General features: G+C 47.3%; 1 protein-coding gene across 3 annotated transcripts; it reads right to left on the bottom strand.

Moving 5' to 3' along the window:
• Positions 1 to 10,906: 10,906 nt before the first annotated feature.
• LOC142371445 (uncharacterized) lies at positions 10,907 to 50,710 on the bottom strand. Of its 3 annotated transcripts, none has more exons than XM_075454113.1 (7): positions 50,467 to 50,710; positions 45,925 to 46,199; positions 45,570 to 45,816; positions 23,984 to 24,073; positions 15,866 to 16,069; positions 15,575 to 15,754; positions 10,907 to 12,604 (listed from the first exon to the last, which is right to left on the bottom strand). In XM_075454113.1, the coding sequence occupies exons 1-7, from the start codon at positions 50,599 to 50,601 to the stop codon at positions 12,437 to 12,439; spliced, it is 1,299 nt and encodes a 432-aa protein (XP_075310228.1). In that variant the 5' UTR covers positions 50,602 to 50,710; the 3' UTR covers positions 10,907 to 12,436. The 3 variants fall into 3 exon arrangements, with proteins under 3 accessions (XP_075310228.1, XP_075310227.1, XP_075310229.1); XM_075454112.1 differs by having other exon boundaries at positions 15,575 to 15,757; XM_075454114.1 differs by lacking the exon at positions 23,984 to 24,073 and having other exon boundaries at positions 15,575 to 15,757.
• Positions 50,711 to 53,523: the final 2,813 nt, after the last annotated feature.

Raw genomic sequence — 53,523 nt, forward strand, 5'->3', positions numbered from 1 at the left:
TCAGTAAAAGTAGCATAGCAAAGTATAAGCAGCAGAATTTAGAAATGATCAAAGTGAAAGGACAGAAAGATCCATCTGAGAATTATTATTCTTAGAATGATCATTTCTGATGCGTCACTCTTTTAGCTTCCAGTAAAACTTTACTTCCTGCTTAGTCTATATCAATGCACTGCAGCGTGGAAGTAAATTAATCTAAACGGATTTGAGTTAAATGAACAATATTTAATTCAATATTAAAGGAAGGTATATGCTGGCTGAAAACGAAAAAGCACAAGTTCCTAAACATGAAACCGAACTGAAACGTAGATCTGGTGTAAAATGACTTTAAGCTTTAAATCTTCATTAGCACGTGGAGCTTATACTTGCAGTGGAAATACAAAACGGAAATTCAACTGATCTGGATGGCAGCTGGTCATCTGCTGATGGAGGGTTTCTTTGGTCTGACAGCAGGTGGACATCTCATCTCATCTCATGCTTATTTGATGCTTTTCCACAGATTTCAGCACCTCTGAGATGTTTTGTTTGTTATTTAGGAACCTTTGGCACTAGAAATTTACTGTGCTTTCTGTGTATAAGGAGCACAGATTAGAAAATGTAGTTTTTTATTGTTTAAGTTAAAAAGTTTTAGAAATACTTTTATCATCTTTTGCTCCTTATATTTGTTTTTATATTGATTTTTTTTTTTTTTAAAAGATTAAATATTCAAAACACTTGAACTGGAAGTTCTGTTCAAAGTGGGGACATGTTATAGTAACATGTATATAAGTCTCAGCATGTTCCATAATCTGATGTTTTCAACAAGGTGAAAATAGCCTGCAGGAACGTGCTTCCCTTCCCCAGAACAGCGGCTCCATGGTGCAGCCTCATTCTGTTAGAGCAGAAATAAACCTGGGAGTCATCCAAGGAGACTTGGTAAATGCTGGTGAATAAAAGTAGTTCCTGGATGATACAGAAGAAAAGCCTCCGCACTGATCACACAGGAACACCATCAGATGACATGGATTTGGTATGTTTACAGCATGCAGCCTTTCAGGGATAAATCTATCAAAGCAAATCAAATATTTAGACTATTTTTGAACAAAAAAAAAAACATTCTAAAAACTATTTTTGAGCTGAACGTAAGATAAAGGATGAAACATTTCCAATGAGTCCTTCTCAGTGTTGCAGTTGAAAGGTTAACTTTGAGGCTCTTAGTGCAGGTGGGCACCCAGAAACAGGATGGGACCTCTCAGCTTCAACGAACAGCCCTTCAGATGGAACATTTACACTTTTACTGCATTCATGCATTTATTGTGGAATACAGCGTGATGCGCTTCAATGATGGAGGAAAGGGTTAAGTGGGACACACACATATCTCTCTATGCATCTCCCATATGTGTGTGCACACATAATTTAATCGTATCTGAACGAACGAAATGTCTTATATCGCTCTAAAAAAAAGTGGAATAATAATTTAATAGCCACAAAGTCATAATAAAAAAAACATGTTTAATGGGGGACGAAGAAGACATGTGAATGATTTGTTCGATCCGGGACAGTGAAGGCAATATGTGCCAAAAGCGGACTGCTCGCAAAGCCCCCTGTATTTAAATCTAGTTGATTTAAGATGTAGACCCCTCTGTGCGGCGCGGGGTCCGCTCACGCGGCTCCTTTTCACAACCAACTGCAACCATTAGGATCAAATGCACTTATTCAACATTCAGAGGGAGTTGAACCGTTTGTGAATGAGACTCACCGAACACGAGCTCGGCCAAAATATTAGTCCCGTTCCTTCATGACGCGGACAGCACGAGGACGTGTGTTGCTTTGTGCAAACACACAAAATGGTGCGAGTCAGGGGGGAGGGAAGCGAGGAGAGGGGGAAGGCACTGCTTCCACATGAAACTCATCTGAGCAGAGGACCACCAGCCGCTTGTCCAGGGTTGGATCAGGAGCAGAAATCCGTTTTTATGGAGAAGCACCTTCTATCTGACATCAAATACACAAAGATTAAAAAGCCCACTAACACATGCTGTACATTTCACAGTCAATTTAAAAAAAAGCAAGAAAAGAAAGTGTAAAATGTTGTAAGGACGGATGGAGACGGAAATAACAAACCTCCAAAAGTGCCTTTCAAGACAGACAGAAACAATAGGCTTAATCCAGGGAAAAAACGCACTTTATCGGATTTATTTAGTCCGTTCAACTCTGTTCGGATGCTGCCTTAACCTCAGTCTCAGCACTGTATGCAGCTATCAACACAACAGACTAACAGTTGCACCCGGAGGCAGAAAGACCTGCAAACAGCAGCAGAAGTTCAGCTTCCAGCGAGCGCCTGCTGCCCGGCCTGCTGCCCGGCCCACTACCGCCACCGAGCGGCCGCCACGGGCCGCTGCAGCCGGGCCTGCAGCCTGCGCTGAGGCACCGAGGCCGGGGCCTGCAGCCGGGCCTGCAGCGGGGCCTGCCGGCTGGCTGCGGCGCGGAGGCCTCACTGAGACGGGTTTGACGCCCCGCGGAGACAGGGGAAAACAAATGGAACTTTTTCTTTCTTTTGACCTGATGAAGAAGGCTCCATGTGTGTTTTTAGTAGTGGTGTCAAAAGTACACACATTTGTTACTTAAGTAGAAGTATAGATACTGCAGTTTAAAAACACTCTGGTAAATGTTGAAGTATCAACTTGACCTCTTTACTCAAGTAAAAATGAAAAAGTATGTGCTCCAAAACCTACTTAAAGTATAAAAGTATAAAGTAACCTTAAAATAAAAATGTTTTTAAAATTAAAAAAAAAAAGGTAGATGCCACTATATGAATTGCAAGCTTAATTTGAAAACTGATAAGTTCTACATGAAGCCCTAGACAACAATCATAAAACCATTAGCCTACTGTCAAAGACAAAGTCACTCAAGGAGCATGTTCTTTCTCAAACTTTAAAGGAATTCAATTACACGTGAGGTGGTATTCAAGAGGTAGGTCATGAGGTATTCATGTTCGTCCCATCAAAAAAAACAAAAAAAAAATGTAAGGAATAGAAAGTACAGATACTTGTGTGAAAATGTAATGAGTAGAAGTCAGAAGTAGGCAGAAAAATAAGTAATGGAGTAAAGTACAGATACCTAAAATGTGTACTTAAGTACAGTAACAAAGTATTTGTACTTTGTTACTTGACACCTCTGGTTTTTAGTGACTCAGCCTCTGAGATGGATCCAACTCCGCTTTCACAACTTAACGCATTCAGAAACACATGACACACAAACGAAGACCCCCATCATCATCCAAAAAGCTTCTTTTTTTTTTACTTTCTACACGAACAGCGTCATCAGTCCGTTGATAACACGGTGTTTCCGTGCCTTTACACCCGGTGCCGCAGTGTCAGCTGATTAGGCCGCCAGCTCGTGATCATCAGAACCGGTTAATTGGTCGCGTGCTCGTGGCCGGTATGTTCACGGAAAAGCATCCGGATATGAGTCCATCTGCAGCCGGAGCGGGATCCACCGAGGCCCGCAGAATACCGGGGAAAGAGAAGAAGCCGCTCCGGCCGCGAAAATGCGGAACGATTTCTGATCGATACCCGGGGTCCGAGCGGGGCTGGAGCCCCGCCCACCCGCATCTGGAAATTAATTCCCGACGATCCGCACCGGAACCGCGCGCGGCAGAAGATTTAACAGCGAATTATCATCGTGACAAGGGCGCGCGGGCGGGCTGGCGCTCGTCTTTGGAGGTTCTTTGTGAAGCGCGTTCTCGGCACGTGCACACTGTTTGATGGAAGAAATGGATAAAGTGGGACTGAGTGGAACCTGTGGACCTGAAGGGTGAAAATAAAGGTTTTTATCATTCAAACTGTTTTAAAAAGAACTGAAACAGGTGTGGGGGTCATGTTCAAACATTCTGAGAGAGAGCCCCCCCACAGCCCCCAGCAAGCCATAAAGAACGGGGCATTTTAGAGTTTTTTTCATTCGCTAACAAATGTCTGTCCAAACAGTTGTCACATTTTCAAAACTCTTAACACAATTAGCACAGCATCGGTATTTTGTGGTCATACCATTCACACATTTCATGTCGTTTCCACACAATATGCAGTCAAACACATTTCCTTAACAGACAAGCTATACCCCCCAACAAAATAATGGATTGTTTTTGTATTATTTACGAATGTTATCACACAACATCCCACAATAGCAAAAACAATATTCCAAACCTTAGATACAGGATAAAAACCTGTGATATCAGTTCAAAAACAATATATCTCAGCTGATAATAAACAAACAATTGAATAATGGACACACAGCTGATTTATGTTGGGTAAATTCAAACTAGAATTGTGGAGGACCATGAGATATTTGACAATATCGACAGCATCAGCCTCACAACCATTACACGGACATTGTCCAAACACAGAGTGCGGATGAAGCAGCTCCACACTGTTCCCTTTGAGAGGAACAGTGACAGAGTCAAGGCGCTACGACCACAATATATCCAGGTATAGTACTGTATATTCAATTCAATGTCCAGTTAAACATTACCATGTGTGCAGCAATTGCAAATGTAGGATTACTCTTTCACAGATGTCAGGTTGGACCCTACAATACAGAGCGCCTCCCTGCCTTTCTCGATGATCTCCACCAGCGCCTGTGTAAGGTCCAATTTTTTCCAAAGTTCCAAGGAATGGAGAAACACTAGGCCTCGGCTGGGATCGAACGCGCACTCCTTTTGTTGTAGAAAATAATTTATTGCGTCCAGGATGATAACAAGTGATGAATGAAAGTGTAGTCAAAATAAGTTAACAGTCCAAACTAAACGAAAAGATGATGAAAATGTAACAACATAAAGTAAGTACGGTCGAAAATAGAATGACAGCCCGGTCTGCCTTTCCCATTCACCAAACCAACCCAAAAACCCGGATATAATGACTTTTGACCCAATGACGTCACCCCAATGGTGATCGTCATACTTAAAGCAACCAACCTAATAACAAAACTAAATCATAATTCAGGCATAAGCATTCCACATTTTCCATAACAACTAAATATTTCATACCTCATATGTCATACATAACCCAAATGTTACCTTAGTAGGCCAAAACATAAAAACCATCAAAATGGCTGTGACAGCCTGGTTCCAGAGCAGGATCAGCAGGGTGAAAACATGAGGACCTTTGTGATCACCTGGGACAATGTGGCTTTCCATCATTCGCAAGCAATAACAACATGGTTTGAAGTCCACCCAAGACTGGTACATCTCTTCCTTCCACCCTATTCACCTTTCCTCAACCCCATAGAGGAGTTCTTTTCTGCATGGAGGTGGAAGGTTTATGACCATCAGCCACATGACCAGATGTCCCTCCTTGACGCCTGGATGCTGGCTGCAGGGACATCACAGCTGATGATTGCCAAGGATGGATCCGACATACCAAGCGGTTTTATCCCAGGTGCATCGCCTTGGATAATATCAGATGCGATGTTGATAAAAACATGTGGTGTGATGAAGTGGTCCACACACTGGGTATAAGCTCCAGAAAATAAACTTTATTTCATTTATACATAAACAGCAACGTTTCGATCCACCAGTGGGATCTTCCTCAGGCTATGAGAGCAGTAGTCTGGGGTGACTTATATCACATGACCTACAGGTAGGCTACCTGGCAAAGCAGGTGAGCGCACCCTAAGGTGACAAGTGGCATGACAAGCGCCTAGACGCGCTGGCATACTATTTAAAAGAAGACCAGGGATCACAGTAAACAAAAAAACAAAAGGAACAATCAATCACAATAATCAGAACAATAATCGATAAAAGATATTTGGTATGGAAGACACATAAAATACAAAATATTCACAATAGGGGCCTCAAGTCAAATTCCATATTGAGACCTTTGGGGGACAAAGTGTTTAACATGTAAATATAGAATGCTTCCCTTCTAAGCAGAAGGTTATCAATGTCTCCTCCACGTCTGGGGGTGGAGACTTGCTCAATGCCAATGTATTTTAATGTTGACAGGTTATGTTTAAAAGTGTTAAAGTGCACAGCAACTGGATTTTTTTGGTCATTAGTGCGTATGCTACTTCTGTGCTCCGCAATGCGAGTTTTAATGCAGCGTGTAGTTTTGCCTATGTAGGCGAGGCCACTAGGGCACTTGATCATATAAATAACGTTCTTGGTGTTGCATGAAATAACCCCTTTTATTTTGAGCACCTTCCCGGTGTGTGGATGGGTGTAGGTATTACACTTGTAGGTAAAATTGCATTGTGCACACTGTGCGCACCTGTAATTTCCTTGAGGGAGAGGTGAGAAAAAAGGTGGTGTTTTTTGGGGGGGGTTGGTCAGCTCTTACGACCAAATTAGAGATGTTAGGTGAGCGCCTATAGGCGAAACGCGGAGGCTGTCTAAATGACACGTCTTGTAATGTAGGGTCGGAACACAGAATTGGCCAATGTTTACGCACATTGGGCCTCATGCAACAACCGTTCGTACGCACAGATTTGTTCTTAAATCGTGCGTACGAGTGATTTAAGAGAATTTGCGCATTCACCAATCTTTTCGTATTTTACGTTTTCTTTCAGGTACGAACAGAATTTACAGTGATCCAGACCTGTCGTAGCAGTTTCCTAAAATAGTCCGCTGTTATTCCAATCAAGTTTGCTTGACTAATGGATTTTATATTTAATTACATTGAAGAAAACATAAATAAATATATAAATTATACCCCATAATGATGCTGACATTATTCTGTTTGACTTAAATTGTGCACTAATTGAAGGTTCATTTGAATCTGTAACGGGAAGCGCAGCGGCTGTCTTGCTACTTTTGGATGCCTTTAGCGCGTCAGGCTCTTGGAAGAGACCGTGTGGGGACACGCTGACATCGCGATTAAGATTCCCAAAGACTGTGCTGCTGCAAATCTGCAGCTTGCTGGAGCCACAACTCCAGAGAGAAACACGCCGATCAAACCCAATTCCACCACACCTCCAGGTCCTCACCACCCTTGGATTTTTGGCCACTGGAACCTTTCAGAGGGAGATGGGAGACAGATCGGGGGTGTCCCAGTCCTCTGTTATACGCATCCAAACACCCGTGCTGTCGGGAGCGCGCTGAGCTGAAGGCCAGGTGGGTGTGTCTCGATACCTCGTTCATGGCGCAATATTGCCATAAACGAGGGTCTCCACCTGAACCAGCCCAGGCAGACCAGAAGGTGTGGTGCCAGAAGACCCCCCTCATGGACCACCCCATCAAAGTGCCATCATGATGAGGCAACAACTGATTGCACGGCTTTAGTTGCAGTCATCGAGCGCCTGCCCATGGTTTTCATATCAAACCATTTTTTATTTTTTATTTCGGTGACATGGTATTAACAGCACTCATAATAACTTCCCATTTCTTGGCTTTAGCAGGTCCCATAATTCCACTGCTGACACTGCTAAAAATGACAGATTTTCCTTTCTGGATCTCTGAAAGCAGAACTTCAGTCTCAGAGCCCCTAAAGTTGTTCTTTTTGCGCGTTGGTGCCATTCTCATGACTCAACACTTCCTGGCACAGCAGAGAGGAAGCACAGCCTTATATGGTATCATTTTGGGCGTGGAGTATGCAAATCTACTATCCTCGTGCACGTGAACTTAAATACGCACGGGTGTGAGTCATCATTTACGCAGATCGTAAATCTTTTTCTGAAGTTAAGAGCGTTTGTTGAATCTGATGTGGCGTGTTCGTACGAGACCTTCGTACGAAAAAAGTGAGAGAAATTTAGAATAAAAATACGAAAATGTTCTTGCATGAGGCCCATTATTCTCAAACTCTCAAACTTTATGAAATAAAGTTTATTTTCTGGAGCTTATACCCAGTGTGCGGGCCACTTCATCACACTGTCTGACACTTTTGTCCGGCACCTGGATAATTGCTTTGTGGATGTGCGCACCCCAACCTCCAAATGAAAACATGTGGCCTAACCCTGAAGATCGCAGAGATTAGATACAGTAATTTTGTGCTTTTTTTAGTCCCCCCCCCCCTTTTTTTATCTGGGCTTTTTGCTGTTGTTTTTTTGTTCAGAATGCTCTTGTGTGTTTCATGGATATTTTGTTCACTGTAAGTGAACTGTTTTCTGTTCTATCATATTGTAAACAGCATTTCTACTGTACCTCCTGTAGTAAACAGTAAAGGAAAAAAAACTTATTTGCTTTTTACTGGAAGGCCTTTGAATGTGAACATTACATGTGGACATACAGTTCCCAACCAAGAAATTTAGTGAAAAAATGGTGGATTTCATGTTTTGCATGCAAATACCTGTAAAACTGAAACATAAAAGTCTATGCAGTTTTTGTAATGTCAACAATAGCCAGTATTTTGAAACCTGGTGTACTTTGATTGACTGCATGTACCTTGTGAAGTGTAAACAAGTGTTATTCTTTGACAGAATAATTTCATTTTGAGTCAGATTTCCAGTGTTTTGGTAAAGTTAATGTCTGCAGAGAAAGATGTGTTCTATTTTGAAATGAAGAGTTATTATATATTTAACAAAATGTGTTTTTGAGAAGAAAATGATCCATTTGGCCAATTGTGTTTTGTAGGTGTGAGTCTGTGTTAAGAGTTTAGAAAAAGTATCTGAAGTATGGGTAAGCGCCTGTTAGCGATTGAAAAAAAAACTGTAAACTCATTTCTTTAGACTCAGATTAGATTCAGAACGGGGCATTTTAAAGTTATTTCTTTAGATTAGATGCCATCTGTGAAGCCATGGGTAGGTTCACCCAGCTGTCTGCTGGCAGCTCCCTCACATCTGGACTCGGCTCACTGCGTTGAGCATGAAGACAGAGCAGTGAGTCCAGGTTTGATGGCATCATTTCATCAGTTCTGTTTACACTAAGGTCCGACTAACCTGGCTGTGTTCTTCTGTTACAGACTTTAGTCATAACCTCAGGTTATCCAACGCAGTGTGTTCACATCAATGCATCGCGTGACTGCACATTTCTGAGTGTGGCCAGGTGCTTGGAACATATTGGGGCTCTTTCATGGCCCCTCAGTTTTCTTCTCCAGGTTCCCTTTAAAGGCGGCTCCACAGTGCACTGCAGCATCCCAATAAACCCATGAACCATGGGGGCCATCTAAAAGATTCTGTTAGAAGACTTTCTCCTGCAAAAGCAGCTTTCCACACACATCATTATCTGATAATCAGTCTAATATATATAATATATAACAGCATTTCCTTATTCAGACTGACGGACAGAAAGGAGGCAGTTGTTTGGTTTCTCTGACCCAGGACAGCATGCTGCTAATCCCGCCCTCCTGGACCAACCACAGGTTAATGTGTGGATTTATCATTACAGCTGGGCGCCATGGAAACCAGGAATTTCCCACCTGAGGTTTGATGCCATTTCCATAAAAGAGTTCCAGCTGCAGGACAGCTTTCCTTCCTCTCCAGTTTCCCACAAGGTGAGGAATGTTTTTGGTTTGATGAATTTTAGTCAAAATCACAATGGGAACATGATGGTGCAGGATGGGTTGGATGGTATGTGTTGGATGAATATTTTTTTGATTCATCCCAGAAAGCACTTCTTTGTGAATCCTTTCTTGTGGATTATTTGCAGCAGAAATCCAGGATCCTTTGTAACTGGATGATTGGCATAGGCCTATACATTCTGTACATCATCCATTACCAAGTTAACAGGCAGCATCCAGTTCCTCACACATTCCCTGTCAGCGACATTAATATCCTGGCAAAATTGGGCAAAACAGTTTGTTCTTTGATTCATTTATAGTAAAATTGACATTTTTATAAAGAAAAATAGTTACAAGGTACAAAAGCGTTTAATTATTGGGAGTTTACTGAGAGCGACGCAGGTTAAAAATCACACAAAAAAAGTGTATCCACCCATTTCAGATAAATCTATGAGGAAAGTTAAGATCCTGGCGAGTTGAAAAGTGCATGTACTTTGAAGGTGTGATCCCAACAAAATGTCATCACGGTTGATTCCACTTCAGTGAGCTTTCCACAAAGCATCAGCTGAAATGTGCAGGTGAGCACGTGGACAAAGAATGAACTAAGAGAGTTGTTAGAAGATGTTGGACAAAGATGATCATTGTTAAAGATGATCCAAAACACTTTACACCCTCATCGGGGTTTGTTGGCAGCCTCAGCTTTGGGGGCCATTTGCTGCCAGCAGAGCTGATAGAGGTAGATGAAATGATGGAATTCTTCCAGCTGGTGGATGGCTAAAATAAGACATCTTTAAAAGGATGAAATGGCATTCCACTTGTTGAGCTCAGCCCTATGGAAAACATGTGCTCTGTGCTATTAGCAGGCTCCAAGAGACTGGAACACCTACTGTCAACAGAACTGGTCCAACCTGGATTCTGTCAGAGGCTGGAGAACAGGTGCAAACACTCAGTTTTAAGATGCTTTACTCCAAAGAAAGTTGCTGCAGTGGCAACATGTGATGCAACATGTGATGCTGTGAAGGAGGGTCCATGGCTGCCCTGGTCAAGCTGTTATCCATTCAAAGACTGGAGACTCACCCTTCTGCTGCATTTACAAAGTGTCCCAATGACTGAACTCCCCACATGAGCAAATAAAAAACCTTTCACCAACACAATGATGTGAGTAACATCAAGCTATCTGAGTACCCCCCCCCCCATGGTGCAGCTTCACATGTGGAACAGCTGACCAACGAGGCGAGTGCAGATGTTTCTGTGTCAGTCCGCTTCTCCCCCAGCTGTAACCTGGGTCAGTCTTCCTCAGCAGAGAACGGCTGTGGTGGTCTCATGGAACCTTTTGGACCTCTGCATGGCAACAGGAGCGTGGTGGCTCAGAGCTGATCCTGGACACATCCAGGAAGCTTCCACTTCTCTTTCAGGATCTGAACGTGTCCCAACACAAAGCTCTGACATTGTTCTGCAGCACAGAGGCAGCAGAGGCCATCACATGTCCAGAAGAGAAGGAGCACTGGTGGTGATAATAAAACATTTTTATTTGTATAGGACTTTTCTAAATACTCAAAGACACTTTACAAGGAGAGTGAAAGCAACATTGAAAACGTCATGAAAAAAAATAGAAACACCTTTAAAAAGAGAAGAGACAATGCCAGAAAAGTTGTGGGTATTTCAATGAACACCATGTTTGAGATAATTAACTCCAGACTGGATCCATTTTTCATCAGATTGAGCATTTCACTAAACACTCTGGGATTTATTTATTTCCTGAAAGCTAGATGTCAATCTGTCTCGGGGTCAGTGGGTGAGCATGGAGGTTTTTCTTTATGTCATTCAAATACAGAAAAGCAACACTGAGGTGGGCCGAGGTGGGCCAGGGGGGGTCCAAAGCTGAAGACTTCCTCCGTTTGGCCCACTGGAGCTTCCAGGTGCAGCCGTTCAGCTGGCTGAGGCCAGGCCAAGCTGCAGAGCCGGTGTCCCTGTGAGTCATGATGCAAAGCAACGCTACAGCTCTACAGCAGACACAATGAACCAGGCAGCACTCGTCTTACAGTGCTGTAAAGTGGGGGGAACAAATAATGTAACAGTCAATTTGGAACATTAAGGGTTGGACACTTACTGTTATCTTCTAGATGGAACTCCCAGCCAGCATATCATTAAAACTACAGTAACCACAAACCACCAGGCAGATGGAAATTCAAGAAAAGGGAGCTTTGAGTTGTGTGTTAAGATACGGGAACTGTGCAAAACCATGGTTGGAGGGTGGCTGCATGTGAGGAAAGCATGAGGCTTCACACACAAGCCAAAGGTGGGGTGGACATGAGGAAGAGTAGTGGTCAGCCATGTTGTTTCTGTTGGGGGTGGGAGGTGCAGCCACTGACAGAATGCATTAGCTTCAATGACACCTCCAAACAAATATTATACACAATGCTCATGTTGAAAGGTCCAGAAGAAGAAAAGAAGTTTGCTTTCCTCATGAGGCATCAGGATGGGCCCTGAAACATTTAGGACCCGAGGAGGAACTCTGTCACGGTACTTTGACAACTTGGTTGCTGTTCTGGATTTGGAACACACTCTTGATAAAAATAGCCTTTTGTTTCATTTAATATAATGAAAAGGGTGAGGGGGAACTATTCATAACGGGAAGGATAGATATTTTCATAACTAGCGCAAGAGAGGAGGATTGGGGGGGGGGGGGGGCAGGAGAACAGTTTAGGGCACAGACACTTTAACTTATACCCAGTACATGGCATAGATCATACATGAGGGTCAAGGCAACACATTGTTTTAAACCTAACTACTTAGAAATCAATCTCAACTAGTTCTTAATGGTGACCTTCACCATTCTCACACACAATGTTCCAAAGGAATGGTGAGGGAATCCAGGGGCCTCCAGGAGTCCTCCGTCCTCCATGCTGGATCAGAAAAGTGGGGGAGGAGCGTGTGTGTGTGTGTGTGTGTGTGTGTGTGTGTGTGTGTGTGTGTGCGTGTGTATGTGTGGAAGGGGGGCTGATGTGATGAGAAGGGTTCCTTGGTTCCCAGGAGTCTTATTGGTTGTAGAGGGAGCGCTGCTCCCAGGGCATGGCCTGGATGGTTCGTGGCACAGGGGAAGGCTTGAGTGAGGGAGCTCCGTTCGGATGAAGGGAGTGGCCAATAGGGTTGATGGTGGTGAGGGGCCGCTGGGGGGCCAGAGAAAAAGTGTCCTGGTGCTTCGGCTAGAGGGGGAGGTAGGAAAGAGCCAAAAAGGAATAAGATCAGAGAAGAAGAGGACAGATTGGGGAAAAGATCAAAGGGGAGGAGAGAGAAAGAACAAGGGGGACAACATTAGTGTCAGTGGCTTGGCAAATCAAATCTCACTTTTAAATGCTTTGGTCATTTAGAAAACAGCTACTCTACTGACGGAGGACCCCACCAGCAGCTGTGAGGACATGTTGATAGTGTGAGGGAAGCAAAAAGCAGATCAGAAGACTCAGTCACACACATCATGGCAGAAGCAGCTTTTTCCTGTTTGATGCAACCCCAGGAACTCAGCTGTTGGTGGGTTACTTGGTAGACTCGTGTCATGTGCTCAGCTCCTGATGATGAAGTGTTCATTGCTGACACATGATGCATGTATAAACATGTTTAAGCATGTTTAAGCATGTTTATGCATGGTTAAGCATGTTTATGCATGTTTAAGCATGTTTATATATGGTTAAGCATGTTTATGCATATTTAAGCATGTTTATATATGGTTAAGCATGTTTATGCATATTTAAGCATGTTTATGCATGTTTAAGCATGTTTAAGCATGTTTAAGCATATTTAAGCATGTTTATATATGGTTAAGCATGTTTATGCATATTTAAGCATGTTTAAGCATGTTTATGCATGGTTAAGCATGTTTATGCATATTTAAGCATGTTTATGCATGTTTAAGCATGTTTAAGCATGTTTAAGCATGTTTATGCATGTTTATGCATATTTAAGCATGTTTAAGCATGTTTATGCATGGTTAAGCATGTTTATGCATATTTAAGCATGTTTAAGCATGTTTATGCATGGTTAAGCATGTTTATGCATATTTAAGCATGTTTATGCATGTTTAAGCATGTTTAAGCATGTTTAAGCATGTTTATGCATATTTAAGCATGTTTAAGCATGTTTAAGCATGTTTATGCATGTTTAAGCATGTTTATGCATGGTTAAGCATGTTTATGCATATTTAAGCATGTTTAAGCATGTTTATGCATGTTTATGCATATTTAAGCATGTTTATATATGGTTAAGCATGTTTATGCATATTTAAGCATGTTTAAGCATGTTTATGCATGTTTAAGCATGTTTAAGCATGTTTATGCATATTTAAGCATGTTTATATATGGTTAAGCATGTTTATGCATGGTTAAGCATGTTTATGCATATTTAAGCATGTTTATATATGGTTAAGCATGTTTATGCATATTTAAGCATGTTTAAGCATGTTTATGCATGTTTAAGCATGGTTAAGCATGTTTATGCATGTTTATGGCATGTTTATGCATGGTTAAGCATGTTTATGCATGGTTAAGCATGTTTAAGCATGTTTATGCATGTTTAAGCATGTTTATGGCATGTTTAGCATGTTTATGCATGTTTATGGCATGTTTATGCATGGTTAAGCATGTTTATGCATGGTTAAGCATGTTTATATATGGTTAAGCATGTTTAAGCATGTTTATGCATGTTTAAGCATGTTTATGGCATGTTTAAGCATGTTTATGGCATGTTTATGCATGGTTAAGCATGTTTATGCATGGTTAAGCATGTTTATGGCATGTTTAAGCATGGTTAAGCATGTTTATATATGGTTAAGCATGTTTAAGCATGTTTAAGCATGTTTATGGCATGTTAAGCATGTTTATGGCATGTTTATGGCATGTTTATGCATGGTTAAGCATGTTTATGCATGGTTAAGCATGTTTATGCATGTTTATATATGGTTAAGCATGTTTAAGCATGTTTATGCATGTTTATGCATATTTAAGCATGTTTAAGCATGTTTATGCATGTTTAAGCATGTTTATGCATGTTTATGCATATTTAAGCATGTTTAAGCATGGTTAAGCATGTTTATGCATGTTTAAACATGTAAAGAACGTTCATTACAGTCATTTGAGACTTGGACTTGGGTCAAAAAACCTGAGACTTGACTCGGACTTGGAAAAAAGACTTGTGAACATGTCTGGCATAGACTAACACATGCGGAATGAGTGATGGTGTGGTGTTAAAGCACTTTGAGTGGCCCATTTACCACTGAGCACCACTGTGTGGTGTGCAGGCAGCTCAGAGGCAGACAGAAAGCAAAGTTTCAGAAGAACTGGTTACTGTCTTCCTCCCCTGGAAGCCCTTTTCACATGTCGGTTGGAGCTTATTGACACAACGTGACAACAGTTGTTGGTTAGAGTGGCATGTTACACAATGCCAGATTTCCCTTTACACACATTCTTTTCCCCTTGTTACTACATCCCTTCCATGCTCAGAGGTGGAACCCCCCCATGCTGACTTTGTACTTTGACACATGACAGATGCGCAGTAAAGGGGCATCAGTCTCTACTTGTATGGCCTAAACGCCTGCTACTGTCCCAGAGTCAGAAAGTGACTGTACACACTCTGACACCATTTACATTTGTGAATATCGTACTTCATTTATACTTTTTTATCTAGTCCATATTTGTCTATGTCCATAGGACCCATATGGATTGACTGAAAGTAACAAGAGAACAAGAATCCCACTCACCCAGCACCTGATGTCAACAGTACCCAGTTAGGAGCATTTCACTGAAGCATGTATCCATGTTGGGCCCTGGCTAAAAGTTACTCTGTGCATCATTCATTGTGTTGAGATTTTTACAAATTGTGAAATTGGAAGAATTGTATTTATTTCATTTAAATGAAAAAGCAGTGTCATAATTCTATAAGAAAGCAGCAGACTAAAACATCCAAAGATTTAAAAAGAGAGCTAAGACAAAGCTGTTTGGTTTTACTATATTTATAAATATTTCAGACCAAAACTGAATCACTTCAGAAAGACTTGAGCTGCAGGAAGAGGACCCCGGTGGACAAAGAGCACAAAGTTCCTCTGTTATGATGTTAGTGGACAGATGGGGAGAAGACAGAAAGCCAGCACATAGCAAAAAGCCTGGTGTAGAGGCACTCTCTCCTACCATGGGGTTGGCGCTCAGTCTGGTGTATCCCGAGCTGATCTCCTTTACCTCTGGCACCAAGGGCTGAAGAAGGGAGTAGGAGGAGGATGGGGTGGCACTGGAGGAAGTGACGTGTTTGTTGGAGGTCGAGCTCCTCATGCTCTGCTGGCTGCTCTGAGAGGGCACCGAGCTGGGACGGCCCTGCTGGCACACACAAACCTCAACATAATACTCTGATAACACCAACACTGGGGGTCGCTGAGGACCCCCTGTGCTTGTTTTAGCTGTGGGACAGGACTTCTAGCCTCCTACCTGGTGGGGGTCTGGCACAGGTTGGCTGGCCACGCCGCCGCCCTGCCCTCCGTGGGACATCGGTGAGACGCAGTGCGAAGGCAGAGGTTCCTGCTGCGCGTGTCCTCCATGCTGTGGCTGCATCATGGAGTTAGCATTGTTCTGCTGCTGCTGACGGCGGGGAGCAGCTGAGAAATTGGAGCGACGACCACCACCACCAACAGTCTGGAAGAGGGTTGGGAGGTGGGGGAGAAAGGAGACGGGATCTTAAAATCAATTCTATCACAACACTGGTTGTCCATGTAAAATGTTCTCACTTTGAGACTCAGGAATTCAAAAATTTATTTGAGTGATGAACGTGATAATACTCTTATTTTTGCTTATCCACACTCAATCAACTTCCTCAAGCTTTTTGTGCTGCTCAGTTTAAAGTTTATGTATTTCACTTCTGTCTCAAAAACCTTTGGCCTTTCTGTTTTATTACAAAGCATACACATGTGATGGGATGGGGTGGTCAAGCTCTGCATATACACACAGACACACAAACATTAAATGACAGAAAAGACTATTTTGGTCCATCTTTAGTCTTCGTGGAAACTCCAGGATAAGTCATCATACATCTAACACTGAGCTGTCCTCAGGTCTGTGTCTTTGGAGTTTGGAGCACTTTCCTCATCAGCTCTGGATATACTTTCCAGTCTAGTAAACAGACAATGTTTACTACTACAATAACTACTACCATGAAATCAAAAATAAAGAAGAAGAAACCCAAATAAAAAGAGCATTGAATTGGAAGTGAAAACAAAATGTCATTAGTATGTTACCCACAGGACTTCAGGTGATTAGGGCACACTCAAGATAAAAGCAGCTGGACTCCGAACAAGTGCTACATTAAAGCTGCACTGTGAAGGCGGATCAGAAGAAAAAAGTCTTTTTGAAATGTCACAGCAGTCATAACAAATATGTAATTAATCAAAATTACCAAAAAAAAGTATTTAGATTGGCTGGCTCCAAAAGCTCCAACTGTTAATGGAATCCCTGTTCTATGAGAAGTGTCTCCCTGAGGCTGACGGGTTTGGTTGGTGGCGTACTTCTGGCAATCAGCTCCTTCCCTGCCGTCAACGGCTGCCACCGTCACCAGAGTGAGATTTTCACCTGACTTTCTGTCCAACCGGAACTTCCCAACTGCACATCCAGTAATATAAGGTGCTTTAAATGGCACAAACTTTTTGTTTTTCTGTCTGCATTGTGGGAAAGTTGTTTCCTTTTCCATTTCTACCTTCATCTAGCAGCCGTCGGCTGGCTGTTGGAGCCCTTAAGGTTTCTGCTGTGCAAATGCAACCACAAAATAAGACCTTGAAGGTAAGTTTGGTTCAAAAGAGGTTTCATTGACGCCAGTAATATAATTTTTACTTACCCATGTCCAGCCTGCTGTGTTCCACTCACAATCATATCCATTAATGCCAACAAAGCAGAGAAGGAGCTCTGACACTGAGCTGCAACAAAGCAAGTGCTGCTAAATCAGGAACAACTTTCAGAAAACATTTTTCTTCTTTCCCTTTTCATCAAAGAGCAATGTGCACATGCATTCCAAGTGCAACTAGTTAGTGCACTGATTACTGTTTGCATCAATTTTGGCAGTGCCAAAAATATTTCCTTTTTTGGGCCGAGCAGTGATTTTTATTGACCTTTTGCCTTTGACCTGTTATGTGGGAACACTACAAGCCCTGTCAAAAGTTATGGAATCACCACACTTGGAGGATGCTTCTGCAGCTTTTTTTTGTTTGTTGTTGTTTTTCAGTTTCCACCTTAAATCTGAACCCAGATTGAGATCCGGACTGTTTGCTGCTTATGTCATTATGCCATCACTCTGTGGAGAGATGCATCATCATCCTGAAAATGAGCTCCTTTGGATTGATGGAATGAGTCCAAAATGTCAGAATCCAGCTGTGCATCTCCTGTAGAGGTGATGGCTGCCATCTCCCCTGGTCCTTTACCTGCCATCAGCCCCATAAAGTGATGCGCTACTGAGGGTGGCAGCATGTTGGAGTAGCTCTGTACCTCACATTGAGATTTTTCTTTTTTTCTAAATTTCATTCCTGTTATTTCTTGGAAGAAATTGCATTTTTTGGACAACTGTTCCTTCCTGCCTTGGATGCTGTGCAGCTGGATTAATTTTTCCCAATACTTTTGTATATTTTACTCTTTTGTCATGATGCATCACCATAGCAACAGGGTAGTTTACAACAGGGAGCAGCTGATTAACATTGGAAAAGCAGAAATAATTCGACAACTGAAGCCAGAAATCCCACTGGAATTGAAAAGGAGGCGTCGTGGATGCAGAGCAGGAGCAAAGAGGAGAGAAAGAAAGAAGAAGTTCAAACCATCTCTGCCATCCGTCATCATGGGAAATGTAAGATTGTTAGCTAACAAGTTGGATGAACTTTTAGCCTTGATAAGGACTCAGCAAGAATATCGGCAATGTAGCATTATGTGTTTTACTGAGACATGGCTGCAGGATCATATCCCCGACTCCAGCGTCTCACTGCCGGGCTTCCTGACTGTACGAGCAGATCGAGATTTAAAGAGTAGCAGGAAAAGGAAAGGGGGTGGATTGGCAGTGCTTGTCAACAACAGATGGTGTCACCCAGGACATGTTACTGTGAAGAGTCGTATCTGCAGTCCTGACATTGAACTATTGGCAGTAAGTTTTCGTCCATATTATTTGCCAAGAGAGTTCACCAGTGTTGTTTTGGTGGCTGTTTACATTCCACCCTCAGCTGTTGCCGACACTGCATGTGATGTCATCAGTTCCGTTGTTGCTAAGATACAGACTCAACACCCCAATTCTTTTGTGGCAATATCTGGTGATTTTAATCATGCCTCACTCTCTGCTACACTGCCAACTTTTCAACAGTTTGTCAGCTGCTCTACCAGAGAAAACAAGACATTGGATTTGTTTTACACAAATGTCAAGGATTCATACATTTCCAAATCAAGACCTCCCCTGGGAAAATCAGATCACAACCTTGTTTTTCTCTGTTCAGCATATAAACCCCTTGTCCAGAGACTACCTGTCACAAAAAAGACTGTTAGAAAGTGGTCAGAGGAAGCTGAAGAAGCCTTACAGGGTTGTTTTGATGCAACCGATTGGATTTCTCTTTGTAAGCCACATGGAGAGGACATTAATGCCATGACTGAGTGTGTGACTGACTATATAAACTTCTGTGTGGACAACACCATCCCCACCAGAACAGTGAGATGCTTCCCTAATAACAAACCCTGGATCACCAGTGAGCTAAAGGAACTATTGAACAAGAAAAAAAGAGCCTTTAGGGAGCGAGACAGGGAGTTACTGAGGAGTATACAGAAGCAGCTCAAAGTCAAGATCAGAGAGAGCAAGGAGGTGTATAGAAAGAAGCTTGAGAGTAAACTGCAGAGGAACAATATCAGAGATGTGTGGTCAGGAATGAAGAAGATCACAGGCCTCAAGCAGAGGGAGGATTGGGTGGATGGAAGTCTGGACAGAGCAAGCTGAACACATTCTTCAACAGGTTCAGTTCAGGAACAAGCTCACCATCCTCCCCTCCTGTTCCCAGCCAAAGAGACATCCCACCCTCCTCTGACCCACAGCTTTCCTGTAACATCTCCACCTCCACCTCAGTCATGGATTCTTCTGCTTCCACTAGTTTGTCTTCAACCCAATCAGGAGATGCTGCTGTCCCCTTTGCCTCCCCCTCCCACTTTTCTGTTTCTAGAAGTCAGGTGAAGAGGCAGTTGGAAAGACTGAACCGGAACAAGGCTGCAGGTCCAGATGGTGTCAGCCCCCGAGTCCTGAAGGCCTGTGCAGAGCAGCTCTGTGGGATTCTGCAACACCTTTTCAACCTTAGCTTGACCCAAGAGAAGGTACCACTGTTGTGGAAGACATCCTGTCTGGTTCCGGTACCAAAGAAAACTCACCCTTCAGATATCAATGACTACAGACCTGTTGCACTGACATCCCACATCATGAAGGTCCTGGAGAGACTCCTGTTGACCCACCTGTGTAAGCAAACCAGCACATATCAGGACCCCCTACAGTTTGCTTATCGCCATGGAGTTGGAGTTGAAGACGCTATCATACACCTGCTTCAACAAACCCACTGTCATCTGGATAAAGCAGGCAGCACTGTGAGGATCATGTTCTTTGATTTCTCCAGTGCATTTAACACAATCCAGCCTGATCTGCTTCGTCTGAAACTCCAGAAGACTCAGGTGGAGGCCTCAACAATCACCTGGATTAATGACTACCTGACAAACAGACCACAGTTTGTCAGACTGAAGAATTGTGTGTCTAACCAGGTGATCAGCAGCACAGGAGCACCACAGGGGACTGTACTCTCACCATTCCTTTTCACTCTGTACACTTCAGACTTCCAGTACAAGTCAGACTCCTGTCATCTACAGAAATATTCAGATGACTCTGCAGTTGTCGGGTGTATCAGAGATGGACAAGAAGCTGAGTACAGAGAGCTGGTGGACCGCTTTGTGGCATGGTGTGGGAACAATCATCTCATCTTGAATGTTAACAAAACAAAGGAGATGATTGTAGATTTCAGGAGAAACAAGGTCAGATCAAACCCTGTTTCCATCATGGGAGAAGAAGTGGAGGTGGTTGAGGAATATAAATACCTTGGTGTTCATGTGGACAACAGACTGGACTGGAGACACAACAGTGAAGCAATCTACAAGAAAGGACAGAGCAGACTGTACTTCTTGAGGAAGCTAAGGTCCTTCAAGGTTTGCAACAAGATGTTGCAGATCTTCTACAAGTCTGTTGTTGAGAGCGTCATTTCCTCTTGCGTCATCTGTTGGGGCAGCAGCATCAGAACCAGGGACCTAAAAAGACTCAACAACCTGATAAGGAAGGCTGGTTCTGTTCTGGGGACGACTGTGGAACCTCTGGAGACAATAATGCAAAGAAGGATTTTGCATAAAATCAAGAGAATTATGGACAACCCTGAACATCCTCTCCATGAGACTGTTATCAGAAAACAGAGTCTCTTCAGTCAAAGGCTTCTTCAGGTTGGATGCAAAACGGACCGCTACAGGAAATCTTTCCTGCCCACAGCCATCAGCATCTATAATAACTCCTTGATTTAATTGAGCTACATCAACATTTAATTTCCCTCTGGGATAAATAAAGTATTTTTGAATTTGAATTGAATTTGAATTGAATTTCATCACTGATGGTGGAAATGTGCTGGTTTCCTTCAGCCAGTCATCTTTCTGTGTTTCATTGGAGCGAACTAAAGTTCCAGCATCGTCTCCTTGGTGATTCATCTCTGAGTCTAACTTCCAACCAACCATCCACAGTCCATGGCTGCTTCTCTTCAACCCGCTTGGGGGGGTTCAGTTAGTCAGGAAGCTAGAACTTGTAAACAAATAAGAAACTTTGACAAAGGCCACATTTTCGAGCACAGCAACATCTCAAGTTCAATCGTCTATGTTCAAGCCAGAATCGGATCCAGATTGTGAAAGTGACAAAGTGCCACAACAAAGATTACAACAAGACATCCGTTGGGTGAATAAGCTCATTGCCTGCAACTGTGCAACATTATGGTTTATGTCACCTTTCAGTTCCTCAACTCATTTACTTTTTTCAGATGTTGGAAGTCCAGTAAAATGCCAATTAACGTAGAAAACACATGCTTCAACTACTGGAAAGGGTAAAGTTGTTCACACACCTTCATTGCTACCTGCAACTAAGGCTACACGAAAATGAAACGAGGGTTTTTTTGAAAACGGGTACGAAAATTATTGCGACCACACAGGAAAGCTTCTGTAAAGAATCAGGTCCAGATGGAAACGATGAAAACGCTGAAAACGATGCAGTACACACGCCACACCTATATGTGCGCTGTAAGCCACCCCCACCGGTTACACCAGAACAATAGAAGAAGCAATGCGCATGCGTGTACGCCCCTACTTCTACCAGCGCATCACCTGTAAATGTTCCTTCAACAACGCCGCTGTAGTTAGCAGTGTCTGCAGCAGTGCTGCTATCAATGTTGTGGGGTCCATGATGATCGCTGTCTGTCCTTGTTGTGTTGTCTTCTTCTTCCGGATTTTGAATGGAAGCCGCTTTTTGTTCTGGTCACTGACGTATGTGTATACGTCACTGCGTTAGCCATGTGGCTGTGACACAGATGTAAACGAATCCGTTCTGGCTGTAACAATGGAAACAAAACGACGCCGTACTCAGATCTTCCCACTCTGGAACCCGTTCTCCAAAACTATCGTTTTGGGGTACTGGGAACGCCGGCTCCGTGTGGCCGCGACAGCCAAACGATAAGCAAAAATATCGGTTACAGTGAAAAACGTCTCCGTGTAGCCGTAGCCTAAGTTGCTAATTGCTGTTCTTTGTACCCAATACAAGAAGTGTGTGTCTGTGTGTGTGTGTGTGCGTGTGTGTGTGTGTGTGTGTGGTGGGTGAGGGTAAATCCTAGCAATGGTTGGCTGTGTCTTTCTGAGCCATTGCAGATACAACAAATGGATACTGTTGGTTGCCCTGTGAACAAATTATTAATTACCTTTTGAAACAAAGTACAGTTAGCCCCCTTCGGCTGTCTTTTGAATTTTCCTCAGGATTAATAAAGTATCTATCTTTCTATCTTTTTACTCATTGCACCCATGATGTACTAAAAGGCGTTCATACATCTAATGCCAACACTACACAGATATTTGAAATGGTTTCACTTACTGCTTGAGGTTAAGATTTGTGCCCTTTTAGTGTTGGAACAGCCTCAACTTTCAGCTTCAGTCTCCCTACAAAGCCAGTGTTCTGCTGGGATGTTTAGCCAAGTTTCAAACTGACGTCTGTGATGTGTAGAGAACACAGCCAGACATATTGGTGCTGGTGAAGGAGATACTTGGCCCCTCAACAAAAACACACATCTTCAATCAAAGTGGTGGTGGATCACATGTTCCCATGTTAAAAAGGGTCTCAGTGCACGCTGTAGCTGGGGTGCACCGCTTGAAGAATCTGATCACAAAGGGAAATCCTGCCTTTCACTCAGTGTGACATGTGTGAAAAGGCTCCTGGATAAAACAAATCCTTCCAGCATCAAGATACATGCGTATGTATTTTTTTAAATTTTTTTATTTTTTTAGTTTTGGGTGTTTACTATTTCATTGAAACGCTGCAGATCAGCCAGAAAAACAAACAACGGGACCTTTAAGGAGTTGCATAGCCTATTGCTTCCACTGACAGCGCCCTTGTTGGGGCCATATTTCATCCAGGTACGACAGCTCATGAAGCCAGAATTTTCAGCTATTCCATAAACATGTATAGTGTCACCTCTGTGTTTTGTTTACTTATTCATTTCTATAGTTATTGTATGAGATACAAAAGCTCAATGAACATCCTCTTAGTGTGGTGATTCTAACATTTTTGTTAGGGCTTGTACATAAAAAGATAAAACACATTATAAAAAAGAACTGTTACCAAAAACGGTAACAGTTTGTGAACTATTCCTTTAATATGCAGCTTTATTTTCACTTCCAAAACAAAAATATGGCTAAAACCCAAGACGTTTGGACACGATGTTGAAGGTTTGCTTACTTGTCAGCAACCTGAGAAATAAGTAAGGAGAAGGTAATGTGATAGAAATCACCATTGTCTGCCAAATATTCTTGATTAACTCAAGACTCTGAGCTAACACTGTGTGAGGTCTAAGGGTTTAATCAGCTGGCATTCCAGCTTCAATATTGGTACTCAAGCAAAAACAAATAGGAGCGATGTAGTGAAATAAAAAAATGGAATCATTCTGACAAAGTCACATGACTTCAAAGACGTTTTTGCATGGGATTTTAGCTCCATTACTAAAATATAACATTCAGTAACCGTGATCTGTATTTGTTACACTGTTAAAAAAAAAAGCTCACAATGCAACCAGTGAGCTCACACTATGGCAGAGGTAAAGAGCTGCTAAAGAACAAAAAGGCATTTCCATCGGAGGCTGGCTCTATCCACTGTTAAGCGGAATATTATTCTGACCATCACATCTAAAACACCATTATTAGTGTCAGTTGGCCCTTCCCCACAGCTGCAGCCCTGCTGACTCTGCCACACACACGCTCAGTCACGCTCACACCAACCTGGTTTTTGGCCGCGGCGCTGCAGCGGTGCTGGGCCAGGTCCAGCATGGTACGGTAGCTCTTAAAGCAGGATGGGCAGTTGAACCGGTTCTTATGAACCAACCCCACATGCGCACACACACACAAACACACACACACACAAACACACACATAAAAGTTTGAATTAAAATCCGCTGAGCTGTTTTTATTGTCTCTGATCCTTTCCCTAAACTTGACCTAACCCTGGTCTAACCCTAACTACCAAGCAGGAAACTGAAGCTGGAAACAGAGAAAAAGGTCAAGGAAAACATGCTACATTATTTTACATGCACAAGCTTAAAAGGGACCAATAAAATATTTATTGTTGCAACCATGCACATTAGCATCCATTTATGCAAATATATCCGCTATCATAACAAGGGTTTTCCACAAAGATGAATTACCTCACAGTGGTACAACTGCTGGCAAAAATGATGGAATCACTGCTCTTATAGAATACTCATTCAGCTTTTTATTTTGTATAAAAACTGATAAAAAAAAAGAAAAAAAGATTGCAACAGAAAGCAATTTAACTTGATAGCTGAACATTCTGGCTTTGAAAAAGACACGTAATACGTTTAAAAAAAAATGGAATGTCTAAAACTGCACAAGTCTAAACATCCAAGTGAGTCTGCATTTAAAAGAGAGCCCTGCAGAGATGATGCACCCAAATAACTGACAGGAAACATGGCCCCAACTGTCAGTGGAAACAATGGATTCTAAAACTCCTTCAAGAAGGTAATTCAACTCAAAGTGTGGCAAAAGATGTTGGATGTTCCCTGTCAGCTGGGTCTGAAGTCCAAACAGAATGAGAAGGTTGTAGAAGGAAGACGTCAGAGAGTCAGGACAGAAAACTTAAAGGGATATGTCTGAAAATAGAAAATGTTCAACAAAAGAAATGAAACCCTATTGGTCAGAAACAGGAGCCAATGTTTGTGAGCCAACTGTAAGAACCCGACTGAGGGAAATGGATTTCCATCCAGAGAAGCCAAAGGAAAGCATCACTAACACCTAAAGAGAAGAAAAGCAGGTCACAGCGGGCTGAAGAGCGTTCCATCTTTTCTTCAGGAAACACAGATCAACGTCAATCACATGGCCGGCAAACAGTGGTTCTCAAAGCCAGATCAATTTTAAATGAGTCGCAGGCCAGTTTCCGATTTCAATGTCTTTAAAAAGTTATCCCCTTCTGCAGGATGAGCTGTTCTATAGGACTCAAAGTAATTGTGAGACGCAAACTCTTTACAGAATCAAATTGAAATAAACATTCACAATCAGTTATGAGTCTAGCACCAGAGAAATAAATGGCCAGCTACGCTCGCTAACAAGGAAGAGAACTGGAATGGTATGAAGGGAGCTAGATAAATGCTGGCTAACTACCTAGCCAACATAGGCTACTTAGCAACGCAAATGTTAATTCACTGAGTAGAGAAGAAGTAGTTTTCTGTCAAATTAGTGCTTTTACTCTCATCCAATAATTCAGTTGTACTGGTATCGCTTATTTTTCTTTGACAGTCTTTCACTGTTGTCTTCATTTGTTCAAAATCCCATTTTTTTTCCCAAAAAGCTCCTCTGGTAGCTTTTTGTACTGTGTTCTAGGAGGACAGAGCATAAGTGTGTGTGTGTGTGTGTGTGTGTGTGAAAGAGTGCGTGTATTTACTAAGTACACACAAGGCAACAAAAACTCCTGCTTTCCTTATTTGTATATGTGTTTCAACATTGAAATAACACAATTAGTATTGTAGTATTTGTAATAATTGTGCTTTTTCCCCCTTTCCCCCTCAAATCAAAATTTTTGGAAGTTGAAAAAAAGCACATTTTAATATAACCTCAAAGTTAACATATTACAAGTTCTCTGGTCTCTCTGTCCCTCCGCTGTGTGTGGCTATCACAGCCAGGCCCGGAGTGGCTAATCGGGAGGACCGGGACAATTCCCGGTGGGCCAGTTTGATGGTGGGGTGCTCTCTGTAATGGTCGGTGTTGGCTCTTTCTTTAGTTTTTCTTTTTTGGGCCGGTGTTCAGTTACGGCAGTGGGTTGCCTACGTGCTGCTACCGCTGTCCCTGGGTAGCCTCCACTGGCAGCTCTGGTCTTTTTCTTTGGTTTTTTGCAGACGTGTCCTGACGGAACACGTCAGCGCACTTGGTCAGTGGGGTTTGAAAGATGGAAAGTAGAAAGAGCAAGGATGAGGAGACGGCTAGAATTAAAAAGAGGAAAGCTCTGGAAACAGACGCAGCTAAATATGCAAATATTGGAAACTTTTTCACTAAAAGGAGCTCGCGGTTTGTAACGTCAAATGAGGACGATGAAACGGGTAAGGCAATATGTTGAACTCTGCCTGCAAACCACTGTTCATGTTAATTAATGATCATTGTGTGGCGTTGTGGCATATAACGAAACGCTATATCGTTTAAATAATAGTATGATGCAACGCCTTATGGGAAACTCCCTAACCCTAACCCCTCAGAGTCAGAAGATGCAGCACCGAGCACCAGCCATGAGCCCACAGGTCCAGAGAGGGCAGGTAGGATTACTCATTGAGAGAATATTATTGGAATGAATATAATTAAAAGTATGGTGTAGACCTGCTCTATATGAAAAGTGCCCTGAGATGCTCGAAGATGCAGTGCTACATTAATGAAACTGACCTGAACTGATCAGAAGGATTTGTAAAAAAGGGAGATTTGTGCTGAGAATTATGACCATTTTTAAAATGTGACTTAGTGTCAGAAGCAGAGCCCGTAGTGATGAGGGGACTGCATGTGTGAACAAGCATTAGTTCCAATATAACCACTTCCTATGACCAAACGACAGTAGTGACCCGTTATATTTTTATCATTAAAAGTAAGATAGTAAATACACAAAGACCCAATAGGATGAAAGTAATAAGAAATAAACCTGCATATTTTAACGTTGGAAATATCTTAATTGGTTAAGTCAAAATGTGTTTTCTAAATCAAATGTAAGGTTATAATGACATGATTTTAATAATAGGTTGTGATCTGAAGTGGGCCGGTCTGAGGCATGAAACTCCAGGGATGAATGAGTCCCACTGCGGCCCTGGTCAGGGGGTTTGGGGGCCTCAGTGACCTGAAGAGCTGTACCAGCAGGAGCTCAGTCTGCAGGTGGGACACCCAGGTGGGACAGGTCAGGAGGTAGAGGTCTGACACAGTGCAGCCCACTGCTCCAGGTGGGACAGGTCTGAGGGTAGAGGCCTGACACAGTGCAGCCCACTGCTCCATGTGGGACAGGTCTGAGGGTAGAGGTCTGACACAGTGCAGCCCACTGCTCCAGGTGGGACAGGTCTGAGGGTAGAGGTCTGACACAGTGCAGCCCACTGCTCCAGGTGGGACAGGTCTGAGGGTATAGGCCTGACACAGTGCATCCCACTGCTCCAGGTGGGACAGGTCTGAGGGTAGAGGTCTGACACAGTGCAGCCCACTGCTCCAGGTGGGACAGGTCTGAGGGTAGAGGTCTGACACAGTGCAGCCCACTGCTCCAGGTGGGACAGGTCAGAAGGTAGAGGTCTGACACAGTGCAGCCCACTGCTCCAGGTGGGACAGGTCTGAGGGTAGAGGTCTGACACAGTGCAACCCACTGCTCCAGGTGGGACAGTTTCTGAGGGTAGAGGTCTGACACAGTGCAGCCCACTGCTCCAGGTGGGACAGGTCAGAAGGTAGAGGTCTGACACAGTGCAGCCCACTGCTCCAGGTGGGACAGGTCAGGAGGTAGAGGTCTGACACAGTGCAGCCCACTACTCCATGTGGGACAGGTCTGAGGGTAGAGGCCTGACACAGTGCATCCCACTGCTCCAGGTGGGACAGGTCTGAGGGTAGAGGTCTGACACAGTGCAGCCCACTGCTCCAGGTGGGACGGGTCAGAAGGTAGAGGTCTGACACAGTGCAGCCCACTGCTCCAGGTGGGACAGGTCAGGAGGTAGAGGTCTGACACAGTGCAGCCCACTGCTCCAGGTGGGACAGGTCAGAAGGTAGAGGTCTGACACAGTGCAGCCCACTGCTCCAGGTGGGACAGGTCAGGAGGTAGAGGTCTGACACAGTGCAGCCCACTAATCCAGGTGGGACAGGTCTGAGGGTAGAGGCCTGACACAGTGCAGCCCACTGCTCCAGGTGGGACAGGTCAGGAGGTAGAGGTCTGACACAGTGCAGCCCACTGCTCCAGGTGGGACAGGTCAGGAGGTAGAGGTCTGACACAGTGCAGCCCACTGCTCCAGGTGGGACAGGTCAGAAGGTAGAGGTCTGACACAGTGCAGCCCACATCTCCAGGTGGGACAGGTCAGAAGGTAGAGGTCTGACACAGTGCAGCCCACTGTTCCAGGTGGGACAGGTCAGAAGGTAGAGGTCTGACACAGTGCAGCCCACTGCTCCAGGTGGGACAGGTCAGGAGGTAGAGGTCTGACACAGTGCAGCCCACTGCTCCAGGTGGGACAGGTCAGAAGGTAGAGGCCTGACACAGTGCAGCCCACTGCTCCAGGTGGGACAGGTCTGAGGGTAGAGGTCTGACACAGTGCAGCCCACTGCTCCAGGTGGGACAGGTCAGGAGGTAGAGGTCTGACACAGTGCAGCCCACTGCTCCAGGTGGGACAGGTCAGGAGGTAGAGGTCTGACACAGTGCAGCCCACTGCTCCAGGTGGGACAGGTCTGAGGGTAGAGGTCTGACACAGTGCAACCCACTGCTCCAGGTGGGACAGGTCTGAGGGTTGAGGTCTGACACAGTGCAGCCCACTGCTCCAGGTGGGACAGGTCAGAAGGTAGAGGTCTGACACAGTGCAGCCCACTGCTCCAGGTGGGACAGGTCAGGAGGTAGAGGTCTGACACAGTGCAGCCCACTGCTCCATGTGGGACAGGTCTGAGGGTAGAGGCCTGACACAGTGCATCCCACTGCTCCAGGTGGGACAGGTCTGAGGGTAGAGGTCTGACACAGTGCAGCCCACTGCTCCAGGTGGGACGGGTCAGAAGGTAGAGGCCTGACACAGTGCAGCCCACTGCTCCAGGTGGGACAGGTCTGAGGGTAGAGGTCTGACACAGTGCAACCCACTGCTCCAGGTGGGACAGGTCTGAGGGTAGAGGTCTGACACAGTGCAGCCCACTGCTCCAGGTGGGACAGGTCTGAGGGTAGAGGTCTGACACAGTGCAGCCCACTGCTCCAGGTGGGACAGGTCAGGAGGTAGAGGTCTGACACAGTGCAGCCCACTGCTCCAGGTGGGACAGGTCTGAGGGTAGAGGCCTGACACAGTGCAGCCCACTGCTCCAGGTGGGACAGGTCAGGAGGTAGAGGTCTGACACTGTGCATCCCACTGCTCCAGGTGGGACAGGTCTGAGGGTAGAGGTCTGACACAGTGCAGCCCACTGCTCCAGGTGGGACAGGTCTGAAGGTAGAGGTCTGACACAGTGCAGCCCACTGCTCCATGTGGGACAGGTCTGAGGGTAGAGGTCTGACACAGTGCAGCCCACTGCTCCAGGTGGTACAGGTCTGAAGGTAGAGGTCTGACACAGTGCAGCCCACTGCTCCATGTGGGACAGGTCAGAAGGTAGAGGTCTGACACAGTGCAGCCCACATCTCCAGGTGGGACAGGTCAGAAGGTAGAGGTCTGACACAGTGCAGCCCACTGCTCCAGGTGGGACAGGTCTGAAGGTAGAGGTCTGACACAGTGCAGCCCACTGCTCCAGGTGGGACAGGTCAGGAGGTAGAGGTCTGACACAGTGCAGCCCACTGCTCCAGGTGGGACAGGTCAGAAGGTAGAGGCCTGACACAGTGCAGCCCACTGCTCCAGGTGGGACAGGTCTGAGGGTAGAGGTCTGACACAGTGCAGCCCACTGCTCCAGGTGGGACAGGTCAGAAGGTAGAGGTCTGACACAGTGCAGCCCACTGCTCCAGGTGGGACAGGTCAGGAGGTAGAGGTCTGACACAGTGCAGCCCACTGCTCCAGGTGGGACAAGTCAGAAGGTAGAGGTCTGACACAGTGCAGCCCACTGCTCCAGGTGGGACAGGTCAGGAGGTAGAGGTCTGACACAGTGCAGCCCACTGCTCCAGGTGGGACAGGTCTGAGGGTAGAGGTCTGACACAGTGCAGCCCACTGCTCCAGGTGGGACAGGTCAGAAGGTAGAGGTCTGACAGAGTGCAGCCCACTGCTCCAGGTGGGACAGGTCAGGAGGTAGAGGTCTGACACAGTGCAGCCCACTGCTCCAGGTGGGACAGGTCAGAAGGTAGAGGTCTGACACAGTGCAGCCCACTGCTCCAGGTGGGACAGGTCTGAGGGTAGAGGTCTGACACAGTGCAACCCACTGCTCCAGGTGGGACAGGTCTGAGGGTAGAGGTCTGACACAGTGCAGCCCACTGCTCCAGGTGGGACAGGTCTGAGGGTAGAGGTCTGACACAGTGCAGCCCACTGCTCCAGGTGGGACAGGTCAGAAGGTAGAGGTCTGACACAGTGCAGCCCACTGCTCCAGGTGGGACAGGTCAGAAGGTAGAAGTCTGACACAGTGCAGCCCACTGCTCCAGGTGGGACAGGTCAGAAGGTAGAGGTCTGACACAGTGCAGCCCACTGCTCCAGGTGGGACAGGTCAGGAGGTAGAGGCCTGACACAGTGCATCCCACTGCTCCAGGTGGGACAGGTCTGAGGGTAGAGGTCTGACACAGTGCAGCCCACTGCTCCAGGTGGGACGGGTCAGAAGGTAGAGGCCTGACACAGTGCAGCCCACTGCTCCAGGTGGGACAGGTCTGAGGGTAGAGGTCTGACACAGTGCAACCCACTGCTCCAGGTGGGACAGGTCTGAGGGTAGAGGTCTGACACAGTGCAGCCCACTGCTCCAGGTGGGACAGGTCAGAAGGTAGAGGTCTGACACAGTGCAGCCCACTGCTCCAGGTGGGACAGGTCAGAAGGTAGAGGTCTGACACAGTGCAGCCCACTGCTCCAGGTGGGACAGGTCAGGAGGTAGAGGTCTGACACAGTGCAGCCCACTAATCCAGGTGGGACAGGTCTGAGGGTAGAGGCCTGACACAGTGCAGCCCACTGCTCCAGGTGGGACAGGTCAGGAGGTAGAGGTCTGACACAGTGCAGCCCACTGCTCCAGGTGGGACAGGTAAGGAGGTAGAGGTCTGACACAGTGCAGCCCACTGCTCCAGGTGGGACAGGTCAGAAGGTAGAGGTCTGACACAGTGCAGCCCACATCTCCAGGTGGGACAGGTCAGAAGGTAGAGGTCTGACACAGTGCAGCCCACTGTTCCAGGTGGGACAGGTCAGAAGGTAGAGGTCTGACACAGTGCAGCCCACTGCTCCAGGTGGGACAGGTCAGGAGGTAGAGGTCTGACACAGTGCAGCCCACTGCTCCAGGTGGGACAGGTCAGAAGGTAGAGGCCTGACACAGTGCAGCCCACTGCTCCAGGTGGGACAGGTCTGAGGGTAGAGGTCTGACACAGTGCAGCCCACTGCTCCAGGTGGGACAGGTCAGGAGGTAGAGGTCTGACACAGTGCAGCCCACTGCTCCAGGTGGGACAGGTCAGGAGGTAGAGGTCTGACACAGTGCAGCCCACTGCTCCAGGTGGGACAGGTCTGAGGGTAGAGGTCTGACACAGTGCAACCCACTGCTCCAGGTGGGACAGGTCTGAGGGTTGAGGTCTGACACAGTGCAGCCCACTGCTCCAGGTGGGACAGGTCAGAAGGTAGAGGTCTGACACAGTGCAGCCCACTGCTCCAGGTGGGACAGGTCAGGAGGTAGAGGTCTGACACAGTGCAGCCCACTGCTCCATGTGGGACAGGTCTGAGGGTAGAGGCCTGACACAGTGCATCCCACTGCTCCAGGTGGGACAGGTCTGAGGGTAGAGGTCTGACACAGTGCAGCCCACTGCTCCAGGTGGGACGGGTCAGAAGGTAGAGGCCTGACACAGTGCAGCCCACTGCTCCAGGTGGGACAGGTCTGAGGGTAGAGGTCTGACACAGTGCAGCCCACTGCTCCAGGTGGGACAGGTCTGAGGGTAGAGGTCTGACACAGTGCAGCCCACTGCTCCAGGTGGGACAGGTCAGAAGGTAGAGGTCTGACACAGTGCAGCCCACTGCTCCAGGTGGGACAGGTCTGAGGGTAGAGGCCTGACACAGTGCAGCCCACTGCTCCAGGTGGGACAGGTCAGGAGGTAGAGGTCTGACACTGTGCATCCCACTGCTCCAGGTGGGACAGGTCTGAGGGTAGAGGTCTGACACAGTGCAGCCCACTGCTCCAGGTGGGACAGGTCTGAAGGTAGAGGTCTGACACAGTGCAGCCCACTGCTCCATGTGGGACAGGTCTGAGGGTAGAGGTCTGACACAGTGCAGCCCACTGCTCCAGGTGGTACAGGTCTGAAGGTAGAGGTCTGACACAGTGCAGCCCACTGCTCCATGTGGGACAGGTCAGAAGGTAGAGGTCTGACACAGTGCAGCCCACATCTCCAGGTGGGACAGGTCAGAAGGTAGAGGTCTGACACAGTGCAGCCCACTGCTCCAGGTGGGACAGGTCTGAAGGTAGAGGTCTGACACAGTGCAGCCCACTGCTCCAGGTGGGACAGGTCAGGAGGTAGAGGTCTGACACAGTGCAGCCCACTGCTCCAGGTGGGACAGGTCAGAAGGTAGAGGCCTGACACAGTGCAGCCCACTGCTCCAGGTGGGACAGGTCTGAGGGTAGAGGTCTGACACAGTGCAGCCCACTGCTCCAGGTGGGACAGGTCAGAAGGTAGAGGTCTGACACAGTGCAGCCCACTGCTCCAGGTGGGACAGGTCAGGAGGTAGAGGTCTGACACAGTGCAGCCCACTGCTCCAGGTGGGACAAGTCAGAAGGTAGAGGTCTGACACAGTGCAGCCCACTGCTCCAGGTGGGACAGGTCAGGAGGTAGAGGTCTGACACAGTGCAGCCCACTGCTCCAGGTGGGACAGGTCTGAGGGTAGAGGTCTGACACAGTGCAGCCCACTGCTCCAGGTGGGACAGGTCAGAAGGTAGAGGTCTGACAGAGTGCAGCCCACTGCTCCAGGTGGGACAGGTCAGGAGGTAGAGGTCTGACACAGTGCAGCCCACTGCTCCAGGTGGGACAGGTCAGAAGGTAGAGGTCTGACACAGTGCAGCCCACTGCTCCAGGTGGGACAGGTCTGAGGGTAGAGGTCTGACACAGTGCAACCCACTGCTCCAGGTGGGACAGGTCTGAGGGTAGAGGTCTGACACAGTGCAGCCCACTGCTCCAGGTGGGACAGGTCTGAGGGTAGAGGTCTGACACAGTGCAGCCCACTGCTCCAGGTGGGACAGGTCAGAAGGTAGAGGTCTGACACAGTGCAGCCCACTGCTCCAGGTGGGACAGGTCAGAAGGTAGAAGTCTGACACAGTGCAGCCCACTGCTCCAGGTGGGACAGGTCAGAAGGTAGAGGTCTGACACAGTGCAGCCCACTGCTCCAGGTGGGACAGGTCAGGAGGTAGAGGCCTGACACAGTGCATCCCACTGCTCCAGGTGGGACAGGTCTGAGGGTAGAGGTCTGACACAGTGCAGCCCACTGCTCCAGGTGGGACGGGTCAGAAGGTAGAGGCCTGACACAGTGCAGCCCACTGCTCCAGGTGGGACAGGTCTGAGGGTAGAGGTCTGACACAGTGCAACCCACTGCTCCAGGTGGGACAGGTCTGAGGGTAGAGGTCTGACACAGTGCAGCCCACTGCTCCAGGTGGGACAGGTCAGAAGGTAGAGGTCTGACACAGTGCAGCCCACTGCTCCAGGTGGGACAGGTCTGAGGGTAGAGGCCTGACACAGTGCAGCCCACTGCTCCAGGTGGGACAGGTCAGGAGGTAGAGGTCTGACACTGTGCATCCCACTGCTCCAGGTGGGACAGGTCTGAGGGTAGAGGTCTGACACAGTGCAGCCCACTGCTCCAGGTGGGACAGGTCTGAAGGTAGAGGTCTGACACAGTGCAGCCCACTGCTCCATGTGGGAGAGGTCTGAGGGTAGAGGTCTGACACAGTGCAGCCCACTGCTCCAGGTGGTACAGGTCTGAAGGTAGAGGTCTGACACAGTGCAGCCCACTGCTCCATGTGGGACAGGTCAGAAGGTAGAGGTCTGACACAGTGCAGCCCACATCTCCAGGTGGGACAGGTCAGAAGGTAGAGGTCTGACACAGTGCAGCCCACTGCTCCAGGTGGGACAGGTCAGAAGGTAGAGGTCTGACACAGTGCAGCCCACTGCTCCAGGTGGGACAGGTCAGGAGGTAGAGGTCTGACACAGTGCAGCCCACTGCTCCAGGTGGGACAGGTCAGAAGGTAGAGGCCTGACACAGTGCAGCCCACTGCTCCAGGTGGGACAGGTCTGAGGGTAGAGGTCTGACACAGTGCAGCCCACTGCTCCAGGTGGGACAGGTCAGAAGGTAGAGGTCTGACACAGTGCAGCCCACTGCTCCAGGTGGGACAGGTCAGGAGGTAGAGGTCTGACACAGTGCAGCCCACTGCTCCAGGTGGGACAAGTCAGAAGGTAGAGGTCTGACACAGTGCAGCCCACTGCTCCAGGTGGGACAGGTCAGGAGGTAGAGGTCTGACACAGTGCAGCCCACTGCTCCAGGTGGGACAGGTCTGAGGGTAGAGGTCTGACACAGTGCAGCCCACTGCTCCAGGTGGGACAGGTCAGAAGGTAGAGGTCTGACACAGTGCAGCCCACTGCTCCAGGTGGGACAGGTCAGGAGGTAGAGGTCTGACACAGTGCAGCCCACTGCTCCAGGTGGGACAGGTCAGAAGGTAGAGGTCTGACACAGTGCAGCCCACTGCTCCAGGTGGGACAGGTCTGAGGGTAGAGGTCTGACACAGTGCAACCCACTGCTCCAGGTGGGACAGGTCTGAGGGTAGAGGTCTGACACAGTGCAGCCCACTGCTCCAGGTGGGACAGGTCTGAGGGTAGAGGTCTGACACAGTGCAGCCCACTGCTCCAGGTGGGACAGGTCAGAAGGTAGAGGTCTGACACAGTGCAGCCCACTGCTCCAGGTGGGACAGGTCTGAGGGTAGAGGCCTGACACAGTGCAGCCCACTGCTCCAGGTGGGACAGGTCAGGAGGTAGAGGTCTGACACTGTGCATCCCACTGCTCCAGGTGGGACAGGTCTGAGGGTAGAGGTCTGACACAGTGCAGCCCACTGCTCCAGGTGGTACAGGTCAGAAGGTAGAGGTCTGACACAGTGCAGCCCACTGCTCCAGGTGGGACAGGTCAGAAGGTAGAAGTCTGACACAGTGCAGCCCACTGCTCCAGGTGGGACAGGTCAGAAGGTAGAGGTCTGACACAGTGCAGCCCACTGCTCCAGGTGGGACGGGTCTGAGGGTAGAGGCCTGACACAGTGCAGCCCACTGCTCCAGGTGGGACAGGTCAGAAGGTAGAGGTCTGACACAGTGCAGCCCACTGCTCCAGGTGGGACAGGTCGGGAGGTAGAGGTCTGACACAGTGCAGCCCACTGCTCCAGGTGGGACATGTCAGAAGGTAGAGGTCTGACACAGTGCAGCCCACATCTCCAGGTGGGACAGGTCAGAAGGTAGAGGTCTGACACAGTGCAGCCCACTGCTCCAGGTGGGACAGGTCAGAAGGTAGAGGTCTGACACAGTGCAGCCCACTGCTCCAGGTGGGACAGGTCAGGAGGTAGAGGTCTGACACAGTGCAGCCCACTGCTCCAGGTGGGACAGGTCAGAAGGTAGAGGCCTGACAGAGTGCAGCCCACTGCTCCAGGTGGGACAGGTCAGAAGGTAGAGGTCTGACACAGTGCAGCCCACTGCTCCAGGTGGGACAGGTCTGAGGGTAGAGGTCTGACACAGTGCAGCCCACTGCTCCAGGTGGGACAGGTCAGAAGGTAGAGGTCTGACAGTGCAGCCCACTGCTCCAGGTGGGACAGGTCAGGAGGTAGAGGTCTGACACAGTGCATCCCACTGCTCCAGGTGGGACAGGTCTGAGGGTAGAGGTCTGACACAGTGCAGCCCACTGCTCCAGGTGGGACAGGTCAGAAGGTAGAGGTCTGACACAGTGCAGCCCATTGCTCCAGGTGGGACAGGTCTGAGGGTAGAGGTCTGACACAGTGCAACCCACTGCTCCAGGTGGGACAGGTCTGAGGGTAGAGGTCTGACACAGTGCAGCCCACTGCTCCAGGTGGGACGGGTCTGAGGGTAGAGGTCTGACACAGTGCAGCCCACTGCTCCAGGTGGGACAGGTCAGGAGGTAGAGGTCTGACAGTGCAGCCCACTGCTCCAGGTGGGACAGGTCAGAAGGTAGAGGTCTGACACAGTGCAGCCCACTGCTCCAGGTGGGACAGGTCAGAAGGTAGAGGTCTGACACAGTGCAGCCCACTGCTCCAGGTGGGACAGGTCAGGAGGTAGAGGTCTGACACAGTGCAGCCCACTGCTCCAGGTGGGACAGGTCTGAAGGTAGAGGTCTGACACAGTGCAGCTCACTGCTCCAGGTGGGACAGGTCAGAAGGTAGAGGTCTGACACAGTGCAGCCCACTGCTCCAGGTGGGACAGGTCAGAAGGTAGAGGCCTGACACAGTGCAGCCCACTGCTCCAGGTGGGACAGGTCAGGAGGTGGAGGTCTGACACAGTGCAGCCCACTGCTCCAGGTGGGACAGGTCAGAAGGTAGAGGTCTGACACAGTGCAGCCCACTGCTCCAGGTGGGACAGGTCAGAAGGTAGAGGTCTGACACAGTGCAGCCCACTGCTCCAGGTGGGACAGGTCAGGAGGTAGAGGTCTGACACAGTGCAGCCCACTGCTCCAGGTGGGACAGGTCAGAAGGTAGAGGTCTGACACAGTGCAGCCCACTGCTCCAGGTGGGACAGGTCTGAGGGTAGAGGCCTGACACAGTGCAGCCCACTGCTCCAGGTGGGACGGGTCAGAAGGTAGAGGCCTGACACAGTGCAGCCCACTGCTCCAGGTGGGACAGGTCAGGAGGTAGAGGTCTGACACAGTGCAGCCCACTGCTCCAGGTGGGACAGGTCTGAGGGTAGAGGCCTGACACAGTGCATCCCACTGCTCCAGGTGGTACAGGTCTGAGGGTAGAGGTCTGACACAGTGCAACCCACTGCTCCAGGTGGGACAGGTCTGAGGGTAGAGGTCTGACACAGTGCAGCCCACTGCTCCAGGTGGGACGGGTCTGAGGGTAGAGGTCTGACACAGTGCAGCCCACTGCTCCAGGTGGGACAGGTCAGGAGGTAGAGGTCTGACAGTGCAGCCCACTGCTCCAGGTGGGACAGGTCAGAAGGTAGAGGTCTGACACAGTGCAGCCCACTGCTCCAGGTGGGACAGGTCAGAAGGTAGAGGTCTGACACAGTGCAGCCCACTGCTCCAGGTGGGACAGGTCAGGAGGTAGAGGTCTGACACAGTGCAGCCCACTGCTCCAGGTGGGACAGGTCAGAAGGTAGAGGTCTGACACAGTGCAGCTCACTGCTCCAGGTGGGACAGGTCAGAAGGTAGAGGTCTGACACAGTGCAGCCCACTGCTCCAGGTGGGACAGGTCAGAAGGTAGAGGCCTGACACAGTGCAGCCCACTGCTCCAGGTGGGACAGGTCAGGAGGTGGAGGTCTGACACAGTGCAGCCCACTGCTCCAGGTGGGACAGGTCAGAAGGTAGAGGTCTGACACAGTGCAGCCCACTGCTCCAGGTGGGACAGGTCAGAAGGTAGAGGTCTGACACAGTGCAGCCCACTGCTCCAGGTGGGACAGGTCAGGAGGTAGAGGTCTGACACAGTGCAGCCCACTGCTCCAGGTGGGACAGGTCAGAAGGTAGAGGTCTGACACAGTGCAGCCCACTGCTCCAGGTGGGACAGGTCTGAGGGTAGAGGTCTGACACAGTGCAGCCCACTGCTCCAGGTGGGACGGGTCAGAAGGTAGAGGCCTGACACAGTGCAGCCCACTGCTCCAGGTGGGACAGGTCAGGAGGTAGAGGTCTGACACAGTGCAGCCCACTGCTCCAGGTGGGACAGGTCTGAGGGTAGAGGCCTGACACAGTGCATCCCACTGCTCCAGGTGGTACAGGTCTGAGGGTAGAGGTCTGACACAGTGCAGCCCACTGCTCCAGGTGGGACGGGTCAGAAGGTAGAGGCCTGACACAGTGCAGCCCACTGCTCCAGGTGGGACAGGTCAGGAGGTAGAGGTCTGACACAGTGCAGCCCACTGCTCCAGGTGGGACAGGTCAGAAGGTAGAGGTCTGACACAGTGCAGCCCACTGCTCCATGTGGGACAGGTCTGAGGGTAGAGGCCTGACACAGTGCAGCCCACTGCTCCAGGTGGGACAGGTCTGAGGGTAGAGGTCTGACACAGTGCAGCCCACTGCTCCAGGTGGGACAGGTCTGAAGGTAGAGGCCTGACACAGTGCAGCCCACTGCTCCAGGTGGGACAGGTCTGAGGGTAGAGGTCTGACACAGTGCAACCCACTGCTCCAGGTGGGACAGGTCTGAGGGTAGAGGTCTGACACAGTGCAGCCCACTGCTCCAGGTGGGACAGGTCAGAAGGTAGAGGCCTGACACAGTGCAGCCCACTGCTCCAGGTGGGACGGGTCAGAAGGTAGAGGCCTGACACACTGCAGCCCACTGCTCCAGGTGGGACAGGTCAGGAGGTAGAGGTCTGACACAGTGCAGCCCACTGCTCCAGGTGAGACAGGTCTGAGGGTAGAGGCCTGACACAGTGCAGCCCACTGCTCCAGGTGGGACAGGTCTGAGGGTAGAGGTCTGACACAGTGCAGCCCACTGCTCCAGGTGGGACAGGTCTGAGGGTAGAGGTCTGACACAGTGCAGCCCACTGCTCCATGTGGGACAGGTCAGAAGGTAGAGGTCTGACACAGTGCAACCCACTGCTCCAGGTGGGACAGGTCTGAGGGTAGAGGTCTGACACAGTGCAACCCACTGCTCCAGGTGGGACAGGTCTGAGGGTAGAGGTCTGACACAGTGCAGCCCACTGCTCCAGGTGGGACAGGTCTGAGGGTAGAGGCCTGACACAGTGCAGCCCACTGCTCCAGGTGGGACAGGTCAGAAGGTAGAGGCCTGACACAGTGCAGCCCACTGCTCCAGGTGGGACGGGTCAGAAGGTAGAGGCCTGACACACTGCAGCCCACTGCTCCAGGTGGGACAGGTCAGGAGGTAGAGGTCTGACACAGTGCAGCCCACTGCTCCAGGTGAGACAGGTCTGAGGGTAGAGGCCTGACACAGTGCAGCCCACTGCTCCAGGTGGTACAGGTCTGAGGGTAGAGGTCTGACACAGTGCAGCCCACTGCTCCAGGTGGGACAGGTCTGAGGGTAGAGGTCTGACACAGTGCAGCCCACTGCTCCAGGTGGGACAGGTCAGAAGGTAGAGGTCTGACACAGTGCAGCCCACTGCTCCAGGTGGGACAGGTCTGAGGGTAGAGGTCTGACACAGTGCAACCCACTGCTCCAGGTGGGACAGGTCTGAGGGTAGAGGTCTGACACAGTGCAGCCCACTGCTCCAGGTGGGACAGGTCAGATGGTAGAGGTCTGACACAGTGCAGCCCACTGCTCCAGGTGGGACAGGTCAGGAGGTAGAGGTCTGACACAGTGCAGCCCACTGCTCCAGGTGGGACAGGTCTGAGGGTAGAGGTCTGACACAGTGCAACCCACTGCTCCAGGTGGGACAGGTCTGAGGGTAGAGGTCTGACACAGTGCAACCCACTGCTCCAGGTGGGACAGGTCTGAGGGTAGAGGTCTGACACAGTGCAGCCCACTGCTCCAGGTGGGACAGGTCAGAAGGTAGAGGTCTGACACAGTGCAGCCCACTGCTCCAGGTGGGACAGGTCTGAGGGTAGAGGTCTGACACAGTGCAGCCCACTGCTCCAGGTGGGACAGGTCAGGAGGTAGAGGTCTGACACAGTGCAGCCCACTGCTCCAGGTGGGACAGGTCAGGAGGTAGAGGTCTGACACAGTGCAGCCCACTGCTCCAGGTGGGACAGGTCAGAAGGTAGAGGTCTGACACAGTGCAGCCCACTGCTCCAGGTGGGACAGGTCAGGAGGTAGAGGTCTGACACAGTGCAGCCCACTGCTCCAGGTGGGACAGGTCAGAAGGTAGAGGCCTGACACAGTGCAGCCCACTGCTCCATGTGGGACAGGTCTGAGGGTAGAGGCCTGACACAGTGCAGCCCACTGCTCCAGGTGGGACAGGTCAGAAGGTAGAGGTCTGACACAGTGCAGCCCACTGCTCCAGGTGGGACAGGTCAGGAGGTAGAGGTCTGACACAGTGCAGCCCACTGCTCCAGGTGGGACAGGTCAGGAGGTAGAGGTCTGACACAGTGCAGCCCACTGCTCCAGGTGGGACAGGTCAGAAGGTAGAGGTCTGACACAGTGCAGCCCACTGCTCCAGGTGGGACAGGTCAGGAGGTAGAGGTCTGACACAGTGCAGCCCACTGCTCCAGGTGGGACAGGTCAGAAGGTAGAGGCCTGACACAGTGCAGCCCACTGCTCCAGGTGGGACAGGTCTGAGGGTAGAGGTCTGACACAGTGCAACCCACTGCTCCAGGTGGGACAGGTCTGAGGGTAGAGGTCTGACACAGTGCAGCCCACTGCTCCATGTGGGACAGGTCAGAAGGTAGAGGTCTGACACAGTGCAGCCCACTGCTCCAGGTGGGAGAGGTCAGAAGGTAGAGGTCTGACACAGTGCAGCCCACTGCTCCAGGTGGGACAGGTCAGAAGGTAGAGGTCTGACACAGTGCAGCCCACTGCTCCAGGTGGGACAGGTCAGGAGGTAGAGGTCTGACACAGTGCAGCCCACTGCTCCAGGTGGGACAGGTCAGAAGGTAGAGGCCTGACACAGTGCAGCCCACTGCTCCATGTGGGACAGGTCAGAAGGTAGAGGTCTGACACAGTGCAGCCCACTGCTCCAGGTGGGACAGGTCAGGAGGTAGAGGTCTGACACAGTGCAGCCCACTGCTCCATGTGGGACAGGTCTGAGGGTAGAGGTCTGACACAGTGCAGCCCACTGCTCCAGGTGGGACAGGTCTGAGGGTAGAGGCCTGACACAGTGCATCCCACTGCTCCAGGTGGGACAGGTCTGAGGGTAGAGGTCTGACACAGTGCAGCCCACTGCTCCAGGTGGGACAGGTCAGAAGGTAGAGGTCTGACACAGTGCAGCCCACTGCTCCAGGTGGGACAGGTCAGGAGGTAGAGGTCTGACACAGTGCAGCCCACTGCTCCAGGTGGGACAGGTCAGAAGGTAGAGGTCTGACACAGTGCAGCCCACTGCTCCAGGTGGGACAGGTCAGAAGGTAGAGGTCTGACACAGTGCAGCCCACTGCTCCAGGTGGGACAGGTCTGAGGGTAGAGGTCTGACACAGTGCAGCCCACTGCTCCAGGTGGGACAGGTCTGAGGGTAGAGGTCTGACACAGTGCATCCCACTGCTCCAGGTGGGACAGGTCTGAGGGTAGAGGTCTGACACAGTGCAGCCCACTGCTCCAGGTGGGACAGGTCTGAGGGTAGAGGTCTGACACAGTGCAACCCACTGCTCCAGGTGGGACAGGTCTGAGGGTAGAGGTCTGACACAGTGCAGCCCACTGCTCCAGGTGGGACAGGTCAGAAGGTAGAGGTCTGACACAGTGCAGCCCACTGCTCCAGGTGGGACAGGTCAGGAGGTAGAGGCCTGACACAGTGCATCCCACTGCTCCAGGTGGGACAGGTCTGAGGGTAGAGGTCTGACACAGTGCAGCCCACTGCTCCAGGTTGGGGTGGGACACAATAGCCGCTTTCGGACTGTAGGAACCATTGGCAGTTCTAATATCCTTTTAATCCACGGGGCCGTTTTCTCCCGCATTCGCACATACAGGAACTCGGGCCATCTCCCTCAGTTTCTATAACCATTTTAGCTCCTTCTCCGAGGCTGGGTCTGTTCTGGGTTCTATAGGAACACATCTGACGGAGGTGGTTGGTAGCTCCGCCCCTTGTCATTTTGTCAGGCTGAAATGTTTCGTCATACGACACGGACACAACCTTGGCGTGTTTAATAAGTTAAACCTCCACGTGGTCTCCTTTGTTTGCGGCGCTCTGCTCTCCTTCCTTCATGAAACCAAGAAGTATGGCCTGCGCTCAATCCTTCGTCTCCTGACTCTCTCTGTGAGCTCTTCCAGCCTCCATGTTAGACGCCCCATGTGATCGTCCATGATTAATATCACCATCATGCAGACCATGAACACGGTGGCCTCCCCGCTCTCCATGTTAGCTTCTTGGTGGTGTTTTTCTTCTCTCCTTACTTTTACCGGGTTTTGTTTTGTTCTGTTTTGTTGTTGAATGTGGCGCTAAAGTAACACGTCGCTGTCGCAGACGGCTGCGCCGCATCAGTCCCTATCAGGGTCCCGACTTGTGTGCGAATGCAGACTGAAACAGTTCCGCTGGGGAAGGGCAGTTATCAGAGCGGAATTCGAGGAGGACCGTTCTTAGAACTGTGTTCTTATAACGGCTCTGTCCGAAAGCGGCTATAGCTAACAACCTGATTCCATGAAGACAACACTGTTACTGTAAGCACAGAAAAAGAGTGCTGGATTCTGATGTGTACCAACGCATGATGCCCCCTTCACATTTCTGACTGCCCCCTCATATATGCCTGCCCTGGTTGAAAGGATAAATGTTTTTCACTGAGACATTTCAAAATAACACACTTTAGACCCGTTATTGCAATAGAGTTAAGCCGTAATGTGTTCAATGTCAATGTCAATGTCTGGAGAGTGGAAAACAATGCTCCATGATGAGGCTCCACCGTGCAGAGCAGAGAAAGATGGAACCTGACCGAGGAAGAGAGTTGTTTTCATCAGGGAATCAAGTGAGAGAAGCTGAAACTGAGCACCTTCTTTTGGTTCATCATGTCGTCCTTTCTTACACGAATTCATCAGAAAAAAAACTAAACAATAAATAGCAACAGCTTGATTTCAAATTTTGACAGTAGATTCATAAGTCCAGAATGTTCAGTTAATTAAGATGATAGTTTTGAATCCTAATAACCTAAAAACTTCTTCCATCATTTTTCCCCAGAGGTTATAGCACAGCTCGGAGGGGCCAGGGAACGTCCCCTGGACAGAAAGCTTGGCTGTGAATTCCTCCATCTGACAGATGCTGATCCTCACTGGAGTTCCTCTTTTCAGTTCTGAGCATGGGTTACTCATGTACACAGGAAGTAGAATCATAAAGGGAAATTAGCCTTCCTGTGTACATGCGTCTCCACATATATACTTGACCATATTTTAGGTTCCAATACATCCAATTTTGTTTTCAATAAACTCCATCTTATCTTCTCCTTCTGTTGCTTTATCTCCATTCAACATCAAGTATGTTTACAGTCCCTCTAAGAAGACTTCTGTAGTGCAAAAGTGCCTCAAGTAAGTGAAATACATGGCAAACAGATGCTACAGGGCCTCAGCCCGTTCTGCAGGAGGTTTGTGTGAGCACAGGAACACTGGTTAAAAAAGAGCCATTCCCCACATCTATTAGCTTTGTTACTATTGTTCAGTGAATTTAAAGAGTTTACAGAAAAACAAGCACTGAAAAAAATTGTTGATGGAAACACAAGCAGTGGGATGGTATGAAGGGAGGTGGTTTCCATCACCATCCAACAAGCAGATAGGAAGGGAGATAAATCCTACTTTGAGTTAAAGATACTATTTAGATCATGAAAAGAGGAAGATGGAGTAATCTTAGTTAAGTTTAGTTCTCTGCTGCTTCAATCACTGTTTATTCCTTGTTAGTTGCTCAACTTTGTGGAAAATGAAGGTCTGAAATAACCCTTAAATTACCCTCGCTTAAAGCAATACAATGTAACTTCTCAAAAAGCCCACTATGGAGCTCCCCCTACAGGCTTGGAGGTAATGTACGGTTACACTGTCGTAAATACAACACCCTTTCGCTTGCACTTTCACGGTTGTTGACGAACCAGCGAGGAGTCAGAAGGTGCAAGCTATGTCGACCGAGAAGGTAAGAGTAATCAAATGTACCTGGGAGCGTGAGAGGGGTCTATTGGTTTTTGCGGTAGGTGTGCCAGAAAGCAAGTCGAAGTACTTCCGCTCAGCTCCCGGGCCGGTCCAGCAAAGTTACATAGCGTAGTTATTCCAACTCAGACCCCCGAAGGGCATAGGAGACTGGCCAATCGTAATATTAAAACTCATTCTAGCCGCACAATTTTTTTCAAGCTGTTATTTTAAGGTAGAAATGTTACATAGTATTGCTTTAAGAGCAAGATCCTTCTTTTTGATTAAATAAGAGTTTTTTTTAAACTTCACCTTACTTTGACAAGAAACTGATGCAGTTCAAAATGACTGCAAGGTATTTGTGAGAGACATCCCACATTGTTCACATTAAAACAGTACTTCCAGGGCGGTCTGTGGCGTAGTGGGTTTAGCAGCCGCCCCATGTAGAGAGGCTTAGTCCTCGATGCAGCTGGCCCCGGTTCGACTCCTGCACCGAGCGGCCCTTTGCTGCATGTCTTCCCCATCTCTCTGCTTCCTGTCTCTCTCACACTGTCCTATCATTAAAGGCATAAAAAGCCCCAAAAAATACCTAAAAAAAACCCCCAAAAAAACAGTACTTCCAGCTTGCATGGTCTGGCATTCTGAAGCTTTTCAATTTATCAATCATACATGCAGATAACCAATTGGGACTGAGACACTGATTTGAAAGATGTGGTAAGTTATGATAAGTAGGGCAGATTGAGAGAAGTGTTGATTCTATCAGCTTTAAGCCCTGCTGTTCTGCATCACTGTTTGACAGTTCCTGCAGAAACTAAAGTACTGATACAAGACCACCTGTCCTCCACAGCTGAGCATCCCACTGAGCATCGTACAGCTGCAGCAAAGACAAAGTGGAAGAGGGACAGTTCACAACGTTACCGCTCTGTGGACACACTCGGAGTCTGCGACAGTGGGTCATCATCAGTATTGCTAACAGACTTATTTGGATAAAGATGTCGAACTTGTTAGATTCTGCTGCTTTTTGGTGGTTTTATTTTGTGTTGGAGTTTGACTGGATGAGCAGAGTACTGCAGGATCAGAGCAGTCGAACGTTATTTCAGTTGAATAGTTGAGGGAAGGCAGTGATGAAATGATGGTAGCTAAAGAAGTGGAAATTCAGTTTCTAAAACTGGGTCACTTCAGCCAACTGGACCATGTGTTCACGTTCAAAACTAAATATGAATATAGAAAAGAAATACGTGGACATTTTAGGATTGACACTTCAAATCTGTACCACATAATGGGACCGTATTAGTTTAACCTATAATCTACAACTCCACAGGCTGAAGTTGAAATGAATAGCTCTGTAACAGTAGAGAGAGAAATGAATGAATGTGTAACTGGACTGTTCCACTCAGTGGGACGATAATTCATTTGCTTAAGATGCCTTATGAGGCATATGTTTAGTGATATTTGGAGAACGCATCAGCCAATGAAAATAGCCCCTTTCAAAACAAACCATTTCCTTTGTTTGAATACTAGAACAACCAAGTGTTTTGTAGATTATGAAGCATTTCTTTCAAATCTAAAATATGCAAACACTCCAGAAAAACAACAACAATCACAATGAAGCCCAGCCAATCCCCAGCATGGTCTCACATGAACGTACCTGATTGGACGCAGCAGCACTGCAGCGGTGCTGCGCCAGCTCCAGCATAGTCCTGTAGCTCTTACAGCAGGAGGGACAGTCGAAGCGGTTGGGCCCATCATCGTGGATCCTCTGATGGTTTCGGAGGTACCGTGCCAGGCGGAAGGCCTTCCCGCACAGGTCACACATGTAGCGCTTCTGACCATGGATTCGCATATGGTTGCGCAGGGACATGTAGTTGGTGTAGGGCTTGCTGCAGAAGTCACACCTGAAGAAGGAGGTGAAGATGATGTGGAGGTTAGAGCAGAGACATTTGGCTACAATGTTCCACACATGCAACATATCAAACAAAAAAATACCTGAAACCAATCCTTACCTGAAGTCTCCAGTCTTGTGGGTGAGCTTGTGGTTAAGCAGTGAGCTCGCATGCTTGTAGGCACAGCTGCACAGGTCGCAGACATATGGCCTCTCGTCCGACTCCATGTCATCCGATGTCGTTGTTGCCGGCGGCTGTGGCGGCGGAGCCGGAGCTGGTGCTTGGGACTCCATGGAGAGACTGGAGCTAGAAAGTGACGCTGAGGACAAACTGGAACTAGACAGGGCAGCGGAGGACGAAGGGAGCTGATCACACCAGCTGATGGTTGAACTTGGCTGTGAGAGAAGAAAGAAAAGAGGAAAGGAATACATTAACGTTGCAAACACACATACCTCAAAAGTTTTAGAGACCGTCTTACAAATGCTTCCACACAAACGGTAAATGGACTGTGCTTGTAGCGCTTTTCTAGTCCAGCTGACACACTACATGCCACAATCACACACACACACACACACACACACCACAGCACGTCTTCAGTCTGTACATAACCACATGCTTTCTAACCGTTCACACACACATCCATACACTGATGGATGCATCGTAGGCAACGCGGGGTTCAGTGCCTTGCCCAAGGACGCTTCGACATGTGGCCCGGGGAAGCCGGAGTCGAACCACCTGCTCTGCGACTGCTCTTCCTCCCGAGCTGCAGCCGCCCACAAACGCACTACATGCTTCATTTAAGCACTTCACATCCAATCATGCTAAATTAAAATGCTGCGCTGATCACCATGATGGTAAGGAAAAATAGCACATTCAGCAGGAGCTTTCCATGCAAAGACTGCTAAAGTGGCTTCAGTACAAAGAATGACTGCAGCTTCACTTAGATTCAGGAGAAAGAAAAGAGGATTGGAAATTATGGCTGCCAAGTGGGCCTCCAACGACCATGATGTCAAATACTGAAGGAAAAACAAAGGAGCACTTCTTCCTCAAGTGTCTGATCTCAGCATTCATACCAGTTTCAAAAAATGTCTGTCATAGCATCCATGTGAAGTAGCTGCAGCTCAGGAGGAATGCTGTTATCTGCCAATTAGAAGGTCGGAGGTTTGATTCCAGGCTTTCAAACACCACATGTCCAGGTGTCCTTGAGCAAGACACCTAAACCCATTGCCTCCAATTTGTTCATGGTGTGTGAATGTGCGTGACAGAAAGAAGAACTGTGCTGCCTGTTACAGACGAGGATGCGCTGTGTGAATGTGGCTTCTTGTGTAAAAGCTCTTTGAGTGGTCAACTGGACTGAAAAAGCCCTACATAAGGACAGTCCATTTATCATTTATAGCTTTTTTATAGTTTTTCATGACTCAAACGCAGACAGTGCAGGGCTCCCAGGCTCCGTGCTGCATACAGTGACACTCCTATCCCCATTAGAAGATTACATTATATATGACTTGATTCTACTTTTACTTGTAGAATCAATAGCAAGGAGTTAGGCTTTAATCTTTTAAAAACTGTTAGCTGACAGAGCTAATACAAAATATTGGGTCTTTTTGCAGCTTATAAAGCAAGGCTTTAAAAACAATTAAACTACAACTGCATGTTTGGTTTTTTCAGTATCAACAATGCAGTCTGCGCAAGCTAACTGTTGCATTACAAGACATGCAAAGTAGCAAGAAAATAGGTCACGGTACACTAATTGTGCTGTGTGATACAATGGGAAAGGTCCAACTGTTCTTTTCAACTCCTAATACACAAGACAGATCTGTCTTCAGTGGCAGAACTTATTTATTGGTAGCAAATAACATGCAGTTTCTGCATGTGTGCAGCAGAATGAGGAAAGTTCCAATAAAGTGCCTGCCTCTCTAGATGCACAGATGTTGGCAGTTCTTTCCCAGACCCTCATGTGCCACGCTTCCTCCAGTGAGTAAGTCTAGGTGTTTGGGCCCATCATTTCTCTGTGCCCTGCTCTCCAAGAGCATCTGCATCTTCATCCATTTCTGCTTAGAATGGGCCTCAGCTCTGCGGTGAGTCGACCTTTCAGAAGTGTTCTGATCTCTGCTTTCCCAAAGTCATAAAAAGAGCAGCTCGAGAAAAGAGAATAATCCTCCTGAAAAGAGAAATGCCGATGGTCCATCTGACAGAAGCACTGATAGGCTTCTTCTGGGATGTGTGGCCAAAGTGCACAGCACTTAGGAGATGTGAAAACTCAATCCTCCAAATCATTCTAGAATGATTCATTTCAGCTTTTTAAATACTTTAGCTAAAATTCCAGTAAGTTTCAATAATATAACACCAGAAAAAGAAAATCAAACTACAGCAAATAACTATCACATTGATATTCACTGCTGCAGTACAAACATGGAAACACTCTGCAAACTAAGCTAACCAATATTAAGAAGAGGTAGCCTACATGGAAGTACAGCTGAGTTCACAGCACAGACGCTGTCTTTAAGCTACTTTAGTGGTGATTCTGTCAGAGGAGGCTGCAGGATTTTGTTAGAGCAGAGCGACAGTCTGGAAATGCTTTAAGTGAGCACCAGTGGATGCATAGTCTTAATGGGCTGATTTTCAGTTCCAGTTTACTGAGAAAAGAAACAGAAAAGATGGGAATGAGAGCAGCTTTATTGGGAATTCAGCTGGATTAACATATATACGTACACTTCAGCATTTTTACAAAGAAGATTTAAGCCTTGACCCATTTAAGTCGAGCTGAGTGTAAACATGCAGCAATTTCATTCCCAGTTGCAATATCTGGGTGTGTTATACCAAGGTGTATCTGGTGTCCAATTTTGGAAAGTGTCATGATTTGACTGTGACAAGCATGTTACCACGCATTTAAAAAGTCCACATTTGGTCTAACAAACACAAAAATAATTTGCTTTTTTCCCCTAGTGTCATGTGTTTAGTATCACCAAGTGAAACCAAGACTTTTACTAAACCAATTCAAAATGAAACAGTAAAAGTAAACCCACTGATGTATGGTACTTTCTCTTCAACAACCTGGAAATGTGTTTTTTAAGAATATGAAAACGATATTCATGTCGCGATATAGATAATGATAAATTCTAGAATGGCACCACAATAGTAGAAGCCTGCTGCAGTACTTCTGGACACGTGTCCTTCTTTGCGTCTTCTTCAGATTTTCCACTGCGCTGTCTCAGTGGAAACACAGATTTCTTAAAACAGTTTTCTACACTGGTTCAGATGCTGTAGTCCTTGAAAGATTTCTGCTGGTAATTATTATTTTTTCATTTACATCTGTTATGATGGTTTATCTGATCGTGTGGATGATAAAAAGTTGTTGCAGAAGAGAACAGCTGACAGCTGTTTTGCAAAGAAAAAGAACTGTGCAGGGCAGTGGAATCCAAACCATTCCCCTAACTAACACCATGCATGAATTGTGTTTGAACAAATCAACTAAGTATTCTTGAGGTGTGGAGGCGATGAGAGAAACATAACCAAGTGTTACTTTATTGTCCACTTGGTTCACAGAAATATGCAAGGACAATCAGTGATGCACAATATGCTTTGTGTGAATTCGACTTGCCCAGGAGACTACAGAAAACACCCTCCGAAAACCAGGACAAATTTCAGGCACCCACACGGGTAAAGGGTGCACTGCTGGAAATTCAACAACTCCCAAGAATAAGATAGCATCTCCGCAGCCACAGTAGAATTAAAAGATGACTTAAAACACACTTGTGTGAGACATAAGAAGTTAGGTTATGTAGAAGCAAGCTTGTCCACCTTAAATTATTGGGACAAATGTTTGAGCACAGAAGAATAAGTTGGTCTCAGTCCATGTGGTGCAGATAAATTGTCGGCAGAACGTGACCATGGATGAACCGCACAGTCTGGCATCACAAAGAGGTCTTTCAAAGTACCCCGCGGGGCGTCTTCCGCCAACGTTTCCTGTTGGGCAGCCCAGTCGTGTTTACTTTGCGACGTTAGCTAACCATATCACAGGCCTCATGCAACAACTGCCCGCCTTCACCGCTTAAATACCCTTTCCGTGCAGCGCTGACCTCTCAGAACAACGTTTAACACACGACTGTATCTCCAGGAAACACACTTTTCAAAGCTTTCTCACATTTCAGGCTTCTGTTATTAGCTACCGATAGCTGCATAACTAGCCAGTGTTGTCCGAAGTGAGCTTAAGCTAATGTTTGGAGATCTTCAGATGCGTTAACATAGCATTACAACAAGTTACTCGTTTTATGTACCTTCACCATAAAATAATGATTCGTTGCGTTGACAAACACGTCCAAGTTCCGAAAGGAATCAGTGGCGATGTAGCAGAAACAAAATACCGATAAAATACAAGCCAAAATACCCTCCGCTACCATGGTAGCTAATAGTCCAACTAGGCCAGGAGCCGCTTAGCATGATGATTGGTAGATTAGCCGGATGCTTACAGCGCTGCTCCAACATATCTTACAGCTAGAGACCACTCAGTTCTACAAAACTGCATGACAAACATCACAATTAACGTTCATGTGTAATAACGTGTGCTTGGTGAGTAGTATGTTACTCCACTAGCCGCTCGCTGCACTTATATGTTGGATGAGCTCGCTAGCTATTGGTGGTGGCAACAACTGGTTTTCTTACTCCGGAGTCGTTGGGGTCCTTTTTCCAGAACAATTGAGAGCAGTGGCCAAAAGACTCTGACGATGACACGTAGTTTACTCCGTTTCTGTCCTGAAAGTCTCCATGTGTGCTGCTTGTATTTGTCCTGGCGTACATCGTCGGTTTTAAGATTATTTGACTTTTTGACTGAAAAGAAACAGGGCCGCTTTGTCGGGATCTTCTTCCGAAAAGCAAAATATTCCTTCTGTGAGATGATGAACATTTTGGCGGCGGACACAGCGAAGCCTAAAGTGCATTACTGCCATCTGCAGGACTGGAGTGAGACCACACTCAGCACGGCTATTTACCAAAATAATCTTTAAATGTTCGAGGATCCCAGATAATTCCATTTAAATAGCTGGTGCAGCTGCTTTTATGCAAGCCAACAACCTAATGCAAATATTTGTGATTGTGAATCAAACAATAAATGAAACAGACAAAAATAGAAACCTTGAGCATGTATAACTCTTCTCTATTGAAAATCTTTACTTTGTCGGCCTGATGGTGTATTCACTGTAAACCCGGAATTTGTTTTCAATTAAACGTTTTAGTGTTCATTACTTATTCTATTATGTTTTGTAAAAATCTATGTAATTACTAAATCAAATTAGTTCTTTGGATTAGAAATGTGAAAATATACACTGCAATGATCATGTTAAGCAGAGATTACATATAAAGTTACGTTCTGTGAGGGAGGGGCGGAGCCTATTTGAAGTTCAACTGAGAGTCAAGACCTGTCCTGTGTGAGAGCGTGACCAGCTCGATTTTTGGAGAAAACTGAATTGTGTATTTAAAAATAAACTGTGGATGTTTTAAAGTAGTTTTAACGACACTAAGTAGACGGAAGAGTGTGTAAAGCAATTATTAAGATCGGTCTGGTTGCTAAACGTTTGCTAAAGGTTAGCTTAGGACTGCACCAGTCTTAATTCATTATTGCTGCAGTGAATTATTTGTGTTAATTTTTATTTGTTAATTTCAATGTTTTCTGAAATAAAATAACTTGAACAATTTAAAAGTATTTTTTAATTTCTTCCTTCCCATACAAATTTCTTTTTAAACAATATATTGTGGCGTGCTTTGGGTGTGTTGCCGCATTGCATTATGGGTGCTCTCTGTTCCCCGTTTATGTGCTGTATTTAGTGCTGTGGTAGAGTTTGTATGTGTTTTATGTTTATGTTCTGTACGCAGTGACGGTGTAGTACAAGGTTTTTGTTCGTGTTGCATTTTAACTAAATCTGCACCATAACTGAAAGTGGTGAGACAGAAAGTTACACCCACTTGTTCGAATACATGTGGGTTGGTTGAAATTCACTATTGTTCCTGTGAACTGTCTGTCAAGATAAAAGTGCTTACTGCAGGAGGAAGTCTGGACTAAGCCTTTTCTTGCCTCCACCTCTACCATTACTACAATGGTAAATACAAACTCTAAATCAAAACAGTATAAGTCATTAATTAAAATTCGAAGACAATACATTACTTATATCAACAAATGATGTTAAGAAATGCTTTTATATATATTTATGTGCATTTGACCTAAAATGGTTGGCTAGACCTCAGAAAAGAGATAAGTTATGTGAACTAATGGTTTTGAGTAAAGGTTACTAATGTAAACTTGAATATGTCTAAGTTATCTATGCCAATACAACTTAAAAGGTTTAATTTCATGTTTTGTAAAAACTTAAACGGGATAAGGCAACGGGTTTCCACGCGATTTTCTAGTAAACTCAACTAGTTCGGGTTAAGAGTGTTGTAATCAGCACTCCACCATCAGGCCGTCACACGCTGCTCGCTAATGATCCCACTTTTAGTAATTATTCATTTTTCACCATGTACTTTGGATGTTTAGCTTTGTTATAACAGATTTCACCCTAAAATGATCTTAACATGTCATAATCACTAACCACAATTTGATCTTTATTTGATATTAAAAAGTGTCATGATCTCAATCTGTTCCATGCCATGTCTGCTTGCCATGGCCTGTAATCACCCTCACCTGTTCTGTCCTGAGCCTCATCAGGCTCATGCCTTTCACACTGCCTCTGTGCTTTTGTGCTCACCATTTCCTCTCAGTCCTTGCCCGATTGTCTGATGAAGTTCCCAGCAATCCAATGGGTTATTTTATTATTATGTATGAGCCGGCCTTGTCTCTGGTTTTTGCCTTTTTGCCACACCTTGTTGGATTTGTTAAGGATTTTCTCGTTGAGGATTATTTCCCGTTCTGACTAAAGCCCTATTCGGACGGGACTAGTTCAATGGGGGGACGTATGGTAATGTTGGTGAACCAGACGACGCCAGGGAGAAGAAATGACCAATTCGGACGGGACAAGAAATCCCTGTAATATTCATCTAACATGGGAGGAGTTTTCTTGAATATAAAGCATTCTGCTCCAAAATTATTGTATACAAACGCAGAAGACTTTTTTGTTTGTTTACCTGAATGATAAGTATTACTAAAACGTATTGTACAGTATAAAAGAACAGAAGATTTATTCATTTTTGACCTTAATGTAAAGTACTGTTCACCAAAAGTTTTGCTCAGGATACTTATTTTACCTGAATGTAAAGTATAGTTTAAAAAAAGGATTGCACAACGAAACTTAAGTGTCATTTTCTATTTTACACCTAATTATTTCTCTCTTTAAAAGGATGTGACGACATATTCCGTACTTATTACCGAAGGTCGCATTCGCACGGGATTAGTATTACCTATGGGAGATACTCCGGACCGTTTCACAGGAGGTAGAATTCTCGGCAAAGTTTACCGACATACTCCGCTATCTTTACTGACATGGCGCGTTCGGACGGGACTAGATTTCCCGGTTATTATTACTTTACCCCAGGTCCCCCCATTAAACTAGCCCCGTCCGAATAGGGCTTATGTCTCCCTGCCTCTTCTACGTTGGCCAACTAAGTCTCTCGCTATGTTCATGACCATGGAATTCCTGACCATTGCGATTCCAATTAACATTTTTGGATTTTCTCGCTGTGCTGCACGGTGGTGTGGTGGTTAGCACTGTTGCCTCACAGCAAGAAGGTTCC

This window comes from Odontesthes bonariensis, chromosome 21 (assembly GCF_027942865.1).
Source record: "Odontesthes bonariensis isolate fOdoBon6 chromosome 21, fOdoBon6.hap1, whole genome shotgun sequence".
NCBI lineage: Eukaryota > Metazoa > Chordata > Actinopteri > Atheriniformes > Atherinopsidae > Odontesthes > Odontesthes bonariensis.

Coding starts and splice junctions, on each gene's coding strand:
- LOC142371445 (XM_075454112.1), bottom strand. CDS start 50,601: ATGTACGCCAGGACAAATACAAGCAGCACACATGGAGACTTTCAGGAC. Junction 45,817..45,924: donor CACAAGACTGGAGACTTCAG/GTAAGGATTGGT, acceptor CTCCTTCTTCAG/GTGTGACTTCTGCAGCAAGC. Junction 15,758..15,865: donor CTGTGCCAGACCCCCACCAG/GTAGGAGGCTAG, acceptor TGTGTGTGCCAG/CAGGGCCGTCCCAGCTCGGT.